This window comes from Puntigrus tetrazona, chromosome 1, assembly GCF_018831695.1.
Source record: "Puntigrus tetrazona isolate hp1 chromosome 1, ASM1883169v1, whole genome shotgun sequence".
NCBI classification, from domain to species: Eukaryota; Metazoa; Chordata; class Actinopteri; order Cypriniformes; family Cyprinidae; genus Puntigrus; species Puntigrus tetrazona.
The window spans coordinates 21522444-21587670 of record NC_056699.1 but is presented as its reverse complement, the minus strand read 5'-3'; the positions used below and the strand labels follow the sequence as shown (position 1 = coordinate 21587670).

General features: G+C 37.5%; 4 protein-coding genes across 10 annotated transcripts; 3 read left to right on the top strand and 1 right to left on the bottom strand.

The window, feature by feature from the left end:
- The first annotated feature begins 10301 nt into the window (after positions 1–10301).
- On the top strand, positions 10302–19569 carry smox (spermine oxidase). The gene is made up of 7 exons (XM_043235439.1): positions 10302–10473; positions 13906–14140; positions 14244–14470; positions 15056–15229; positions 16521–17220; positions 18217–18377; positions 19053–19569. Exons 2-7 carry the CDS (start codon positions 13933–13935, stop codon positions 19203–19205), a joined length of 1623 nt encoding a protein of 540 aa, XP_043091374.1. The 5' UTR covers positions 10302–10473; positions 13906–13932; the 3' UTR covers positions 19206–19569.
- Positions 19570–23593: 4024 nt separating this feature from the next.
- Positions 23594–38054, top strand: si:dkey-37g12.1 (atrial natriuretic peptide receptor 1). 5 transcript variants are annotated; one of them, XM_043234720.1, is made up of 27 exons: positions 23595–23891; positions 24070–24213; positions 24308–24429; positions 24771–24860; positions 24955–25100; positions 25285–25406; positions 25505–25651; positions 25758–25912; positions 26081–26216; positions 26366–26457; positions 26554–26683; positions 27482–27560; positions 27910–28009; positions 28214–28306; positions 28447–28524; positions 28618–28722; positions 29210–29281; positions 29370–29532; positions 29700–29852; positions 29971–30145; positions 31715–31858; positions 33014–33188; positions 33744–33812; positions 33902–34076; positions 35150–35248; positions 35419–35510; positions 35916–38054. In XM_043234720.1, exons 1-27 carry the CDS (start codon positions 23885–23887, stop codon positions 35961–35963), a joined length of 3111 nt encoding a protein of 1036 aa, XP_043090655.1. In that variant the 5' UTR covers positions 23595–23884; the 3' UTR covers positions 35964–38054. The 5 variants fall into 5 exon arrangements, with proteins under 5 accessions (XP_043090893.1, XP_043090655.1, XP_043090616.1 ...); XM_043234681.1 differs by lacking the exon at positions 35916–38054 and adding an exon at positions 35633–35871; XM_043234870.1 differs by having other exon boundaries at positions 23597–23891; positions 33014–33137.
- Positions 38055–39604: 1550 nt separating this feature from the next.
- On the top strand, positions 39605–47905 carry LOC122342190 (5-hydroxytryptamine receptor 4). 3 transcript variants are annotated; one of them, XM_043236036.1, is made up of 3 exons: positions 39605–40441; positions 41176–41306; positions 46580–47905. In XM_043236036.1, the coding sequence occupies exons 2-3, from the start codon at positions 41275–41277 to the stop codon at positions 47643–47645; spliced, it is 1098 nt and encodes a 365-aa protein (XP_043091971.1). In that variant the 5' UTR covers positions 39605–40441; positions 41176–41274; the 3' UTR covers positions 47646–47905. The 3 variants fall into 3 exon arrangements, with proteins under 3 accessions (XP_043091971.1, XP_043092007.1, XP_043092054.1); XM_043236072.1 differs by lacking the exons at positions 39605–40441; positions 41176–41306 and adding an exon at positions 42808–43452; XM_043236119.1 differs by lacking the exons at positions 39605–40441; positions 41176–41306 and adding an exon at positions 42808–43797.
- A 2788-nt stretch (positions 47906–50693) lies between these two features.
- Positions 50694–59408, bottom strand: adra1d (adrenoceptor alpha 1D). The gene is made up of 2 exons (XM_043235835.1): positions 58071–59408; positions 50694–52114 (listed from the first exon to the last, which is right to left on the bottom strand). The coding sequence occupies exons 1-2, from the start codon at positions 58990–58992 to the stop codon at positions 51561–51563; spliced, it is 1476 nt and encodes a 491-aa protein (XP_043091770.1). The 5' UTR covers positions 58993–59408; the 3' UTR covers positions 50694–51560.
- Positions 59409–65227: the final 5819 nt, after the last annotated feature.

Here is a 65227-nt window from a genome sequence, read left to right as displayed (position 1 = left end):
CTTTCAGCAGCTAGAGATGATGTATGAAGTTTCCATGGTTTCTGTAGAAGATAAAAAAAGCAGAGCTTCATGTTCCTGCACAAGCAGCCACAGACTCTTTCAACAGTGTCAAGGATGCTTTCTACAATGCTCAACCGTCCATATCTTCTGAGCCCTTTTTGCAGAACGCCGTGGTAATGTATGGACAAGAGACTTAAATTCACAAAATTCTCAAATGTTAGAACAGTATTTAGTTAAATTATCTAATTTGAAAAGGATAAAAACCAAAACTGTACTTCTCTTTTACTGACGCTTCATGCATCGTTTCATTTTTTACTTCTATAGAATTTATTTTCTAGATTTTGACTTCTGTATGACTGATGTTTGTTTTTAAACCAACAATGTGTGTTCCTACCCGAAAATGTGATTCGTAAAAGCAGATATGAATGAGAAAGTAGTCATGTGGTTAAACAGGTGCAACGACAAATGTCATTTTCACATCACAAAGTAGAAAAATATCATTCCAGACAATGTTAGGTGATAGTTTGTGCAATGCCTGTAAAGGTGGTGTTCTTTGGAAGGTTTTGTTAACAGACAATACCGTTTTAATGCCCCTCAAAAAACAGGCTATTTACTAGCTGATAGAGGACACTTCATTTCACAGTTGAGCCTGTGGCATTACTTACAGCTAGGGAACAGTTGCATAACACATCCTCATGGCCTCTTTTACTAATGAAGAGATGTGAACACTGAACCCTTTCAATTTCTTTCAACAGTGTTAACTGCTGTCAAAGAATTTTGTATTCACATGCGCAAACATTGCATTGCAGTCAGTCAGTTAGTAGCTCTGGATGTCCAAGAGCGCTTTTGAAAGAATTGTCTTAAGCGCTGCAAGGCTGCATTTATTTTGATTTTTACAGTAAGTTACAAGTACTGCACTACAGATTCATTTACAAGTAGCATGCACAGTAAATTAACTTCTTCAATTCTGCCAAAAGACAGGATGCATCTGGAGGTTTTAACTAGTCCTCATCTGCTCTTTTGTGGGTTATAAAGCATTTTTTTTTACTGTGCAAGATGCCACTCTGAATGGTTTGTAGCATAATTTTTCCTCGCTTAAGAGGCTTAGGTGCGCTGGCCTGGCAATAGAGCATTGTAGTAATCCAGTCTTAAAATGACAAGAAGTTATTCCCCACATTCTGAAAGTTCTTGTTTTCCAAACAGTAATCCCAGGTTCCTTGCTTTTCTGGTTGGTGTTAGTTTTGTGGACCAAGAAATTTTCCAATATGTGTTGATGTGAGTGAGAGTGGGTAGAAATGTTGATGAGATCACCTGCAGTAGCTGGGAGAGGATTGGGTCTAAACAGGTTGTAAGACGGTCGGTGCAGAGAACTTTGGAGACCTCATTATCTGTAAGAGGAGAGAGGGAAGACAAGAGTGGTATGTGTGTGGGTGGAAGTTGACTGTGGGCTAAGTGTTATAGAGGACTGGTTGCCACCTTATCAGTGTAATAACTGGCAAAGACATCAGCAGTTAGAGAAGAAGTGGAAAGAGGTGTAGGGAGACAGTGAAGAGAAGCAAATGTTGTGAATAGTTTCCAAGTGTCTGAGGTGTTGCTGATTTTTGTTTTGGCAGTGAAACATCTTGGCAACAGAAACAATAAAAGAGAATGGTACTTGCTCTAGTTAGCAGGGGTTTTAATCTTACTTTAGTTCCTCTTAGCATCTTTGTGTTTGGTTTGATGGTCATGGAGAACATCTGTGAGACAGGGGCCGGGATGTGAAAATCAATGCGTGATCAAGGCAGGGTGAAGTGCTTTCATTTAACTATTTGTTGGAAAATATGCTGGTTTCTAGATGAGCATGAATCTGAACAGCACCAAGACTCATCTTTATTAAACTTTATTTACCTGCCCTACATACATTGTTTACAAGTAGCAACAAAACTTCTTCAGTGCTGCCACAAGACAGGATGCATCTGGAGGTTTCAGCTAAACTTCATCCGTTCTTTTTGTGGGTAATAGAGCATATTTTTTACTAATATCAGGTTAATGCTTGTTTACTCCATACCGCTCCAAGTGAACGTTTGGTTGAAAAGAACCTGCTCAAGTCATGATTCATTCACAAATCAGGCGCATATATTTCTGATGACTGAAAATACAGACATACAACATGATATTCCTTAGATTATACACATAAGCTTCCTAGGCAGACAAGATTTTACTTATAATGATCTGCTTGGTAAATGAAATTAGGCCTACTGCGTAGAGAGTTGGACTTGTATCCCAAAGGGTTCAAGTCTTTAGGCCTGTAGGGAATGTAGTAGGCATGCAACGATATGCATATTGTGCACCGAATGGTTCACGGGCATTTTCCAAATCACAGTGATCATCCTTATCCCCTAGTTAGTGGGGACTTTGAAGTTAGCAGAGCATGTGCATGCCATTATGTAGTCGTTTGAAATACACTTGTCAAAGGGAGCGTAATTTCCTTTTTTCCTCAGCTGGAAAATGCCAGCGAACTGTTCACGTACACGATGCACATATCGTTGCATGCCTAGAATGTATGTGAAAAAATTGAATATCCAGTGCTATCTCCACCCTCAATACTTTACATTTCTAATCTGTGTTCACAAGGGATTCCCAAATGATTCATTTAAATGTAAGTACATAGTAAATAGAGCCACCTAATATAAAGTGGTTTTCAGTTTGTTTATATCAGACTTTGTTTTTGAATTTAATGTGGATAATAGTATTTCTTAAAGCAAAAAATGTTTGTGGAGTGGAAATGTTTGGATTGTTCTAAATTCACTGTAAACCACGGCGTAACAGAGTTTATTGCTTTACAATGGTTATTCCAGAAAAATACCAAGAAAATTCACATCAATATATGTTCTGGGGTCATTTACGACAGCTTTAGCATGCAGCTTGCCATACAAAATAAATGAAATAAATGTAGCTCCCTACAGTTAAGCGAGTATGCAATGTCGCAAAATAACACAAAACTACATAAAGTTGCTTTAACCTACAAGCCAAAAATATCTGGTACAAATCTCATATTCTGTTAACAATTTTTTTAATTCACTTGAACTTTGAGACTTATATGTGATAATATGATCAACTGAATAATAACCTGTACATCTGCAGGATGCTTTCTTTTGTCATCGGAGACTGTTTGGAAATCTTGGCAGGCCGAAGAATAACAGCACGCTTTCTCTGAGACGCACAGCTGTTGGCCCATCTGCTGTGTGACAGACAGGTCTGTTAGGAAAATATGAATGGCAATGTAAAGTCATTAGTTCTGGGTAAGTGTGGTTAATATGCACTGATCTGAGACCTACCAAAACCAAATACCCTAATATCCATGACTGTAATAAGAACCAGCAGGTTTTGTCTTAGATTAGTGCAACTGCAGGGGGTCCAACTGAAAATTCTGAAACAATATGGTCATATTGACATTTAAGAAATGCACCGCATAAAATGTGTTGTATTAGGCAGTTTTGTGTGGATACATCACAGATGGCTATTTTATGGATAATGTTAGGGTTATGTTTTTTTTTCATTAAATAGAATGTCTCCTTTCTGCGTTAAAACATTGGAAATTAAAATATAAAAAATGTCATTGTAAGCACATAAGCATAGAATATAAAATGAAACGATTTAAATCTCTCAAAGCAAATGTCCTTTAAACAGAAATCCACTAAACCCTGACTGTTGTCCAGGGTATCTGCATGTGTTTTTTACGGCTTAAAGGGATAGTTCACACATTCTGTCATTATGCACTCACTGTTTTTTTTTTTTTTTTTTAATTTTAAACTTTGAATGACTTATGTATATTTGTCCAGACTATGGAAATCAGCACGTGCATACATTATATTAACATTACAAATAACACGAATGACCTTTAACTGTTCACTAGCTTCAGTCCTGTCACTGTGAGTATGTTTGTGTATAACATGATCCTCATCTCTCAGTCGGATTCTGACTGTCTGGCGGTGAAGGTATGCTGACTAACCCAGCTGATAGACTGTTTACAGTATCATTTTACTGCATGCTATAGAGGCAGAGGGCAAGAACAGTTTGAACCTGCAGTCTCTGACGCTAATAACCGTTTATGCTTGCTTTACACTTTCCTGGTTCTTGTTGTTTTTGATTAAAAGATAATTTTTCAAGCAATTGTGATGATGTTGATATCAAATGTTTATTTAGTGATAGATCTTTGGTATCATTTGGTAACGCAGCTGTACTTGAGGGAGAGGACTGTTGGTCGTTGGTTTGAAGGTGATTTAACAAACTGTGACAGTAAAGAACCTGGAGGAGAACTATCTCTGCTAGTATTACAGCACTCTGCTGCTTTGTAGAGTCAACTACCATGTTTCCATATTGGCGATAAATCACACTGCAAATAGATATCCTAATAAACACATAGCCTACTGTAATGAACAGACTTTACTGTACTATAATTTTGGCCAGCCATAGATACTAAATTGAGCTAGGTGTGGAACCATTTGATATTCAGATTTGGTCTGCTATTCTTGATCCAAATCAAAGTCTACAGTATCCAATTGGATCGGTAGCATCGAGTTCAAATATGACCAAAGAGTTTCGATATTTTTCCTACTTAAAACCTGTCTCTTCTGAACTTAAATTGTGTATTAAGACCAATGGAAAATGAAAAGTCAGAATTTTCTAGGCCGGTGTGATTAGGAACTATAATCCCATTCTAGTGTAATAATCAAGGCAGTTTGAGGCGTGATATCATTGCGCCTGCTGCCGCCAGTTTGGAAAATTAGCCTATTTCCAAAAACAGTGGAGTGTTCCTTTAAGAATAACCTTTTTTTGTCATTTTTTAATATGGCAGCATGCAGACACTATGACTCCCTGGAGACACTTTTTCCAATTTAAAAAAAAAAACATGCTTCACACAATATCCAGTGGTGGCTGTTAAAATTTCACAGTATTACTATCTTTACTGTTTTTGATCAAACAAATGCAGCATTTGTAATCATAAGCTTTTTTTTAACAATTTAAGATTTAAAGTGAAGACATATATACCGGTTCAAACTGTAAACTAGTTTGAATTATGCACACAGGAAATCCCTGTTAATGCATACACTTCTAACTAATGATAATAGAAGTATTAATAACACACAATTAATAATTTATTTGGACAAACAGGTCAACTGAAGAAGCTGAAGACAAGAAAGAAGAGAAAGTGCTGTAGAAGGCAGAGCGAGATTACATAGGACATATTGGAAAAAGTATACTGTATTGGTGATTTATATGAAATAGGAAACTGACTGTCTTCAAAAAAGTTTAGCTGCTATTACAAAAGCACCTGCTGGCAGAGAATGAATTTGCATTTTCATTTTGCCGATCCTTTTTATGTAGCACAATTTCACAACACTAAGGTTAGACCATTTTAGTTTTAAATCTTGAAATTATACAGGCTATTTTACATAAAAAAACTATTCATGCGATATGTAGCCTTGTTTAAATTATGATTTTTCATGCATTCTGATTCATATAAAGGTAAAAAGTCTCTCAACCACTCTCAAGCACCAGAATCCTAAAAAAGTGATACAGACCTTTGGCCAAACCATTCAAAACTACAGTAAAATAATGTTAAATATACTAGAAAATGTTTCTAGTATATTTAACAAATCAACCTCTGGGACAAACTGTCTATTAAGTTATCCTTACATCCATACCCATATAATACAATTGAAAACATTTGGTAAACCTTAAATGCAGGCGTGATCCCTGATGCGAAAACACCAAAAAAGATGTTTATGAAAAACCTATACCAGATTCCCGATTTGCAGAGGGTGTTTGAACTCACCCTAGGACACATTAGCAAAAGACCTGTGTCCTGTCCCCCACAGAGACCCAAGACCCATGAAGGTAATCAAATACGTCCCACCCTCTCCGGTCGTGTCTTTCCCTTTCTGAGGAAATACCTGAGAGGAGGATGGAGATGAATTGTTTTTAGGTCCATCACCGTCACAGGCTTCCTTCCTATGATTCAGAGAGGAGGATATTGGCCGTGTTATTACAGACACACCCAAAGTGAGACAGGACAGCCGCCCCAATGTCACCTCACCCAGAGTACCACGGCCTGAGATCAGACGGGCTGCAGACACACTGCAAAATAACAGCTGTTGGAAGAAGAGCATGCAGCATTCATCGGGATCCTTTATCATTACAGTTTGGATGTAACATCAGGCTTGTTTTTACTTCAACTTAGAAAATATTTTGTTAGACTCAGGCAAAGTTCACTCAGAAATTGCATAACCATGTTCCATGTTTTAACATTCCAGCTTTGAATTAACCCATCAATTAAATTAGTTTCTATTTACTGAGTACTCATGAACACCCTGATTTTGCGTTCTTAAATAACCTATTTGTTCTTTTATTGTTAAATCTTAATATAAGTAGTTTAAAATAGAAGGGTGTGCTGCCCTGAAGAGTTATGGCACACAGGACAATTAGATTTACTCGTAGTGCATGGTAACAGATCACTGTCGCATAACCACAACGGAGAGAAAGCCAGCTATAGCAGAGTGTTGCGCAATCAGAGCTTGTGAGGGAAAGCATGCAAAAGAACTGGTAAGGAAGCGAGAGTGAGATAGTGCTCGAGTCCACAAGTCTTGGCTTGCTTGGTCAGACTGGAACTCATGCAGTTGATGTTAAAAAGAACACAGCCTTTATATGCAGTCAATTCAAATTCCTCTCACATTAGGTACAGCATGTTACAGCTGGCTGTGTTTGCATCATTCTTCACGTGCAATACTTTTATCACAATAAGTAAATAAATAGTACATTATATGTTAATCCACACCAGTATGCGTAAGCTCTTTAGTAACAGTAGTGGTTCTGTTGCAAAAATTTAATTAGTGTCAGGATTTAATGGATTCGAAGATCACGCAAGTTTAAGTTCAAAAGTACATAAAAACAAACAAAGTCAGCAAGAATGCAAGCTGTTATCAAAGCCATATATAAATTATATATATATTTATGTGTGTGTGTGTGTTTACACATCCACCCTAAAATGATAAAAGTTAAGAGATTTGTATAATTTTTTTATTTTAAAAATTAGATTTAAATTTTTCAAGCTGTTTTTAACCAAAGTATGTTATAGATTATATATTATATATTACAGAAACAATAAATAATCATATATAGGCATTCAATGACCCCTTTAACACAAATGCGCAAATTATGTGGTCCTGGAGCTCAAAAAATTTAAATGGACACATTTTGGAATTATTAATTAATATAAACTTGTTACATCGAGGAACTACTGTCTAGTCAGAACATTTTAATTTACTTTTGAATTAATTCGTGTTTATTTATATGTAACCACATGGAAATGTCTTTATTTGATTCTTGATCTTACCACAGATAAAGGATGTGCTATCACTTTTGGGGGCATTACATTTTTCTGGACAAATCAAAAGTAAAAAAGTATATATACTATAAGTAAATATATATAATTTGTTTTTGTAATTTGTTTTTTTATGTTTCCCAGGCTAATCCTGGATGCTGGCTGTGGGTTATAGGCAATCGTATTTGAATTTGACCTCAATCTTTAGAGAATAGCATTGATTTATTGTTGTTTGAAAAAAAAAGTTACATTCTTAAAATGTAGCTCACGGGTAATCAGGCCACTTCCGTGCAACTTCTTTGTCCTTTCGAGGCACTGACACATTTCAGATATAAATTTTCAAAAACATAAAGATCCTTTTCTATCCAGATAAAACAATATCATTAATCATAAGCAAAAGAACACAAATTCTCAGTTCATCCCACCACTGCCAACATCCACAATGAAGCTGCCTAATGAGAACGATTCCGCCCAGTTCCTGTGCTTGCTTTCTCCTCCCATTCATGAAAAGACACTTTCTTCCTTCTCTTTTGTGCTGTTGAGGCACATGGCCGATGCCAGTTGGACTGCTAGAGAAAACGGAGGCTAGGCGGGCAGCATTTCCAATGTGCGGGCTATGCACACCACTGAAGTCACCAACAGAAGGGCCATTCTAGTAGACCAGTCCACTGGTGATGGCCTGTTACCACATTCCACTTTGTTCCACTTATTCAAGAGGCTCGTGTCCATTCACGTGCAGGCCACATAACAGCAGCCTTTCTGTGTGGCCAAGCTTGCTTTAAAATCATCCAGACAACACATACAAAGCGGAGCACAGTGACAGTGCGGTTTGCATGCGACTACATGTATTGGACTCATTTCAATGTGGTTAACCGCTATTACCAAGTGAAGTGGCTGATTTCTCAACGATTAGAAAGACTAATTGTGTTTACGGGTAATTATGCCCGCACACGTGTATGTTTGTGCGTAACTAAATAACAATAGGTCATTTTCCATCCAGTCAACACTATTCTGAAGAATTTACAAAACACGATAAGCATATCTGAATCTGTATACGTGTGTGAAACACTGCATGTGCAAGTGGCGAATGGATGTTAATGAGGTATATGCAGTGTTTTCAAAACAGAGGAATACGACCTGCCTTTAAACTTGAAAGAAGATTATACTGTCAACAAGTACCTCTGCTCCACCCGGCACTTCTGACTGTTTATTTTTTTTCTCCCACCCTGAGTAAATGAAAAGAACTTAAACAGATAAAAAAGCTTTGCTTTAAAAAAGTCACTTAGACGCCGTAACATCCAAAAACAGCTTTGAATGCTGCTATGCAATAAACAGTCCAAAAACAGCCTGGCATTGGACCTTTGTAACTATATCTGGGATCAGGGAAAAGTGTTTTTTTTTTTTTTCCAATTCCCAAATGGAACGCTTCTAATCCTTAGTGTTTTCATTTTAATGAGTTGCGCTCTGGCACCCATTCATGAATGGGTTTTAACTAGTTTTACTTCTCAGGAACGGACTGACCACTGCTAATCCTCTTGTGATTTTTATTTTTATTTTTAAACTAAAGCCTGTAGAATGCAGGCCTTTAATCGCCTAGCACTGGAACATAGGCCTTTATTAAATTAGGTTTCCTAATATTAGTTTTATTCAATAGCAAATAGTCATATTCGACTATGAATTTGTCGAACATTAAAAGCTCTAAAAATTTGAAGTGTCTAGCTTCTTAGTTTATAACAAGAACAAGGTTCTCTCTCTCTCTCTCTCTTTAATGTGCATGCTGAACTGGCCTACGTCAAGAATAATTTGAAAGAAAGTAGTACAAAATAAAAATAAAATTGAGCGAAAACATGATGAAGAGCAGACTACGCAGTGTAGAAATGATTAGATAAATGCACAAACCCCAATGCACCCAGAATCAAATCACTATCGAGTTTTATTTGTATTTCTAAGATAAATTATCCATTCAGGATTAATCATATCAGAACATGAACAGTGCAGACATGACAAAGGGAGTAACCAACCCAGTGCCACAACAAGGACATGGCGTTCTATTGAACCTTAAAAAGAGAAGTTGATGAACAAGTAACAAGAGATGAAAGCTAGAAAAAAAAAATTAAACAAAAGTCTGATTGGATGAATCCCTTTATAGATACAAATACGCATTAAAATCAGATTGCTACTGGATTAAATTAGTCTCAAAGGTCGCATTTAATCTCCGTAAGTGAGTAAAAAGCACATCTTTTACACAATCGCAATGCTGTATTACAGTGTTCTGTGAATTACATAACAGCAGTTACATCAGAAATAATCTTTAGGCAAATTAATGATCGGAAATATTGTAATGTATTGTACACGTGTACAAAAGAAATCAAAATACTAGAACCTCACTTTTACTGAATTTGCTTTGAACGAACCGGTATTGTTATAGACGAGTTTCTATAATTGTGTGGCCTAATAAATAAATGTTTTCATAAATAGCAAAGTTATAAAAACACGTAAAATTCAAGCAAAAAAAATATTTTACGAACGTGATGAAGCTTGGGGTTTAGGCTATTTTTCTTATTGGCTCCACAAAAATATTAAAGGCCAAAAAAACACGTCCCTCATAGTAGATATCTATTAATTTCAATGAATGGCATTTAAAAAAAAATCCTAAATAAAGAGCCTGTTATCAATTCACGTAGACACGAACACTTAATACGCAGCATTGCCTATTAATTATACAGGATAGCCTTGATTTGAAATATCGGTTCATTGATTGGTCCGTTTGTTTGTTTGCTTGCTTAAGGACAAACGTTCGCCGTAATCTAGAAGGCTGAACAAAACAAGCTCTACTCTATCATTAGTACTACATGAGGGGTGGGCTTTGCGTTTAGTTCAAACGCCCCTGTGACAAACAGTGAGTCACGCTAAGACTCGCTCGAGCGCCGGTGTTGGTTTCGTGGCGGTACGTCACGGTTCCTCATATTTATTCAGCGAGGAGGCAGCGGCATCGACTAAACTGGCTGCTTCTGGTTTCAAGACACATAAATACAAAGCGAGACGCTGCCTGCGAATATACAAAGAACAGAGGACCGCTCTCCGCTTTACGCTGAAGACGACAAAGTCAGGTAAAGGCCACATTGCGCGGATAAATATTAAAAGACGGTTCGCGTGTGTTTTCGCCGCTACAGAACTGCGCGTTTTCATGATGTGGGCTGTTAACGGAGAAACGGTGAATCCAAAACAAAATCGTAAACAAAACTGACTCGCAGGACTGATCGGTGTTTTCATTTCGGACAGGAGGTGTTTATCCCTCTTTTTCCGTTATCTTTCTCGAAAGCACAGCGCATTGTCTGTCACAATTCAGTTTGTGTTGAGGCGCTTCTAATAATGCGCCGTTGTATCAGGACACGCAAATTATGACTTGAATGTTTACTATACCTGTACAGATACGGTAAAGGGTAATGGTCGATTTCATGAAAATCATATTTGGTAAATATTATAGGCTGGTGTTTATTTTATTATCATCGGAGGCCACTCGCCCGTGACAGTATGTAGTTACGTGGCAGCGCGGATTGTACTGAACGCACTTTGTGCTGCTACTTTATCAGCAGCCAAACTTCGTTTATGTCAAATAACTCAAATGATGCAGTGCTTCGGGTTTTTATGAACACACTGTTACTTTTTAAAAATATTTATGGATTTTAAATTGAACGTAATAATAATACTAGGCTACTCTAGATTCATTTGTATAGATCAGATCCTTCCCTGTAGCTACAAGATTGTATCCCACCAGGAAAAATCCCTCTGCCGGCTTCGTGAAGGTTATCTTCTCCAAATAGACAGTTCCTGTTCTGTTTTATTTCCTTTGTTTGGACTGTAGGACTGAAATATTCAGGTCCAAGTCTGCTTTAAAAAGAAAACATGCTGATAGTATGGGAAGGGATGAGGGAAAAAACTGCACAGTGCTCATATACATCATTTGTCCTACAGGCATTATAGAGGATGTAAATTGTGAAGAGCATATGCATTCCCCAAAGCCCACCCTTAATCTGTGGCAAGTGAGGATAACAAGGATAACACCCATAAAGTCCACTTAAGGGAAAGAAAAATTATTGAAGCTACAGTGATGTAAAAGTAATGCTTTTGAGGTTGCTCAAATAGGAAAATTTCAAAATACAAGTATTACTTCTCTTTTTTTGTCAAGCAATGTCTCTCAATCAGTCTAGTTTCATTTTGTGTCACTTTTGCTGTTTTTCTGAAAACTTCAGCAGTTTCTTGTGTTCTTCATTGGTCGCCTGCCACAGTGACCTGTTGGTAGAAAATGCATAAAATGTCCTGCTAGTATTGATGATATTGGTGTCATCAAAATTTTCAGTTGATGCTAACTGGGAACCTAGGTGTTTGTTAAAAAATGTTCATCTGATGTAGGATCAGTGGACTGTAACAATGGAAAGCATGCCTTATAAACACACTACATCTAATTTTCCGCTATGGCCTCATCCTAACTTGACAAGATATGACCTTCTGCTTCTGCCTTGAAACCAGATGTACCACAAGACGAGGACTTTTACATGCATACAATGTTTAGTACACAAACCCTCTCAACCATAACCACTGTGTTATGAAAAAAAGGCAAATGTCTGTAGTTATGTTTTATATGGTACAGATGTTTTTACTGCCTTCAGCAACTTCTTATGTGCTCCATCATCAAAAATAGCATTGGTTATATCAGAGACGTGTCTGTTAAACGTTGCACATACACTCTGGTTCACCTCTGACTGCATGAGATTGAACGGTGGGCTTAGGACTTGCAGTTGCAGTTGAGTTTAGGACCCTCCATTTCAGGACCCCTTCAATGAACCTCTCCACTTCACTGTAGAGTGTCCTTTCCATAGGAGTTTCTGGTCGTGAGTTACAGATAAACTGCTTCTCTCAGTTCAACTAGAGGTCAGTGCAGATCAGTAAGACAACACACATTCACAAGCTTAGTTTGAGAATGGGACCCATTCAGTAGACAAGCATTAATCCAAAAATCAGGCACTTCTCACTGTTGGCACTAAACTAAAGAGATGCTTTAGTTGCAGCTTCCTCTGCTTAAGTTAAAAATGACAAAATTGGTCTAACATCTTAAAGCATTAATTACATTTTTTTTTGGCATCTGGAAAGATTTCACTCTGTCCTTTTGTATATATAGCTGCAAAGCTCATTCGTACTTGGGTTGTTTTTCTAGCTGTAGGCCACACGTGAGATTTCTAGTACGCTTCATGCTTCCAGCAGTTCAGTGTAACTAATCCTTATTACATACATATTATCACGTTATAGGATAAGGTTTCATGTTTTGCTATTTTGCCCTGACACTGGTTGTTTCAGCATGTAAACTGATTATCTTGGTGTTCAGAAAGTATATTTAACAAATCTAAAACCATCTAAATGTTTTTAGTTCAGCCATATTTAAAATCTACTAATGTGTGGCTAAATTCAGTTCAAGTCACATGCTGAGAATTCCCAAGAAGGAAACCATCCATTCATGCCTTAGCAGATACAATGCAACCACCAAGCTAGCTTCTTTTACTATTTATAATAAATGGTCTGATTGTCACTGTGCATCAGAGAAACCACAGGAAGGCCTTCCTGTCCTCTCCACAGTCTGATAACAAACTGTGTTAATGAATTTGGCCTGTGCAAACTCCCAAAAGGAGGTTATTGTGGTTTGTATTGAGAGCATAGTGGCCACAACCTCATTCATTTAAATCATATTCATTCACATTTTTCATCTCTTCCTCATTGCATGTGTACGGCTATGCCTATGGGGTACAATAACAATGTTAACAGATACGGAGTGTGTGCATAAAGAAAAGAACATTGTCATTTCTCTTTGATGAAAGGAAACATTTTGTTTAGTTCACCATAATAACATCCTGTATCCATAACAATATTCCCCTTTCAGGTCCTTGATAAACTTCTTTTATGAGGTCTGTCCAACATCAGGTGCATCTTTTCCTTGTGGCTGTCACACACATAATCTGGCGTGTTTATGTGAAGACTTTGCCTGAAAAGGATCAACGGAAATGTGAATTTCCTCGTGGCTATCACAGTGTAATTATTTTCACAGCCACATACAGACCTTTTCCATTCGCTAGTGTAATGGACTCTGTATGATGACATTTTACATTCTTTATTACGTTGTTGCAAGTCTGTTGCCCTGGTTCAGCGCTGACTCTCATTTTAAGCATTCGCCCATCTGAGGACACAAATGCACACTTCACCGGCTTTTTTGCATTCTCTTTATTCTTGTTCAGCAATGCAGTGGTGATATAAACACTCTAAACATGAGGTTGGAGATAAGAAACCTTATTTGGTTAGTGGTGTCATTTAAGGTTATGGTTTGAAAAGAGACTGTGTTGTAATCATTCCTATGAACCGCATGGTGGAAGATGTAAAGTTTTGTATCTTTGATGTGTTCTTTTCCTCCTTTCTGTGACTAATCTCTATTATTTGTCTTTCCAGAGGGCTTGTTGTTTACTCTAATAGCTTCTCCCTATCTCACCCTTCCTTAGATTCCCTAGAAGAAGAGTTTGGACGGCATGCAAAGTTGTGAAATATCTTCAGACAGCACTGATGATCCTCTTAGTAGTGCCTTACAGAGACATCGACAACCGCGAATAGTAGTAATTGGCGCGGGCTTGGCCGGCCTTGCCGCCACCAAAACCCTTTTGGAGAACGGCTTTACCAATGTCACGGTGCTAGAAGCCTCAGACCGTATCGGAGGCAGAGTGCAAAGCATTCAGCACGGTGAGACAACTGTCTTCTCATGATAGCATCATTTTTATCACTTCATCCTTAACCTTATTGGATCAAAGACTTTTCAAGGTGCCTCATATCCATTTCTCTACAGGTAAAACCACTTTGGAACTTGGAGCAACCTGGATCCATGGTGCAAATGGGAACCCCGTCTACCACCTGGCTGAGGACAATGGACTGCTGGAGCATACCACAGAGGAGGAAAGGAGTGTGGGCCGCATCAGCCTCTATGCCAAGAATGGTGTGGCCCACTATCAGACCAACAATGGCAAGCGGATCCCAAAAGATCTGGTGGAGGAGTTCAGTGATCTGTACAATGAGGTAATGGAAGAGTTTGCTTTTGGTGTAGCCTCTTGTGGATTATAAAGCTTGAATAAATGCAGTTTTTAACTGGTATTTACCATCGAATTATGAATGGTCAGCCGAGGTGCATTTCAGTTTCCATCTGTAGTAGGCAACTAACATGAAGAGCAAGCGGATCTTCACTGCAGTCAGAATCCATTAAAGATAGCATTTCCAGTACAAACATAATGTGCTCAAATGCGGTTTTGGCTACTTCCTTGTGTGGTTTCTTAAACATATCTTAACAGGGCTTATTTCTACTTGGAAATTCTATTGTATGGGTTCATTAATGGCCTCACTCTACTTAATCCAGTCCATAGAATCTCAGCAGCTTTGTACAGTAGCTATATATATACGCTCAGCATTTTTTAACTATAACTGCTCCTAACTGTTAATTTAGGAGTAAGAGTAAAAGTCATTTGTTGTTCTCAGATTGAGCCTCTCTCCCTCTACCTCAGTAACTAGCGCAATTAAAGTCTTGTTTTTGGTAAGAATAGCTTCATGATCTGATGACTCTACGATCTCTCTCTCTCTTAATCTTGTTAAACAACCTCCTTTGTGCAGGTGTACGAGCTGACTCAGGAGTTCTTCCAGAATGGAAAGCCTGTGGGAGCCGAGAGTCAAAACAGTGTTGGGATCTTCACACGAGATGTGGTGCGCAAGAAGATCATGCTCGATCCCTATGACTCAGAAAGCACCAAGAAACTCAAGTTATCTATGCTACAACAGTACCTCAAGGTAAGCGGTGCTCTGAGATTTTTCATAAGCAAATCATGGTTTGTTTAGCCACAGAATAGATAAAAATCAATATGTAGAGATATAGACCCGATTTTGAAATTATAGGTGTGGCATTGTATTTGTCATTTCCTTAACGAGTCACAACCAGAAATAGCTGAGTTCCTGTCAGGAGCAGATTTATTGCGACTCTGTAAAAACATCAAACACATTGCATGTGTCCTCACCTTTGTGAGACAACACTGACGTCAAGCTCACTGCCATACATGCTTCCCACTTTTGTTGCAACTGAGTTTCTCTTGCGACATACAGAACTGTAGATATCCGCCCACAGAGGTGTGGATTCAAAGCACACTACTGTTTTAATCATTTTCCACACTTTGACCTAGACTCACAATGGAGCTAGAACTTTTCAATTCATGGAATAAATAAACCTAAATGACACACAGTAGTGTTTTTCATTTAGGCTATTCACAGAAATTCTGATAGTAATAAAAGCTCTTGATTACCGAGGTAAAAGTAGGACAGTAACTAAATGTCATCCTGTAATGCTAGAGGTTATGGGAGGAAGGGGCAGGACCAGAAAAAGCACTCTGCTGGCTATATGCCTGCTAGACTGCTCGTGTTTGTTTACAGCAGTATAGTGTGGAACTGTGTAACCTTAGAGTAAATGGTGTTTTGTAGAGTTCAAGCATTTACTGTGTGAAAACAATGTGGGAAAAAAAATAGTAAATCAAGCTATTCATGAACGGCCACATTATCAGACTCATTCAGGGTTGGCAGGTTTTACAACTAAACATATCCAGTTGGTACTAAAAACTGTCTACACTGTGTTTTGAGGGGGTTCCCCCAGTAAAAACTGGGTTCCCCTGGTAACATTCTCATTTTACTCTAAATGTTGCATTATTGAGGTCCCTTAAACCCATGGACATGAAAAACAACCCACGGTAACACTGTTAAAGTAGCCCAATTCGGTGGGAAAAACACACACTTGGCAACACTGGACTCAGTGGTTTTAATGCCAAGAAGCACTTTAAAGGAATAGTTCACCCAAAAATGAAAATTCTGTAATCATTTACTCACCCTTAAGTAGTTCCAAATCTGTATTAATTTATTTGTTTTGCCAAACACAAAGGGAAGATATTTAGAAAAAAGTTTGTAACCAGGCTTTCATGGTAGGAAAAAAATATTTGAGTAAATCCTGACATTTTAGGGTTAACTATTCCTTTAACCGCAAGATGCTGGCAGTTTATGCAGAATACATTTTTTTCTTAAAAATTTTTTTGTGTCTCAGGTGGAGAGCTGTGAAAGCAGTTCCCCCAGCATGGATGAAGTGTCTCTTAGTGAGTTTGGTGAGTGGACCGAGATTCCTGGTGCTCACCATGTCATTCCCGCTGGTTTCATTAAAGTCATTGAGATCCTGGCTCAGGACATCCCAAGTCGTGTCCTTCGCCTCAGCAAGCCTGTCCGCCGTATCCATTGGAATTGCAGCTCCCATGATACAGAGGAAATTGTAGACCAGGCTGACCATAACCAGGACCAGCGACCCAGCCCTTCTCCAGTCTGTGTGGAGTGTGAAGATGGCGAGTGTCTGCTGGCAGACCACGTGATTATAACGGCCTCTCTTGGGGTCCTGAAGAAAGCTCACGAGACATTCTTCTCCCCTGGACTTCCACTAGACAAGGCACAGGCTATCCAGAAACTGGGCATTAGTACTACCGACAAGATCTTTCTGGAGTTTGCAGAGCCTTTCTGGAGCCCCGAGTGCAACAGCATTCAGTTTGTGTGGGAGGACGAGGCACAACTGGAGAGCCAGGCATACCCAGAGGAGCTGTGGTACCGAAAGATCTGCAGCTTTGATGTGCTATATCCGCCTGAGCGCTATGGCCACATGCTAAGTGGCTGGATCTGCGGAGAAGAAGCCCTGCGCATGGAAAGATGTGACGACGAGACTGTGGCGGAGATATGCACCGAACTACTGCGTCAGTTCACAGGTGAGCATATGTGCCAAGAATAGCACTTTATCCTGTTTAAACTGCACTATTATCGTGTGACAAAACAAAAACTTACCAGTTCATTTCCCACCGCCACTAAGACTTCAGAGTATTGTTGACAGTTTTGGGCGTTTGTCATTAGCAGAAAGAGCATTGTTAATGTTCCATTTTCATAATGATTTTAGCTTCTCAGTACAATTCCCTGATTCATATCATCTCCCATTTTGACCCTCTTAGAGAGATGTATTTACTCTCTTATAGAGAGTAGATCATTTCCAGCTGACAGGAGATTTGTGTAGGGATTCAGGAATCGAATGCAATCAGGTTTGTTAGGTTTTAACTGGTTAATGCTGTCTGCTTGTGCAGAAAAAGAAGTTGTTTTTTTCTGTGACAAGAAGGCATATGTACCCATTAAATCAGGGAAGAAAACGGACCTCTGACAAGGTCACAACTCTAGTGTAAACGTACAGACAGTGGCTCTAAAGTTTCCAGGGTTGTGTGAAAGATTGTACTATAAACAACTCTTGTTTCTCTTCAACTGTAACCCTTTCATGACAGAACAAGTCAGATATAAGGGTCAATGCACACATTCACTGTAGGTAATGCCAACTGACTGGCATTCCTCTTAACTAGGTCAGTCTGTTTTAATCCAGATCCACAGCAGGTTCCCCTCCCATCTGCCCCAGTCCTATATACAGTAATTAGTGTGCTGAAATTGGATTTAGTCACACCTTGTCACTGATAATTGAAAGGTACCCTAATTTCTGTCATTATTTGACAGCAGATTTAAGATTAACTTCCCGCGTCCACTTAAACCACACCACCAAAACAAACATAGATCAGCGTAAAAGAACAACACTTCCAATTAATTTAAAGAAGGATTTGTGTATCAAGTAGCTGGGTCAAATAAATGTATATCTTCTTTTTAATCAATTAGTAGTGTTTGCCAAATATTTATTTTATATAAAATATTTCTATGTTTGATGTCTCTAACAGGGAACCAGAATATTCCAAAACCAAGGCGAATCCTGCGCTCCTCGTGGGGCAGTAATCCCTATATCAGGGGTTCTTACTCCTTCACTCGAGTGGGCTCCAGCGGCAGAGATGTGGAGAAGCTAGCTGAGCCCCTGCCTTATATTAAGAACACTAAGGCTCCGGTAAGATGAAATTTCAAGTTGCATAAATTGTTGAAGCAAAATGTGCTAAATAATTGCCGTTCGCACTTAACATTGCTATGAGAATTTATGTAGTATCTTCTGGGAACAGCAAAACATATTTGAGTGTCACTGCTCTTTACATGTGCATGTTCACATAGTTGGCAAATTATGATTTTTGTTTTCTATCAGCTTATCTGCCAATCAAACCAAAAACAGCGGCTTTCTTATTGTTTTAATTAAAGAACTTTGAATCTTGTTTAGAACCACTTACATGGCTTTTCACCTCGCCTCTTTTTAAATTTCCCATGACTCCTCTAAAGTCAGACTGCAGTCTTGCTTACATGATGTTTTTTTAAATGTGTCATGTTGAGCTGTGCAGCACTGAAACTGAAATTTGAGTCAGATGAGAAGGTTGGGTTGTACAAGGGCCAGACAAACACACACACACACACAAACATGTTCTGGCCAATTACGGGGTCTAAAAGGAACAGTCTGACCCCACAGAGCACACTGCACAAAAAGAAGAGGCTTGAGACTGTTAAATCACTTTTCTATAGCCGAAAGATAGAGACTTGTGCTTAAAATAGCTTACTGGGCCCCAGGGCAGTAATATTGTAGAGCATATGTGTGGTCAAGCTAACTTTTTGTTGTTCTTCTCTTTTCTTCTATCCAAAGCCTCTACAGGTATTGTTTGCTGGGGAGGCCACCCATAGAAAATACTATTCCACTACCCATGGTGCTTTGTTGTCAGGGCAGAGGGAGGCCAACCGCTTGATCGAGCTGTACCAGTACTCCTTCGGTGCAGAAACCACAAAGCCTAACATTTAAAAGAAACCGCAACAAACAAGAACCACTTACTAGTGACAAAAACAACTGTGTTATGTGCTATCTGTATTTCAAATGATGAAATTATGTATGAAAACCTAGTAGGGGCATTAAACTAATAACAATAAATCCTCTTTATACCGTACTTAGATTAGTGTTCTGTAGATTTTACTTGAGATGTACTGTACAAGGCTGCCATGTGGCGCTATCTCTGGTCCTTATCATTGTTTTCTTGTTATTTTTAATCCATGTTAATATGTTTCTCTAATTTAACAATTTTTGTAAGTGCCTTCTGTATTTAATGTTGTCTTTAAAAATTAAACAACAAAAAAAGACTTGATATGAATAAAGTGTATGTTAATGTGAAGAAGGATGTGTTGTTGTTTTTTTCTTTCAGTTCTGTTTCTGCTTATTAGTCAAATTTCTTTTTTCTTAATAAATTCTTCTATTACATATTTTTTAAACATATTTATTGAAAAAACTTGCCAGGCTTCCAATAAATGTTTATTATTTTTAAATACAGTACTTTTCAGTGGATCATCTAGTGTCTAGTACCTACAAATAAAGTTAGGGCCATAAATATTTGGACAGAGACAACTTTTTTGTTTTTGTTTGGTTTTTTTTTCTAATTTTGGATCTGTACATTGCCACAATGAATTTTAAAATGAAACATCTCAGATGCAGTTGAAGTGCAGACTTTCAACTTTAATTCAGTGGGCTGAACAAAAATATATTTTTTAACACAATCCCTTCATTTCATGAGCTCAAAAGTAATTGGACAAATTAAATAACTGAAAGTTTTAATTTCTAATTATTGGTTGAAAACCCTTTGCTGGCAATGACAGCCTGAAGTCTTGAACTCACAGACATCACCAGATGCTGGGTTTCTTTCTTTTTAATGCTCTGCCAGGCCTTTGCTACAGCGGCTTTTGGTTGCCATTTGTTTGTGGGCCTTTGAACTGTTCCATACCTTCCCCGTGCTTTTTTCTAGCTATCATTCTGGTAGAGGTTGATCTTGGTTTCATCTGTCTAAAGACTGTTTTTCCAGAATTGCGCTGGCTTTATTAGATGTTTTTTTTAGCAAAGTCCTATCTAGCCTTTCCATTCTTATGGCTTATGCGTGGCTTGCCCCTTGCAGCGCACCCTATGTACTTTCTGTCATGCAGTCTTCTCTTTATGGTAGATTTGGATATTGATACGTCCACCTCCTAGAGAGTGTTCTCTTGGTTGGCTGTTGTGGGGTTTCTCTTCACAATGGAAATGATTCTGCGATCATCCACCACTGTTGTCTTTCGTGGACGTCCAGGTCTTTTTGCGTTGCTGAGTTTACCAGTGCTTTCATTCTTTCTTTGGATGTACCACAATGTAGATTTTGCCAATATTGTTTTCGCAGCTTAAAGATGGCTTGTTTCACCTGCATGGAGAGCTCCTTTGACCGTATGTTGTCAAAATCTTCCACATACAAGCACCTCAACTCAAATGAACTCCAGACCTTTTATCTGCTTCACTGATAATGACATGACATAGGAATTGCCCACAAATTCCCATGTGATAGCCTTTGAGTCAACTGTCCAGTTACTTTTGGTCCCTTTATAAAGAGGGTTTTAAAAACATCGTCAAGTCACAAAAAGTAATTTTAAAACGACCACAAGAGAGCAGTGTTGACCTGAAAAAAATAAAATGGTAACACTTTAGAATAGGTAACTCTTGTTAACTATTAACTATGGCTTTTCCCTCAATAAATTTCTAATTTGTTGCTTATTAATAGTTAGTAAGATAGTTTGGGTATTGGGTAGGTTATGAACCTTAAGAATAAGGTTATGCAGAATAATGCATTGAATAATGAATTTTTGCAACATCATATTTACAAATGAAACCATTGTGAACGCCCCCAAATTTAAAATGGTAATACAAGTCATTGGTTCTTGCATGTCTCATGATGAAATATCGTATCATGAGGCTTGTACATTAAGCTATATTAATGTGTCAATTTACTGGGTTTGAGTGCTATTTTCGATATTCATTTGAAATAACCCTTTTCAGTATATTAAACTTTTCTATATTGAGTTATGACACATGACTTACATAAGGCTACTTTGTCGGTGCTTTTTTAAAGAATGTGTTTTGTGTTCATCAAAAGTGAGTTGTATGGGTTTGGAATTACATTTTTAGTCAATTATTCGTCTAATGCTTCATGGTGGAATTACTGAAAATCAAAAGGAAATGTGTTTAAGTACAAACCATCAGTACATTATCAAGTTGGATGAAAAGAGCTCTTGTTAACATTTTAGGACATATAACAGACATGGGTAAGCCACATTTTCATATTTAAGATTATTGATTGTCATGCATAACTTTTTGATTAATAGAAGGGTTACTTTTTTTATTGGCAGCCCCATTTTTAACAATTTAACTACCCTATTAGTTTGATGCTGTTAATTAACAAGGCATCAGGGAACATCTGCCTGTAATGAAGGAAGGAGGAAGCTTAGTCTAAATGTAAAGGTCCTCAAATAAAGGAAAAAATGCTATTGGACAAATTATGTGTCCAAATATTGTACAGAGACTTCATATGAGTTCCTGTGTTTTATATTAGTTAAAATGCTCAGTGCAGTAGAGCATTAATTGCCTCCTTATTCAGTATTATGAGTTATGGCTATATTTGATGTAAATAACCACTGCAATAAACTGCTATATGGGATCTCATGGTTCTACATAGCAACATTTGACAAAGGTGCTATATAGTACCTTTAACGAATGATGCATTAAATCGCATCAAATCAAGGTGGATGGTTAAATTCAGATGTTTTTAATGAGGTTTGTTTCTGCTTAGAATAGTTTACTGATGAGGTAGATGTCTGTTTCAATGATGGCCCAAGCACCCCTGGTCAGGAGCACTGTGTTGTGGTTTAATTAGGCCATTTTCCATAAATCACACACTAATATATTAATATATACTTTTGATTTTCAGCAATTCCACCTATCTTGTGTTCAAGTTAGCCTACATTAACTGTGTGTCAATCTAGAGCTAAGATATGTATTATTAGCTAGCTAGCTAGCTAGCTAGCAAGAAAGCAGAAATTATGTTCATAGAAATATATTTATTATTATTATTGCTTATTCTTAGAAGTAATAACAGTCTTCTGTCTGCTCTTTGAGTTCCATGAGTTGAATGTCACCAGCGATTCTGAGCTTTATGCATTGACTGCCATCTTCTGGTGGGGAAGAAAATCACCAGATGGGTCATGTTTAATAACTTGCTAGAGTTAGCATGTGTTCCATTCTTATCTACATCTCCAAGAAGCATAGGCGGAGTTTCACATTTTGCCTGTGAGGGCACGAACTTTCCATTTATTTATAGCCTATATATTTTCTTATTAATTTAAAATATATTTACAAAACGGCTGGTTAGCTATACAGAGTGGAACGTAGAGGAAACCGCCTCCTTTCCCGATTTGCGCAGAAGCCCACGATCTTCTCTCCTGATAAATTTGCAGTCAAATCGTTTTCTATCTGCAATTTGGAAAGGTCGGAAATTTGTCCTGAGAAATTGCTGATCGGAGCCAGTTTCTGAGTCTTCTGTCCTGACATTTTATACTGTCCGTCAAAATTTTCCTACCAGGGTTTACGCACACGTCAGTTTTCACGCTGAACAACATTTAATGTACATTAATTACAAATAATTTACCCCTAATGTACTCATTAAAATAAGATAATGCAAATAAATATTAAAATAAAATATTTTTGCATTTACAGCTCTGACAAAATTGATGTTTAATTGTGTATGTGGATTATTTTTGAGAACAATGTGTTATTTTACATTATAAAAGATTTTGAAGCAGAAATCTGGCTTCAGTATTCCTATTTTTATTCCACTATGTTTGTGTGTCGCGACACAAACTAACCCCAATACGTATTTTGTTGATTTTATGGGCAGACATATTTAGGGGGAAAAATGACCACAACGTTTATCTCTCTCTCATGATGTCCGGGCCTGTGAAACTAACAGACACACTAGAGGGCATTCCCACGATATATAAGCCTCCGGCGCCAGCGTGCAGAAGGGTTGTTATTATCTTATTTTTACTTTAACCTTTGCCCTCTCGTGGCTCATTCTTGTGTTCTGTGATTCTTAATTAATGTGCATGCGTTAATACTCTTCTTTCTATTCTTCTTTAAATCACAAAAAGTTGGCAAACATTACAAAATACCAGTTTATTTTCGAACATTACATCCGTCATTAGTCAATATGGACAAACCCTTGTTTATGCTTTTGACAAGAGCCCTTATGCACGTAAACAGAAACACATGCTACAGTATCACTCAAAGCGTTGAAAGACGAAAAGGTTTTTTTCGGTCCTCGTGGACGTGAGAATTCCCAAAGACATCTGTAGAACAGTGTTTACTCGTGTGCTTGTTTAGTTATAAACAAATGTTAGAGGAACACCAGAGCTTGAGATACAGAGCGGTATTAATGTGGGACCCTTGATTTACAGTCACTCTGGGGAGATCAATGTCGTGGATGGCTGGGTTCAGAGCAAAACCATATGGCCACAGTTTGCCACTGGATATTTTTCCCATCCGCGATACAGGTATCTACTGATGCAAAGTCCTTTTTAAATTTGTTTCTGCCTCATTTTGTTGCGTCTCCGAGCTGCTGAAGTGGGAATTATTCTTGTGAAATGAGCGGTAAGTAATTTCCTTTAATAATTTCACAGCGCATGCGATTGTAATATTGACAATTAGAAGCTATTCAAACACACACATCTATAGAAATTTAGCTTACATGGGCAACAATGTATATACAAATCTATATTTGTGTGCGTTGTAAAATATGAATATAAATTTGGACTTATTTGCCATCTAGAGGTAATGAAGCACTTCGAGAGACTTCCTGGCTCACTGCTCTTTTTGATGACCCTGGTTCTTCTCGGTCTGGGCGATAGATTCACCTTGTTGATCTCCATGCCCAACACCTCCATTCCTTTCAGAAATCCGGACCTCCTGCAAGGTCAGTGAGCTATTTGTAACAAAGCAGAAAATGAAGATGCATGATATTTACGTATCATCTTTAATGTAAAATGTTGTTGAATTATTCATGTCAGGTCATCATTTGGATTACCATTACGTGGATGATGAATGCAGTGATGTACGTGGCCCTGGGAAAATTGCGGCACTTTACCATAGACACAAATACAGCGCTTTCATCGGACCGTCTTGCTCAAATGTATGCGTTTGCATTTTAGCTTCATTTCCAAGACAACTGAAGGTCAAAACAAATAAATACTAAAAATAAAGTGGAACGTGTCAAAAATAGCAATCACTCACTCGTTGTGTAATTACTCAGACAATAGACTTCCAAATTAAGGTATCTGTCTGCTACAAGCACACAGTTCCAATTAAAGCTTAAAATTGACTTTTAACGCATGAAGGGCTATCAAAAAGTAATTACAAAAGTCGTTATAATCTCATTTGTCACGAGATATCATCATTACAAGATGAAGGACTATCAAATGTTCGTTGAGTAGGAAATGGAATATTATCATCTGTTGCTAATTCTTATTTAAGGTCTGCGCAGTGACTGCTAAACTAGCAGCATACTGGAACATTGCTGTCATCAGTCCTGTATGTGCAGATCAACAGTTTCTAGATAAGAAGGTCTGATTTATTGTGTATTACAATGAACACTCTTAAAATTCACTTTGCTTTTCAGTTGCTAAATGACTTTTTCTCTTGACCCCTTTAAATTCAGGCCTATCCGACCTTAACAAGAGTGTTTGGGCCTTTTACTAAACTAGGAGCTTTCTTCGTGGAAATCTGTAAGCAGTTTGGCTGGCAGCGCATCGGTATTATCTATGAGAATAAACAGTCCTGGGCTATTGCCGCTGAGGGGATCAGGTATGTAATGTACAGTTTAATATATGTAATGTAATGTCTAATAATTTACTGTAAAGATAAATCAATTGACATTACCAGGATTCCCTGCGTGACACGTTTGATGTAAGTGTACAGCAGTTAAATATCGTGTTGATAAAAATATAGTTGCTATTATGAAGACAGAAATTCCTAATTTTCCCAAAAGGTATCAAGCAGAGCACAATAACATCACAGTGGCCAAGTATCAAGAAATCCACGGCTCTCTTTCTCAAGGGTCCTTGTCGACCTGGTCTTGGGTCTTAACTGAGGTGGCACAAGTCTCTCGCAGTAAGGAAAAAAATCCCATTCTATGCAAATTTGTTCTTCCGAAAGCTGCGAGGAACTAAACAGTGAACCTATTGTTTGTGTCTTTTTCATCTATATAGTAATCGTGATATCAGCACAAGGCAAGGTGGTCCGCAGTTTGCTAATTGAAGCTCAAAGGAAAGGCCTCACTGATGGAGATTTCATTTTTTTTTGTTTCGAGCCGTACAAGCAAAAGTTGTTATTTGGCAGTTTTGACTGGAAACAAGGTGTGCGTTACGTAACCGCAAAATCAATGGCTTCGCTCATAAACCGAGACATTACTGAACATTATGCAATTTTCTATTTATAGTACATGGTTTTATTCTTTCTCAGGTGATGGAAATGACTCAGTGGCCAAGCAGGCTTATCAGGCTCTGTTTTTCCTGTCTCTGTATAAACCCAGTGATAAACGTTATCAGACCTTCTCAGAGAATGTCATCAGAAGATCCAAAACAGACTTTGGCTATACATATGCTCTTAATGAAAAGGTTTGCTTTTTATTATGCACATCAACAAAAGTAGAGGTTATTGTCAGTGATATAACATCTGAATTTTGCAGGAAATTTTGTTCACTTTGAAATATCGCTAAAACATTAAAGCACAACTTATTTTACACAAGTTACTTTATTACAAGTTCAATTGTTTTACTTCCACAGGTGTCATTCCTAGCAGCCATAGCCCATGATAGTGTCTGGCTGTATGCCCAGACATTGAACGAAACTTTGGCAGAAAAAGAAAACCCATATGATGGCTTAGCCATGACTAGACGAATGTGGAACAGAACCATTACAGGTTTGTAGAGCTTAAAATATAGCCAGTAATTCCCAGTTATTTTTAAGATTACATGTTCATATGAAATTCTGTATTAATAGTTAAGAGGAGCATATATCTGGGTTTGTTATGTTTTCTTGTTACGTGCCTTGTGGCTTTTTGTTTGTCAGGTATTCAAGGAGATGTAACTATTGATGCAAGTGGAGACCGTGAGTTAAATTACATGCTGAAACAATTCCAAGGCGGTAATAACCAGTGTCAGGTGGTGCTTACTATCTAGACTGAACCAAGCCGTTTGAAAGCTTCTCTGCTATTCTGATTTACATTTGTCTAATGAGTCATAGGTTTCTCCACACAGGTCATTGCAAACTATTTTGGGACTTATAAGGCAGTACAAGGGGTCCAAATCAAGTGGCCTGGAGGACGGACAACTCCTCCCAAAGACACTCCAGATTGTGGCTTTCATGGAGAACTCTGCATTAATCTAGGTATTGGGCAACTCGGGCTCATTGGAAAAACGTGACTGTGGTAACAAATCTGCAAAATGATATTACATAACTTCTTGCACATTTCGTGACACTTGTGAAATGTCAAATCCGTGGCAGAGTCACACTTTTCTATAATGGCTTGGTATTTGAACTTTCATGGCCTCTAGGTTTAATGTATTTCGCTGTCCATAATTCTTTAATCTTGAAGGTGTGCTAATAACACACAGCAACATGATATGAGGACTTGGAAGCATGCTCATGCACTTCTGCTTATCAGCTCTTTCAAGGGGCCAGTTAAAGGCCATACAGCAGTATCTTTGTTTTCACTAGAGGGCACCAGATGCCCAAATTTGCTCTTTACATCAGTTCATGCACACCTAACCACTCAGGTTTTTCACCCCTTCATTTTTATCTTTTTTTGGCATTGCCCCCTACCCTATCTTTGATTAAAAAAGGGGGGAAAGAAAAAAATCTTGAATAATGTACAAATGCCTGCGAGATCCAAATGTCAGACTCAGTGGCAATATAGATTTCTCAGCTATCCACTGACTGAATCTCCCTCAAGCTAACAGGTCGAAGTAATAAGTCTGGACAGACTTATGCAACCAGATATAATACTTTTATCAAAGGTGACTGGATTTGACTGTTTCATATTGCATTCCTACAGAATTACCCTTGGTGGCTTCCAGCCTTGCTGTATTATACTTCTATAAATGGACGTAGTTGCATTTTGACACCAAGTGAGTGCTAATCACCCAGCAGACCTGCAGATCGCAAATGTGTGCGTTTTATTTTCAGAGAGAAAATTCTTGATTGCTTTGGGGATTTTTGCTGGCTTGGTGGCAGCGGGGACCCTTGCAATCTGTGTTTTATACAGGTAATAGTTAAAGTGTGTATTTTTAACCGCTTTTAAACATTAACATTGACAAATCAAGTGTACGAATGGGATCATTTGCATAAATGCGATGCATACTTTTTTTCTTCCCAAGAGATTTACATTTTCATTTATTTTTGATGATTATTTGCATGTTATGCTGCAATTATGTCGAAGCCGTATGTTGATTTTATAGTTCATGAATATCAGACTAAATTCAGTTGAAGCTTTAGAGCTGATGCCCAAAAATTCAATCAGCTCCACTGCTATGCTTCAGTTTTCCTTAGCATTTTGGAGAAATATGGTCTTAGACTTTCTACAGTCTTCAGATTAAACTGATATTTATTACCAGGAAGTTCAAACTCCAGGAGGAAGCTTCCAAGATGCTGTGGACAGTCAATGCTGATGATGTTGTAATGATGGAGGATCACTCCTCAACCATACCAGCAAAGGTTTTTTAAAAGGATTATGTAATTTTTATAGCCCACAATTTACTTTATTTTGTAACGCAAAGTGTTTATTGTAATGCAATGAACACTGTCATATAAAGAGATTCCCACTTATACTTTCTAATCATTACTGTTTTAATTGTGAGGAATTACTACATGCGTTATGGATGAATCTGTTACATCTCGATTGCCCTCTTTGTGGTTCAGTCCCACAGATCCAAACCCATCCAGGCTTCTCTGGAGTCTATCATTTGCAGCCTGCAAAACAAGCCATCAGCACATAGAACCGCAATCTATAAAGTGAAGTATTTGGGTTCTCGGTGTTTACCTATGTTATGTAGAAGGCAATTTATGCTAAAAAAACACTGGGCATGATTTAGTCGGCCAATAAAACGATGCATAGTTCAGTTAATTCGATTCATTTTTTTTCTCACCTTCAGGGGACGATTTGTTCTGTTTGCTTTCTGAATTTAAGAAGCACTCATCTGAGCAGCGAGCTGCTGGCGGAACTCAAACATGTGAACTCTGCTTTAAACACTGACAAATGCATTTAATTTTTAATACAATACACGGCTGATATGATGTACTTATTAGTACCTCTGTGTCTTCAGTGCAGAGACTCGACCCACTATAATCTTTGCAAATTTATTGGAGCAGCCCTGGAGACCCCTCAACCCTTCATTCTTACAGAATACTGCCCTAAAGGAAGCCTGCAGGTGCTATTACACAGATAATTGTTTCTTTTCTATCGGCTTTTTCGAACTATGTATTTCTTCATGATTTATGAATTAATATGTGTATCTATTGGGACAATGGTTGTAATTCTTACACAGGAAATTTATTGCAACATATATATAAAAAAAGCTTTAGAATTAATGTTTGAAGTCATTTATGTTGTAGGACACAACATCAACATCTTCAAGTAAAGTTTACTACAGACTAACTCCAAAACTCTTTCTGGTAGATTAGCTTTCTGATTTGTTTTTTCATTTACTCCCTCACCTCAGATTTTTAGTGCACCATAAAAATGTGAATTTTGTTATTATTTACAGTCTTTATGGAAAGAGCTGTGTATATTCTTGATGCAGAATTCTAGATATACAGTTTTGAAACAATCTGAAATAATGACTAATAATAATAAAATAATGAATTATTTTAAGAACGGCCATTGTAACTAAAGTTTGTTGTCCCTGATACTTGCAGGACATTTTGAAGAATGAATCTATTAAGCTGGACTGGACTTTCAAGTACTCCCTCATGCTAGACATTGTAAAGGTCAAAGTGTCTGTGTTTTTTAGTCTAAACTCTTTTTGCTGACAATAGAACATAAAAGAGTGATGGATACATTTTGACTTTGATGTAGGGCATGGACTATTTGCACCACAGTCCTCTGCACTGTCACAGTCGCCTCTCGTCATCGAGCTGTGTCGTGGACAGCCGCTTTGTCCTGAAGGTCACTGATTTTGGACTTAACGCAGTCAGGCGTTCAGACTCAGAGAGGAGCCCTGGATTTGACCCCTGGAATGGTAAGCAGGAAATATAGAGCTTTTAAGAGTCAAGGAGCTTTTGTTTGGATGAAAGTATGTATATAATTAACTTAGAGCTCAAAACGTAAACATACAAATATGTTGCACACATAAATGCAAAATGTAGATTGTATTGTGCAGATTTTGAAGTATGTTTTCATTTTAAGATCTGCTGTGGAGGGCACCAGAGCTGCTGAGAGAGTCCATTTCAGCTAATGGTACTCAAAAAGGGGACATCTACAGTTTTTCCATTATCGCTCAGGAGGTAGTATATCGTAAAGGGCCTTTCTACATCCCCAACTGTCACTTGAGTGCTAGAGGTATGGTAATACAGTCCTCTCCCTCTCTCCTTAAAGCCTCTTTTTATAACATGGTAAACTATTTCAGACGGAAAACTGTACGGGGCTTTCGGTGACTGCCTGCCTGTCTGTTTTTCAGAGATTGTGGAGAGGGTCAAGGCGAGAAGCTGGAGCCCACTGAGGCCTCACATTGACCCATCGGAGGGTGTAGAGGAACTGGAGGGAATCATAGTCAGCTGCTGGAGAGAGAAACCTGCAGAGAGACCAGACTTCTCTTTTCTCAGTACTGCCATCAAGAAACTCTGTCCTAATGGGTCAGTAATGAAGCAAGACACAGAGCAATAATATGTACATCTCAACATTTCTTTTACTTGGAGCAGGTCGCCTCATCAGGGCTTATTTGATAAAAAAAAATATATATATAAAAAAAAAATTATTAGACTTTAACTTAAACTTAGAAAACTGAAAATGTTTAAGTTAAAGTACTTGTTAAAACCAAAATAAAACATACTAAAACGTAATTAATAATAATAATAATAACAACAAGTAAAGCACATAAAATTGTTAAAAACTAAATGAAAACTAAAATGAATACTTAAAATATGACATACAAGACATTTAAAATATTAATAAATACTATAGTATCATTTAAAGCATACTAACATTATAATATAAAGGTTATAATATTAATAATTAAATTTATCTCAGTCATGTAATAAACCTTATAATCTGCATTCTTACTTTACATCACATACAGTACACCATAAACCAGTTGGCACTTGAATGCCACGGTCCAAAACAAAAACCACAACTCTGACTTTTATGGGCCTCTGCGGACTGCACTTTTATTAGACTTTCTGCTGATACGATCTTCCCCACTTGCAGAGTAAGATTGCCAAGTGAAGCCAGTGTTAACATTGAAATAAGTCTGATAAAAGGCACTTTAAACAAGCATCGCTGAGGCATCAGTAGTGTACAGCTATCTCTCCTTCCCAATCTAATGCTATCTTGTCACTGTAACAGTTGCACGTTCTTCCTCTTTGTGCTTGTTTCAGCTCTAAATGAGGGTAGTTGTGACTAATGAGTGCTTTTGAGGTAATAAAGAATAACAGGGCAGGGACTCAGAGGATCATTAATTACACTTACAAATGACAGTGCTTAATCAGGTAGACAAACAAACAGGATACGGCCACTCTGGGGACCAGTGACACACAACCCAATGATCACAGAGCCTCATGAGAACAACCCTGTCACAACGTATCACGATAAACATTTATACTGGCCTTGGAGGATGAAGGGAGAGAGATAAAAAAAAAATGCTGTGCGCTGATAAATGTATCTTTTGAAGCAAATGGCCCTTGAAGGGACAATAAAAAATTACCGCTTCTTTAATGTGATAGTTATAAAAGGCCGTTTCCGCCACTGAATTAAAACTGAAAAAAGTAATTGCGACTTTTTATCTCACAATTCGGACTTTTTTTTTGCTGAAATATAAAGTTGCAGTTGCGAGTTATAAGGTCTGAATTGCGAGATGTAAACTTGCAATTGCAAGTTATAAAGTTACAAAGAAATTCTGACTTTATAACTCACAATTGTGTGATATAAGTTATAAAGTCCAATTTTGAGTGGAAAAGGGACCGATATCTTCACATATCTCGCAATTCTGTCTTTATACCTCGCAATTCAGACTATATAACTCGCAGTTTCCACTTTATGTCTCAAATTTCTGAGAAAATAAGTCAGAATTGTGAGATAAAAAGTCACAATAGCCTTTTAATTTTTTTATTCAGTGGCAGAAATGGACTTCCATAGATAGTACTAAAGTTGGTTAGTAGTAATGATAATAAATGATTTTTGCTGAGCATTTGTGTGTGCACATACAGGGGGTCTGAGAACATTCTGGATAACCTGCTGTCTCGTATGGAGCAGTATGCATGTAATCTGGAGGAGATAGTTAGTGAACGTACCGCCGAACTCCAAGAAGAGAAAAAACGCGCAGAGGGACTGCTCACGCAGATGTTGCCAAGGTAACACTCCAGATTATTATCCCCCCTCCCTAAAAAAGCTTATCCAAAGCTACCTAGAACTCATTCTTTTAAACTCTTCTTCCTTTTTGCATTCTTTGATTTACAACAAGGGTGTCAAACTCAGTTCCTGGAGGGCCAGAACCCTTTAGAGTTTAGCTTCAAACCTAATTAAACACACATGATCCAGCTAATCAAGTCCTTCGGGCTTTTTTGAAAACTGCATAGTTTGTGTGTTGGACCAGGGTTGGAAAAAAAAACTCTGCATGGCTCCGGCCCTCAGTAAGATTGTCAGAGATTTACAGAGTAGAAAGGCATATAGGCTATGACACACCAAGCTGAAGGTTTCGACCAATGTCAGACTGTCTTTGAGCATCTGCTGGTGGTAGTTTTTAAAGTATGTTCCACTTGTTAGAGGACCATTGGCAGCTTTTCGGATGATTGAGTCTCTTGGTGAGAGAGCCTACACAGACCAGCTGTTCAGTTTAGCAAAACAGTTCACACAAAGTCAAGAGGGCACACTCAGAATGTTCTTTTGGCTCTTCCAGTTTGTCTTTTTGTGTGATCATTACAGACTACTGCCTCCCACTGTTATTTTCTCTCACGCAGGTGCAAAGAGTGCTGGTTGGTTATTGACTTCTATTGTCGAGCTCAAATTTATTTATTTTGTTTACCATAGTCAGCTTTGTTTCTGCTATTTATGTTGGTTTCTGTCATTATCACTCATCTTCATGTCATTCCAAATTTCTAAGACCTCTCCAGAACATCAATTAAGATATTTTTGATGAAATCCAAGACCTTCCTCCAAGAGCTTTTTTGAATTTGTACACTGAGATACAATTTAATAATCATTGTACAATGAATTTGTACCTGTGTTGTATTACGCTATATTACGGACGAGTGCTTTGACGTAAATAATGACGAAATTGTAATTTTTGGGTGAATGATCCCTTTAACACCTGGTTAAATTGCACAGTGAGTATGATGCAGGCAAAAGTGGCACGACTGTACCGTGATTTTGACCACAACACTTCAGTTGCTAAAAACTTGCTTGCACCTGGCCTAACAAGCCTACGTGACAAGACCAGTGATCATCACCAAGCCCTCTACTTGAAACCTGCCTTTGAAAAGTGCCTGTCTTTTTTCTTGTATTTTTAGATGTGTAGCTGCTCAGCTCATAGCGGGAAAGACAGTAAGAGCAGAGACCTACGACTGCGTCACCATCTATTTCAGTGATATTGAAGGCTTCACAGCCATGTCAGCATCCCTCACGCCAATGCAGGTGATGAAAGACGCAGAAAATCAAACAGCATCTCAGGGAGTTTCTGCCCCGGTACTTTCTGAGTAGGCCTTGCACGCATTTCGAAAACAGCGTATTTTTTGTTTGTTTTTTTTATATGTAGGTCCTGTGTGGGGTCATTCGTACAGATTTTGATCATATTTTTAAAAATACATATGCCCAGAGCTATTTTGGGAGAGTTGAGGAGCCACGGCCTTCTGTTGTCTAAGACTTTGAAACACCCTACGCTTGCTAAATGATGTATGTGCCTGTGTGCGTTTGTTTGTGTAGGGGTCTGTTGTAAGATCAAATACCCACATTGTATGCTCTGGAATGGGTTTCGTATTTCACATAAGAGCTCCTGACATTACTAGATGACATGGCGCAAGTGCTGAAAACTCTACTCTGTCACGAATATCAGGCCACGGTTAGCATAGCTGCTGGCTCGCTAGACCGTCTGAACCTTAAAGTGGAAATAATACATTCACATGAGGTTATTTTAGGACCATACTGAAGCCCACAGCTGAACCACAACGGAAAACTATTGTCACCTTACAAAAACTTAAGCTGACTGCTATAAACTGATCACACTTGTTTCCTTTGCTGTAGGTAGTGAACGTGCTGAATGACCTGTACACATACTTCGACAATATCATCGACAACCACAATGTTTATAAGGTACGTAGCTGGAATGCCTCTGTATCACGCGAGACCATTTAGTTCATAGTAGGATACGGGTTGCTTCATGTGTCCTTTGCTGTATCCAGGTAGAAACCATCGGCGATGCTTACATGGTAGTGTCGGGCCTGCCTACAAGAAATGGAGACGACCATGCACAAGAAATAGCAAGAATGTCATTAGCTGTTGTGCAGGGCATGAAGAGCTTTTACAGTCCACACGTACCAGAGCAGCAGCTGAGGGTCCGCATTGGCGTTCATTCAGGTAATAACTGGATGGTGACAGCTTTTTGGCTGTGCTATTTTTATATATTTATTGGCCTGCATTAAATCTGATCAGTCACAAAAAGAAATGTTTTCAGGACATGAGTGTACTGGGATTTTGTAATTTACACTTTTTTTTTAATGCTCTTACACTTAAATATGAGCTAGTATAAAAGGGCTGTCCAAGCTTAGCAGTGGTTCAAGTTTTGTCTTTTTAAAAAATGTCCTCATCCTCCATCAAAGCTTTGTACATGGTAAAAAAATTCAAGTTGCCACTCCACTTTGAGTGTACAAAATGCCGCTTGTATTTTCACTTGATTTTCCAACCTGAATATTCACTAAATCTGCACTATAATTCAAAATGAAGATTTTAAAATAATAATAATAATACAGTATACTATAATATCAAATAATTATACAAATAAAATGTCTATTTCAAATAGATTCTGTTCTTTGAAAATGTATCATGGATTTTAAAATATTTCAAAATAATAACGTTTGTCTTTATGTATAAAAATCCAATATAAAAGTATAGCAAATAAAAAGTATATCAGCATGCATTTATATGATATACATCCATATATAAAATGATATATGTGCAATATACTGTTAGGAACACACAAATCAGATGATAAAGGTTTGGGGGAGTACTTCTCATAAATATATTTGATTATGACTGGCTGTTTATACAGAAGGTTTATACAGTGCGTTTCATTTCTTCTCTCTCTTGCCTTTTTCAGATGTGTTTTTAATAGAAAACCAATGACGTATTTGTATATTCCTTCTGATTTGGTCAATTTATGCATCTCAGAAGTGTTTATGCTGCTCAGGCATTCGTGCAGCGATTCTAACTTGCCAACTTGGCTTATGGCACGTATAAGAAAAATTCAAATAAAATACATCATTATACATTATATTACATAACGTCTCCGTTAAAGAGCTGCTTTAGGAACACAAAGCATAGGTAGAGTAGTGGAGAAGGAGAGACTTTGTTTGAAATGTGTTTGTTAAAACCTACTAAAAGTTGTGTAAAAATGAAGTATCATAACAAAAAAATGACTTTGCTCGTTACAGGGCCTTGTGTCGCGGGGGTTGTGGGTCTGAAAATGCCACGCTACTGTTTATTTGGAGACACTGTGAATACTGCCTCCAGGATGGAGACGTATGGATTGCGTAAGACCACTCATGAAGATGTGCTGACAGCAGATTAGGACAAGCATTTTAAATGAAACCCATGTGATTGTTCTGACCACTGCCTTGACCTGAGCACTTTTTTTTGGACTGTGTTTTAATTATGTAATAGTGGAGACAGACATCACATCGTCTTATTTTTCCCGTTTCAGCACTGAAGATCCATGTGAGCAGTTCCACCAAGTCTCTCCTCGACACTTTCAGGACTTTCTGCTGTGAACTGCGAGGTGACATCCACATAAAGGTACAGAGCTTCTACCAATGTGACATTCACCTCAGAAAGCATCGTACTGCTTTCATCTCGACTGTCTTACCGCATCACAACAATCCAATTCGGTCAGCCGATTTCTTTCTTTTTTATTTTAGGATCGGCCTTTAAAAATTACTAGCGCTAATTGTGACACATCTATTGTGTTACAAAACCGTAGTGTAATAAAATGACTTCATGACTACAATCACAGCTGTAAACATTCATATCCGAAAAGTTGCGTATACATGGCAACATCATTTCAGAAAGAGTGGAAATATTTATTCGGTAACGAATCACAGCTGGTAAGGACCTATAAATAGAACTCAATAGCCTCCTCTTAACAACAAGTTTTCAAAGCTTCAGAACTGCTCTCACCTCCCCGTTCTCTTCCATTTTTAGGGAAAGGGCTGGGTGAGGACATACTGGCTTTTGGGAGAGGACTGCTAAACCAGATGCCTTTTTTTTCAATACTTTTTAACATGATTTTTTTTTTCTTACACAGTATACAGTATAAAGTTTTTTGTTACTTCTTTTGTATGATATATGATATGTATATATATATATATATATATATACATATACACGCACACACACACATATATATAAACAGTTCATTTGCAGAAGGGTTCATTAGCAAAAGCAGATAATTCTAAAAAAAAAAAAAAATGTTTTTCCATTGTGCAAACTGCATTTTTTTGACTAGGTTAATAAGCATGGTAGCATAATAAAAAACATGATTTTTAAACATTTACAAAGCATTGACTTATCTGTTTTTGCAAATAAACTCTTCATATATATATTCATATAAATATTACACATAGTTGTTTTCCTTTTTAATATATTAGTTCCAGTCTTCGGTATAATCAGTCACAAATAGCGTTTCCTAAAAACCAAACTTTTATTATCAAATTTGTGCGGAAAGTAAGTTTTACGGTAACATTTTTTTTTCAGGATTCTCTGATGAATGTAAAATTCAAAATATGATTTGTATGTAACAATGTAACAATTTCTTTATTAAGAAAAAAACCCTTAACATTATTGTATATCAAAACCAAAGTGTTTTCATATATGTATCTTTATATTAATTACATTTATTAGAATTTCCCTTTTCAATTATTCAAATAAATATTAGTGCTTGTTTGCATTTCAACACACATTCCACTAAGAGTACTGCTAATAACTCAATTCCACCACAGGGCATTTTTGTTGGACTGTATTTTGTAATCTGTCACCCGTATGGACACTGCTGAGAGCAGTTCATTACATTAATAGCTCTCCCATTCCACAGTTGACCCTCTGTGATTCATTCCCCTTCTGGCTTTTAACCAGTCATCTCTATCTTGCATTGCTGGAGCTTTCACTAAAAGCCTTTAACTGATGTACCATATTGACAGCAAACCTCTACAAACTCCAGATTCAGTCTTTTAACAGTCTACAAATTACTGCCAAAAGAGACGGTCCACATCGGCATTACTCCGTCCTTGCTTTCTGGTAACCTTTGCTCCCCTTATCACAGAGGTCGTAAACACACACTTTTCAGACATCTCTGAAAAGACATTTCTGTGTAGAACTGCTGCGTGTTTTGTTAGGGGGAAATAAAAAGGGCATGTTTTAGTGTGCTGTCTGTGCACTTTTGGAGTTAATGGGAAACTTATCTGACTTTGCTAGATTTTGTTCCTGCAGATAATCTTCACTTTCGAACAGAAACGTCTCAGGAGATGAAAGATTAAATCTTTGAACTGTATTCTGTAATATTTGTTCAAAGTTTGGGGATTTAAAGATAAGTGTTGTTGAAAATGTCAATTCAGGATTGAAACTGATTAAAGTTAAATATAAACTGAAAAACAAAGGATTTTTTTTTATGATATTTAGGCTTTGATGGAATGTTTGAAAATGTTTTGGTTTGATCTGATGGTGAAGATTGTGTGACTTTGTTAAGTTTTAGTTTGAAACTCTCCCATTGCCGTTTGAAACTATTTTAACAAATTGGTGACTAATTGTATGAATGTGAACAACTCATTTTTATGTTCCTGTACCATCTACATCAAAGATTTGTGGATGGACATTCATGCATAATAAAATAGCTATTTTTTTTATGTTAGCCTTAGAGTTTCTGATGTTTTACTGATGCCATGCACATCTATTTTTACATAACTTTTGGACTCTGGAATAACCCCCCAACCATAAAAATAAATGAATGAATTAAATATTAACAACAACAATAATAATAAAATGAATAATAAGAATAATATGAACACGTTTAGAATAAAAAGATTCTAAAAGCAAGCATTTTGACTTGCTCATGAATGCTTAATAAAATTTAAATCCCTCAAGGAATGCTTTCTTTCACAAAGACAAAGACTGTTAGTGCTATTGTTAATATTTAAACAGTATATACAGTACTCTGCATATTGTTATATATGTGACCACGGACCACAAAACCAGCCATAAGTATACATCAAAACTGAGGTTTATACATCCTCTTAAATTTTTCGATTGATGTATGGTTTGTTAGATCAGGACAATATTTGATGGAGATACAACTATGCAGTGAATATTACTAATCAAAAGTTAGTTTTTGATATTTACAGTAGGAAATGTACAAAATATCTTCATGGTACATGATATTTACTTATTCATTATATATATATATATATATATATATATATATATATATATATATATATATATATATATATATATATATATAATGCAGAGTACTGTATGTATTTTATGTAACACTGTTTATGAAGTTATAAATGATTAATACCTTTTGTTTTAAATATTCTAATCAAGGCAGTTTTTATCATTTGTTTTATGCTGTGCTATTCATATTTAATAAAGTAACAAAAGTCTACACATATTTTACCTGATTTTTTAATATACCAATGTAGATCTATTGTAGCCTATATCCAACACCCATTATACAGTAGGTGTTAAGAGATACATTTTTTTGTTTCCCTTTATGACGTGCCAATGTTTGTGCAAAGGTTTAGAGATTTTAGAGCAAAACACATTCAGTTTGAAAAAAGTATTTTGACTGTAATCACTCATGAATACTTAATCAAATTCAAGTCCCTCGTGAATACTATATTTTATATCTCTTAAAGCTACACTGCAAGCTCCTGTTCAGAACTCAAAGCTAATCATATTTGTCTTGTAATTCATTTCTTGTTCAGGTTGCTGCCTGCTTCCTGTAATATACTATATAATGTATCCCTTAAGTAGCAACGGCACTCATCCAAGACCACTTTAGTATATTTCCCTCCGGTTAAGATTCTTGTCACGGAAGCCGGATCAGTGTCCTCTGTGAGACGCTTTCTTACAATGAGCCAAGACCCCAAAAGGGTGATTTCTTTAACGCATCGAAAGTGCTGATGGGGTTACTTCCTCCTCGTGATCACCCTGTTGTGTCGGTGTTGTTATAAGCTACATACAGGTCATGTTTACAGTAGAAATGGTTTGTGCAGCATGTTTGTTTTGGCTTTATGCCTTTTTGGCACTAGCGTGCTGTGGATAGTCATTGGTTGGATGAGTAATTATGGGTGGGGCTAGCTCATATTGTATGAGCGAGGCAGTGTTGTGTAAGAAGGGTCTTTAGTAGATGTGCCTGGATGGGCCTGGGCTTTCCTCGCTGACCTGTGACCGGCTCCGCAAATGTCCCATCAATCTCCAGAGTGTGTCAATGTCTCCCTGCTGACCACTCCACAACTGTGAGCTGTTTTCTTTCTTGATGACCTGATAAGAGGTTGCAGTGCATGAGTGGTTTTAAATGTTTGACGCAGATCATTGTTCTTCTTACATAGATGCAACAGAACAGGAGAGTTTTTACCCAAACATCCTGGAGCAGATTGAAGGATATCCTGCTTTCTTCAAGTTATTGCCAACTTAAAAAAAAAATACAATGCAGAATATGCATTTTATGTAACACTTTTATGAAGCTATGAATAAGCACTGTAGCTCCAAGATACTGTGCATCTTTTATTTAGATTATACTGCCTCTTTGCCTAATTAAATAGCTTACATAATCTGTATTAATTTTTTTTTTTTTTTTGCACAATTTATTATTGTCCCAATAATATTTCAGAAATCTTAAATACAATTTTCAACCTTTTTTCAAACATTTTATTTGCTGGAAGGTGGGTCTTTAAGTGTTATATTTTATACATTCTTTTAAGCTTTAGTCACAAAACTTTAACCACAGAATTATTTACAACATAATTTAACACGCTTCTGTTTCTTAAAGGGGTCATTGGATTCCCATTTTCCACAAGTTGATATGACCCCTTTAGGGTCTTAAGAAAAGTCTGTAACATAATTTGGTTAAACAATTCTCAATAGTAGTGTGAAATAACACCCTTTTTACCCAGCCAAAATTAGATATGTATTCAACACTTTGTGCTTTTTCAAGTTGCTTTAAATGCTAACGAGCTCTCCTGGCCCCGCCCCTCTCCTCGTCGAGTGACAAGCATACTGTAAACTTTAGCCATGAAACTTGCTAACTAGCACATTAAGAAAGGTAATTTGCAAAGATTCATGACAAACCCTTATACTCACTTCTGTACACGAGAGTAAACCCAATGGCTGACTGATGACAGCTCACTCAGCACGGTCTGTAACTGCTGTCATTTTGTTGTTTATATCATTTATGCAATTATATTTGGTCACTTTCATAATTTAGAATTCTTTGTTCATTATGTGTACTTTTATGTTCTATTTTGTTTATCGTATGCTGAGACTTTTATTTTGACATCTCGTTTCTGGCGCATTTGCTCAAATGCTCACGCAGGTGCGAGGTTTTTCCTTCCACTAGCTAGAGGCAAGCTAAAAGTTTGCTAAAAGTTTGCTCTCGTCAAAAAGGACTTGAACAATTACAAAGAAGATTTAAAGACTGTTTATCTTCATCATAGCATGCAGCCAACGAGGTATTTCGTTTTTGTTTGTTTAGTTTATTGATATTTCTCTGTTTTATCTGTCTATAAAATGTTAGTATGTTTGTTGCACCCGCTTTTGCGTTGTGTGAAACTAATATGAATGTCTTTATTTTATTGTAAATACTTGTTTAGTTTTGACGGTGGATTTTAGAGCCTTCAAATAAACCTGTAGCAGGAGAACCTCTTGCGTCTGTGTGTGCTGGAGGAAGTTACACGGTCTTGTCAATCAAGTATTGTGGGAGGGGCCTGTGCAGAACTGCGTCATTCTGCCAAGAATCACAGAACAGATAAAAAAAATTTTAAAATAGGGATAAATTAAAAAACACTGGGTGAATCTTCACCATTATATGGTGGATCACATATTCCTCCTTTAAAAAATATTCATATTGCAGTGGAGGGATAGTTATTTAGATGGATAGATGGTTAATTTAATGAATAAGAAGGTGGGTAGCTAGTTATTTGGATGGATGGATAGCTGGAAGGTTGATGGTATAGATTGAGTGAATGGATGGATGGATGGATGGGTAATTGAATGGATAATTAGGTGGATGCATGGATAGATGGATGGATGGATGGATGGATGGATGGATGGATGGATTGCCCAATGCAACCAGCGTGTGCAACAATGAAACATAGTCTGTGATTATCTCCATTGAATACTGCTGCTTTATAGTCATACAGTATCCTTGATCAAATTCATAATTAACAAAACTCTCATTATACAGGATTCAATGTGACACATCCCTGCCTGTTGGTCTCAGCCTGCTTTTTCAATAGCGCAGATGCTCTGTGCCTCTCCTGACAAACACTCACATTACATATGAATGACTGGGCTGGAGACACCGCTGGCCAAGGAGTGAGTATGCCTTTTATCTGGGAGCAATTGAAAACCCCACATGTTTAATTAAAGCTCATCCTACACACTTGACAGACTTGAGCACAGACAGACGTTTCAGGTATCTGGAGGGCAGTTTCACCTGCCAGATGTAACACAGCAGGGGTTTCCGGAGGGAAGAGGGACGTGTATGGTGGGCTTGGAAAAATGATAAGCAGGGTTATATTTGGTCTTGTGCATAAGTTGACAGATATAAATACAGTATGTGTCAAGTCAAATTGATTTATTTTGCCCTTAGTATACTTAATATGTATATTTTTGTAGAATGCGTTGGAATATGCCACATTTTATTTTGAGGCAATGATTAGATTATGAATTTGATCTATTCTAATAAACTTAAAGCCACTAGTTTATTCCTGCCATAATATTAAAGGAGTGGTGCTTAACCTTTGCGGTTAAGATGCCTTCCATGTTGTGTGATGTGTCAGGTGTCGTGAGTTACTGAATGCTTTTACATTCATAACCGTAGACCAGTTATGCTATATAACCTGTCAAGGTCAGGCAACCACCTTGAACTGTGTTCTTTCCCAGCGTTCCTGCGCTTTATTCAATAACTGCACATCTTGTTCTCATGGCTGTTCATGTTTTGACATAAAAATCAGACATGTGACATGTGTTGTGTATTTAAACACTCTCATTGTTTGAAAGCGGTTTGTTTTAAGTGCCTGACATTTTGGTGCGTGGAAAAAGGAAAGGGCTATTATGGACTCTTTCTTTTTTGACATTTTAATGGATAATGCATAAAAAGCAACACCGTGGAGCTCATCTCATCTACTGCAAATGTCCTCCGCTAGGGCTATTCAGGCTGCGTGTGACACTGCTGTGGAGAGTTGCAGAGCTGCCATGAGCAGATGTCTAGAATGGATCCAAAGGAATATTTCCCCTCTGATTTTATCGGTTTTAATATGCAAAGCAGCCGCTTTACTGTCTTTGCGTTTTAGGCGTGTATCAGTATTATCGCTATATAGTGATTGTTGTTTGTTTGTTCATCTCATCTGACTGATGAACTGGAAAAATGAATCCCTTTTTTAACACCGATTGGTACAGACGGGGATATTTGGTGTCTGTGCTTATCGGTGCAGAATTATTTTAAGTGTATCTTAGTGATTACAGATTTAGTTTGTTATTGTTTTATGTAGCACATTTAAGGGAAAAATCTGTTGTTCTAGTCACTTTATTTATTGAATTCGATAAAATATGCTAAGTCTTAGTGTTAAGGGCAAATAAGAATGTAAGGCATGATGAGAAAAAATGTGAAAATTAAATATTAGAAAATATATAAAAAAAAAAAAAAAAAATATAATATATATATATATATATATATATATATATATATATATATATATATATATATATATATATATATATATCAAAAATGCTATTTAAATGTGGTGTTAAATAAAAGCTAAAAAGTTTTTTTGTTGCAAATGATTTTAGCACACACACACACATATATATATCACTTAGCATTTTTTAAGCCACTCAGAAATCAATTTTAATGTGTGTTTTCATCACTATTAAATAACCCAATAGATCGAGGCAAAAATCTGCCAAGATTTCTGTGGAGTCGTGTGGGCACAGATTCGCTGTGTGCCTGGCCAAAGTCTAGCTCATTCTGAGATCGGAACAGAATGCAGTGTGTTTACTGATGTTATCTGTGAAATCCAGACTGTCAATATAGCAGTATCTTTCTACTGCCCGCTTCGGGAAAGCAATTATTTCATCTGATTCACACATTAAGCACAATTTAGAAAACATGTAACCTCTCTGTTATTACCCAGTCTAGCTGACTTTGATGTTTGCATTAGCCTTACTGAAAAACAACAAACAGTGCAGGAAATCTGTTGGATGTGAGGATCATTTGCATAACAATGCCCAACTCTTAATACCCACCATGCAGGCACCCACACACACACACGCCCCACCTACATTCTGATCAAGAGGACTGTTTTAGAGCTTATTAACTTGGCATATTCAAAATATCGCACGCACGGGCACTTTAACATCCTCACCCCACTGATGGAGCTGCCATTTAGTAGAAATGGAGGAGACAAGGTGAATCGGTTAAACATGGCGAAGTAAAGAAAGACGAAACCCGGTTCTTTAGGTGAGTAGATCTCTAATATGACATAACATTTTTTATTGTGATTATACCAAGCTTAAATATACCTTAAAGGTCATGAACGTGCAATAGTAACACTAATAATAATTAATACTTGTATTTTAATAAATCTATAATTATTATATTTTATTTAGTATTGTGTTTTTACCTTTCAAATGTATATTTTTAAAGTATATTTTTAGTCTTTAAGCATTCATATCTGCTATGTCTAGATCAACTCCAGCATTGTTATTTATTTCTTTATTTTTTTACGTTATCGTGAACGCCGAATGTGAAGTGTTTCCCTTTTGTGACTGACAGGTCTGTTCGTCTCCTCGTTAGTGTGGGAAGGTGAGTTTTATGCAGCCTGCTTTTGGTAGATTATTAATATGTCTGACTGAAATGGACATTCCTGCCCCGTCCAGTCTCTCCATCCAGTTCCTTGAAAGTAAAGTAAATACATATTTTAAGTGAGTTGGCAGAATGAAGCGATTTGATTTGGGTCAATTGTTTAGCTTGGAACGCGCCAGAGATGGGTTTTGTTCAAGAAAAACAAACAAAGCAACCGATAGCACAATCACATTGGGTTTCCAGTGGCTTTGGTTTAAATGTGAGATTTAGGGATGAATGGCAGGTCATTTGTTTTTACCTCCAGCAGTGGTCAGTTAAGCTGAAGTAGGTGCTGTTCTACATGATAACCAGGAGAGAGATTTTGTTATGGAACAGCTGAGCACTTTGTTATGGTCTGTCTGTCTTCATGAACTGGATCAGAAATGGCCCCGTATCTTTATTATGCACTTGGAATAAGTCGGTGTTTACATTTGTGAAGTGTGGGGTAGAGTTTCATTTGTCATGTTTAAGGTGAGGAAGGACCACACACGCAGACACAATAAATGTACAATAACTGCTTAGGTTTTTTTTTTATCTTTAAGCCGCTCTCAGAACACTTGTCTTGATGGTCACAGCTTCTTACTGCGCAGGATGGTTTTAAAGCTCACCTGCTGCGTCCGAGCAGTCACAGATCAGTGTGTGCTTGCTGTCCTGACCTTCCAGATCGGTCATATTGAAACACTGCAAATGGCTCAGAGGAACAGGAAGAAGTGTATCACTTTTATTAAGCAGCCAAGTGTTCCTTCCACTGTTCCCCTTATTACTCAGCGCAAATTGCAATATAATATGCAATATAGCATGCACATCAGGCTATTTGCCATTTCTCTATTTTTAGGGTCAATCTTCAGACCCAATCATCTTTTCATAAACATTTCATAAGCAGTGTCATAGAGACACCGCAATATATTACAATGCATAGCATAATTTGTATTATTCATTTATATGGATATTATATTTATTCAAAGAATAGATCACTGCTAAATAGATTTTCTGACACAATTTATTTACTTCAAATGCGAACCAATATATGATGTTATATTTTCTGTGTAACACAAAATAATTTCAATAGTATTTGTTTTTATGTAGCTTTTCATATAAGCTGACATTTGTCAAGATGCACCAAAAACAAGAAGAAATAACAGCAATTATAATATTTAGTCAACACTGTAAAACTTGTGCATTATACTTTACTTTCAAAATATCAAGGATAATCATAATTTCAACTACAACAGCACTGATTCTCATGGATGGCTTTTAAAGTTTATAGTACTTTTATGGTGTTTTATGTTGTTTTTAGAGATGAACAGAACACTGTGAACTGCCAGTGTATATGGAAAGAGATGAAAAAATACATAAATAAGATCGAATGTTTATTTTAGGACAACATTTCTTATCGCACTGTTGCAATAAAACTTAAACTGAATTGTCCTTGTAGTGAACACAAATCATTAAAAATCACAACACCCTGAATGATGGCACTTTTCTGTTTTCTGTAGAGCTGTTTCATAGCTGAATCAAATTACATTATAACTATGACAACTGTTTCATAATTGGCCATTTTTGCTACATCATAATCAATCAACAAATTATTATTTCCGTTATCTGCAGCAGAGCCGCTTATATATGAACTGAAATTGTTTTATAATTAAAGAACTTTAAACAGTTAAACCAAACTGATTCTTTGAAAGAGCTTGACTGCAAACACCAATACTTAATTGTGTCATTAAAAATATAATAATATCCGCACAGGAGCTATTATATAGACTTAGACATTAGTTAAGCAATAGCAAAGAAACGGAAATTATAATTTGAATATAGAAGAACAGAATGACTTTTAAAATGATAGCATTGGGAAGAGCAAAATGTTAATCATTGCCTTTCCCTGTCACACGGTCCCATTGGTGGTAATTAAATTTTTATTATTACTGAACTAAAACCATTTTTTCCCCCTGCTATCCTACCTTTTTCCTCTCCGTCAAACATCCCCAGATGTTGTTTTCAGGTTCTGTCATGGGCTGAGAAACATGACTTCCGCATGACTGCATCTGAGAGACTCCATCCATTGGTGGTTTTTATTTAACATGACATTTTACATAAAGACTGCGCAACGAAAGTTTTCTTCATTACATCTCAAATACGCTATTTCTAGAATTCCATTAATTACGTAACGCATTACACCATGCCTTTGACTTGTTTCCAATAGCGAAAAATAAATGTGTCAGATTGTATGCTTTAAAGCGTGTGTTTTTGCTCACATCCCAATAGGGGCCGAGTTAAACTTTAACAATGCTGATGACATTTTAGGTATGCACATTAGGTGTAATCCCAAAGGTCACAATGGGGCGCGCTGCAGGGATACAATTCCTGAGACAAGGTCGAGTTGAGGGGCTTCTTTATGATTCTTGGCCGATATCCAGAAGCGAAGGATCCAAAATATTGTTTTCATTGCAGATTTGGCTTTGGTTTCCCAGTCTGTTCTGCTTTCCCAGCCTTCCAGGAGCTTCAGGGGCAGTTGTCACTTAGCAAAAATATTGATGGTGAAATAGAGTGATTATTATGGTGTGGTGAAACGACGCAGACATTTTAGTTCTCATATATCAGTGTGGCAGTTTATTCGCAACACTAGACAATATCTCAATCGAGCATTTTTCTTCTTGCTCACAGCATGATGTGAGATCAAATAAAGCATTTATCAGTGATTTTGAGAATAAATCTTGAATGCTCGTGTCTCGTTTATCACCAGGTTGAACAGCATGGAAAACTCCTCGGAATGGAGCAACTTTTCACTCGACTCTGATTTGGAGCCCTGTGCTACGTTGAGGAGCTCCGGCTCGCGAGTCGCCCTCTATGTCTTCATCATCTCTGGGATCGTCTGCACCGTTGTCGGCAACTTCCTGGTGGTGCTCGCCATCGCTTACTTCAAACAGTTGCAGTGTCCTACTAACTCTTTCGTCATGTCTCTGGCTGTTGCTGACTTCCTGGTGGGTCTAGTTGTTATGCCGTACAGTATGGTCAGAACAGTTGAGGGTTGTTGGTACTTCGGCCCAACCTTCTGCCATCTTCACTCCAGCTTGGACGTTATGCTCTGCACGGCCTCCATCTTCCATTTGAGCTGCATCGCTTTTGACCGCTATTACGCCGTCTGCAACCCCTTGGTGTATTCGTTTAAGATGTCCCATAAGCGTGTGGGTCTCCTGATTGTGGTTTGCTGGGCCATTCCTTTCCTCATCTCCTTCTGCCCAATCCTTCTCGGGCTGCACAAGCTAGGTATGGACATTCCTTTGCCTGAAAACGTGTGCATCTTCTTAGTGAACCGCGTTTATGCCGTTATGGCGTCTCTTGTAGCGTTTTATCTGCCTATGGTGACCATGTTGGTGGCCTACTGGAAAATCTACAAAGCTGCAAAGCGGCAAGCCATGCAGATAAGCGCGATGGAGGCGCAGATGGCGGCAGGTGTGGGCAAGGACTCAAGCAAGAAACAAAAACATCGCAACTCAATAAGGAGGGAAAGAAAAGCAGCCAAAACTCTGGGTATTATCATGGGCGTTTTCCTTCTTTTCTGGTTGCCGTTCTTTACTGTTAATATCGTCGACCCGTTTATTGAGTACGGGACTGCTGCTGTTATATGGGATGTGTTCCTGTGGTTGGGGTATGTCAACTCCTCCCTAAACCCTTTCCTCTATGGCTTCTTTAACAGGTCCTTCCGTAGGGCTTTCCTCATGATAATGGGCTGCAGAATATGTCTGCCTGGCACAGCTCAAGGAATGGACCTCTCTCACTCGAAAAGAGATGTCACTGACAACCAGTAGACTGTAGTGGAAGTTGTCATCTGTTTTAATGAAATGTTCCTGTCCAGCCCATATGGCAAACTATATATAAAATATTGTTCAAATATAGACTTTACCACATATGCCTTATTCCAATGTTACAGTAGAACAGGAGCAGTTACATATAACTTATATACTTTGCTTTATATACTTAAATCCAAGAAAATGCATTCACATGTTACATTTAAAGAAAAACAAATGCGTTCTGTGTATATTTATTATGTATAAAGACACATACATGCAGTATTTAAAAAATTTACATGCATTTACATATATATTTAAATAATTATGTATATATATATATATATATATATATATATATATATATATATATATATATATATATATATATATATATATATATATATTAGACATATCTTGTCCCATGTGCTCTGTGTGCCCTATTTTCAGTTAATTGCCTCGTGTTCAGGTGTTTTGAGTTAATTAAGTCATTTACTTTGTCATATAAGTTCCTGTTTGGTTCAGTTCAGATTGGCTGGTCTCGTCTTTAATATGTGTGGTTCTAGTTTGCCTGTCTGTAGTATTTTAATTTCCTCTCTTGTGGAAGATTAAAACTGTTATATTCTCATTGAGTGCTCCTTTCTGCAACCACACCGTGACACTATATATATGTATATGTATGTGTGTGCGTGCGTGTAGATATGCATAATAAATACGCACAATTTTACCGCATTTTGTTTAAATGTTGCCATGTATATGCATATGTATATACGTGTGTGTAATATCCTTGAGCTTCATTGTTTACAACACATATTTGGCATATGTTTAAAATACATATTGGTTATGTAAATATATCATCTTTAGGCCATTTTTGCATATTTTAAAACATATTATAAATTGCTCTGAAAATATCTTATTGCCCTATGGGTGAGATGAGGATTACAACTCTGTTAGGCTAACAGCATGACAAGTGATAAAGTGCATGCTAACATTGTGATTTGGTATTGAACTTCCTGTAAAATGTGTGAATAAATGGATGTCTGGCCTGCATTCATCTTTTTTTTTCCTCAAATTCTGTGCTTTGCAGCAAATAATCCTTCATTCTACTGCATCTATTGCCAGAACTAATGCAAAGTGCAATCAAAGTAGCAAACGGGTCTTTACCTTTTGTATATTGGCAGAATTATGAGCATTCTGTGGTACAAGCTGTAACGGTGGGAATCTAAAATTGATAGGAGCAAATTTTAAACTCACATAATGTACTTTGGAGAAAAGGTTCTGGTATGTTCAACAAAATTAGCAGAATGAAATAATAAACACAACTAGGGACAACCAGGAACATTAGGTTTTTGCTTTTTTAAGGGAGCAGTTACAGTGCACTTACCCTGCGTGTAAAAAAACACTTCAAAAATGTGTGTGACACATCCTCCCCTGTCACAGATTAGCACCCATGACCTGCAGAACATCACAGTCATAGCTAAAATATGTATGAGAACAAATAATTATGTAATGATGGAAATAACATCTCAGTTGTGATCACGTTTTCTTGATATAATTCTTATAAAATGACTGCCGGACAGAGAATTGGCCCCAGCTGGTCTGCCTGCTTCGATAGTGAGGTAAGCAAAGATAAAGAAACTTGGGGGCTGATCTCTTTATATTAAAAAATTTATGTAATCATTTTGAAAATGGAAATAGTCTCTGGAAAACATCCAGTATAATGCCTTTTTTAATAATTAAGCTAATGTTCTGTTACCTCTGAGCCCGGGCCATTCACTCTAATGCTCTTCTTTTTAGACATTTCTGGCACTGCTTAGAGTTTTAAGGCAGCGAAATGTAAGTGAAGTCATTATTGTGACAAGTTAAAACATACAAGCACTTAGCTGAAGGAACTCATTAAGAACTGCTATGCATGCTGGTGGTAGTCTTCAGTAATCCACAGGAAACAAGGGAGGACAGGGGCTCGCATTGATTTACTCTTCAGTAAGTTCTCAGGACTCTTAAATGGAAAAGGAAACCACTTTTCAAAAACAGTTTGTTCGCACATACAGTGTGCTATTCTCGCAAGTCATCTTCACACCCACAGTCTTGTCAGTTTTATAATCAAGCATAATGTGAGATGATTCAGACTGCTTTTAGATGCTTCCTGTTAACAATTGTGTTTCCAATTCTGTTGTAAAATTGTAGGAATGTGCAAAACAGCGACCTCTACTGGCCATCTTAGATTTTTCATAATTATTGAGAAAATTAATGCAGCAATAAATCAGTTAATAGGCTGACCGCTTTAAATTCGCAGAGACTGCTTTTTCATGATCATAAAGTTCTCTGTAATATTTTGGTTAAGCATCATGATGGCTCTCCTAAAGTTCCTTGTATAAATAAAAATGTAGACAAGAGATAAGAGATGTGCCGTAAGAGCACAAAGCTGTAATATTAAAATGTGTATTTTCATAATAATATTATAATCATGTTCTCTGGCATGATTTGGCAATTTTCCACCATAGAGCATCTTGAATGGAAGCAAGAACATCTGACCTTATGTACAAAGGAGTCACAAATTTATCTGTGGGTGTGAAAACTTAAAGGGATAGTTTACCCAAAAATTACAATTCTATACAATAATTGACTTACTCACACTCATGTTGTTCCAAAACCATAGGACTATTTTTGATGAAACCTAATAAGCTTCTGTGTTTGTTCCTGTGTTTCTGAATGTTTATATGTGAATAAAAGCCTTAATCTAACCTGTTCATTGTCTAAAACCATTGCATCTCTGCACATTACTTGGATTAAACTGCTCGATTAATTTGGATTTGTTCATCCTTATAACCTTTGTTAAAAGAATAGTTTTATGACTTTGGAACATGAGGTGAGTAAATCATTGTTTTTCATTTGAGGGTGAACTATCGCATTTAACATTTCTCAGGAGAAAAGTCTGACAAGCTAGGTACTTGATTTCAATATAATATCATTGCTGTGCACAAATAACATTATTAAAAGGATATAATTCGTAAAAAGGATATCATTGTTTTAATGATCCATCAAATACACATTAGATCAACTGCATGCTCTTTTCAAATTTATTATGTTTAATAGTTGACACTGAAAGACACCGTAACATCAGCATTACAAAGAAACCCAAAGCTTTTCTCAACAACACAAAAACTGAGTTGTAGTCCATGATTTTTTTTTTTTTGTTGGTCCTTTTAAGGGATGGTGCAAATGAGAATAGCATGAATAGCACACGAATAACACATTATTCAGAACTACCCTCTGTGATACTGCAAACATCTGCACAAAATCTGTTTAGGTTACAAACCGTGCCTCACGAAGAAAGGTACGCACCTCTGAATCAATTTATTTATCATTTAAAAGTGAATTCCACAGCAATCTGAGAATCACAGCGAATCATTATGTCAATACAAATCTGTCATGGATTCAACGGTCTCTCAGATACATCACAGTAAAATATGTTTTCCATTCACACTTAACTGACAACAAGTTTAACAATCTTTCTTTGTAAATACAGTTCAAAACCGTTGCTGGTCATCAGAGAGTTTGAAACGCCTGACAGACTATTTCTCAAAGGCCACATGGACAACACGGTATACAGATACCCAGCAGCTATGAGTCTTTTCATTCTGATCCAGTGCAGATAGGTTTTTTTTTTCCCCACACAATTTTTCAATTCAGTGTACTTTTCCCACTTTCAAAGAAATATTTTTAAATTATCAATGTGAAAATACATTAATCTCCTTTAACACATATCGTCGTTGTCATTTCTTCCGCATATTTGCTTTCCGAATGTGTGCTTTAAGACATGACAAAAATACTAGTCTTTCAGAAAAAAAAAAAAAAAAAAAAATCAAACAATTCCTAAGAACTGGCAGTGGGTCAGAGCTCTCAGAGAAAACAGACAGTAATCTCAGTCTTTGTTTAGATGTCTGTTTCCTTCAGGCCGTAGCACTCTGTGAGGTCGTAGATCTGGTAGCCGCTCTGATCGGTGCAGTCGTTGTAGATCCCCATGGAGACCGTGTCAATCTCTGTCCGGGCCAGAGCAGAGGTGCTACTCTTCCCTGTCCCGTTCTTAATCTTATTGGAAAGGTTGTTCATTTTCTCCTTCAGCTGGAAGGAGGACTTCTGTAAAGGGGGGAAGAAGCTCCAGCTCTTCAGACTAAGAGGCCGGCTCTTGCTCTGGCAGGAATAGATAGAGTTAGCACACTGCTCGTGAAAAGGAAATCCAGAGCAGTAGTCTCTGTGCGGGTCCCTCCGGGCTCCTCGCATGGCTGTTCTCCAGCGCTGGTCGTAGAAGCGGCGTAGGATACGGCGGCGGCGCTGGCACTGGCAGCGAACCAGGCGGATGAAGGCCCGCTGGAACTCCTTGCTCGAGCAGGGGTAAATTATGGGGTTAATGCAACTGTTGAAGTAGCCCAACCAGAAGATCACTTTGAACACCACCTCAGAGGGTTTCAGAGCTGGGAAGAAAGAGCCTGAGGATGCAAAGAAAGAGAGAGAGAGGTGGAAAAACATTTAGTTGTCGGCTCAAGCAAGATTATTTACATGGGAAATAACACTGTGGCTCAAGAAAACTTAGCCTGAAGCTACCATTCTCCTCCCACACACTGAAAAGTTCAAATCCACGAGTTCACCGTTTTCAACCATGAGCGCCTAATTATACCCAGAAGACAGATCATATACTTAGCGCATTGTTTTTTTTCCCTTCTGCTCACTGGAGAAGTCTGATGCATTTCAAATAGCATGTGTTATGTCTTCTTACCATCTTTTTGAAACTATTTAACGTTTTTTTTTGCCTGTTGGAGATGTGAGAGCGATGCAAATATGTCATTCCCCAATTCTCCTCTAAACCAAACAATCACTATTACCTTTGATAGACTGGCCACACAAGGCCATTAGTCATTATAATTAACATAAACTGCCGTTTCCAACCAATTTCACTGCAGTAACATGATGTGTTTCTGAGTGAAGGATGTTGAAAGAAAATCTTGCAAGGCAAGATTTGATTTTATCTATTGGGAATTGATTGGATTGTGAAAAGTGGGCGGACCAAATGCAGGCTTCATAAAACATTACTTAAGTAGCTATTTGCTTACTGGTTAACATTCTCCAACGTGACGTCAGTGGAAAAAGAAAGTCGTTACAGAGTAGAAGCAGAGTAGAAGTTGTTGCAATCTGAACAAAGATTACAAAGAGAAATGGTTTTCCTTGGAATAACATGCAATGGTTTACAATATAACCAGAATCACAGATCAAATAGAGATGGTTCACCCCAAAAATAAAAATTCTTTCATTAATTCCTCAATCTCATGTTGTTCTTAACCGTAAGACATTCATTCATCACCAGAACACAAATTAAGATATTTTTGATAAAATCCGAGACCGCAATGAAACTGCAATGTTCCCAAGTTCAAAAATGAAGTAAGGACATCTTCATAAAACTGTGATTCAACCACTGATGTCAAATGGACTATTTTATCAAGTCTGGACCTTGAACATAGTACTTGTGTTGCTGTCTAGGCAGGATCAGAGAGCTCTTGGATTTCATCACAAATATCTTATTTTGAGGTCTGACGATGAACAAAGGCCTTACAGGTTTGGAACAACATGAGGGTGGGTAATTATTCATTTTTGGGTGAACAATCCCTTAAAAATAGCTTCTAAATTAACATTGACCATTTCATCTAGAACCTTTATCATCTATATAAACTTTCCATTGAACAAAAGTTTTTTTTCTATTTCATGGTGACTTTAGAGGCCAAATCAATCTTTTAGTTACAGCAGGGCTGCACCAACCTAAGATACAGATCATGAGATATGGTCTGAATGGATTTGGGTTCAGATGGATTGTGTCTCTCTTCACATCCTATCCTCCTACACATCTACACTTCCTGCACATTTCCGCTCCGTCTACCTTCGACAGACACCACATACGTTGCCAATATCTCCTCCCAGCCTTGTGCTTTCCTCGCAGAGAGGAAGCTAGCGCTGCATTATCTCACACATAAAACAGTTGTCATGGCCCATGCCATGCATTTCAGTGTCACAAGAGGTCAAAATACCTCCCTGTCAGTGGACATGTATAAAAATAGCACTAGAGGGAATAGATAGTATGAGAACTGGGAATATTGCACTAATGTCGAAGCAGATTTTGATGAACAAAGAGATATGCTGCTCTTGCTTTTGGCTAGAGGTCGTCAATTGGTTGCAACTGTGACTTTGAGATGAAAGCCAGTCCCTGTAAAGCTCCTTTTTGGTAATTGTTGTAATTATGAGACACACCAAACAGGATGTTTGGTAGCTACTGAGAGAAAACTTCCTTTTAGCCAGAGCATCATGTACAATGCGGCAGCCCTTATACTCTGGGGCAATCTGGAACTATTCCGTCTATCTACACTGCAGAAAAAGTGGATCTTCCGACTTTCACAGATTTGCTGTTCTGATTTTAGGAGAACATCTAATTAATTTTGCTAAAAAAAAAAAAATCAGAAAATCAATTGAAAATAAAAGAAACATTTAGTGGTAGCTGACAGTATAATGAATAAGCCAAAATATTTATAAAGTGGCATGGGAAGCGTAGAAATGTCTCAATTTTGGACACTGTGTCAGCCTAATTATAAGTTAAACAAATAGGTTCACTTGGCACTTATATCCAATGTGACTTTCCCAGTATGCTTATTCTGCTTTACACTAAATAAATGTTCCATCCAGTTTATCACAATAATTTAAAAGAATTCTGGGTTCTGCAAAGCAACCTATCAGAGAACAGTTTCTAAAATAACCTTTTTTTCTAGCGTAAAAGACATTTTCCAAATGATGGAGCAGTCAGGTAGGCAATTCATGTACAGCAGTAAGCTGAGAGCGTTGAACGAATGCTGGCGGTCTTTGCTTTCTAGCAATGCATCTGCCTGGCACAAGCCATTTGAGCTATATGAACGTTTGGCAGGTAGCCACATGTTAAAGTTGTCTCATTTCATTCTGATCACCCCAAGACCCATTTTAGCAAGGGCTGTGGTTATTGGCTACATGTGTAAGCTCATGTCAAGCTGCATTCTGTGTCAATTCGATGTAAATGTATTAGAGGCTAACATAACAGCTTGGGTCAGAAAAGTTCAAGATATTTTTGACAGGCAGGCAATGTTTTTATAGGGAAATGAATCAGACTTGCCAACTCGTTTCGCTACGTATGTTTAAATCAGAGACACTGAAAGAAACATTTTTTACAAAAACGACAAAGAGCGATTTCTTTAGTCTAAAAAAGATGGTATTTGGTAATGAAAATCCATTCGGTTGAACACTCAATATGTCACAAATATACACCTAAAAAAGGTTTCATTCACTGCATTCTCTAAGAGTTGCTGGACTTTTTCTGAAATTGCTATAATGAAATGATAATATTTACAATTATTAAATATTAAAATTGAAAGGCATAGTTTTGTTTTAGAGAGCAGGAACATTTAGTTCTGTTTGTCACCAGAAATAAGATTTTCACTGTCCAGCACAAAAAAAAAAGAAAAAAGAATAAAATAAATAAACACCACAAGGAAAACATTTCCCTGCTCCCTCACAAAAAAAATGTGACCATCATTTAGAGGGTGGAATTGTCATTTTAAAAACTTACTGGAGAAAGTACAACTATATAAAATGAACAGAGTACACATATATCACCATGAAGTATTTTGCAGCTGATTATAGCTTATAGCTTCATCTGCTTATTGCACAGCTACTCACCAAATGATACTGGACAAGAAACAGTAAACTGAGTAGAAATGATTCCATAATTTTACCTTTTAATACTGAAGAGCTGTGGGGTAACTTTTGGCACAACTATTGAGACGTAAGATAGTGGACATTGCATTTATATGAGATAAGAACAAGTCTGCTATAGAGCTGAAAGTAGCACTGGTTGTAGATGAGTGGACTGAGACAACATTGCAATGAGCAACACTAAATGGCCAATGAAAAAATGTCAAGCATTTTAGAGAGCGCTGTAAACGAGCGCTTTTTATTTTGATGTGTTTAAATATAAGAATTTCTCTCCAGATTTCCACATGCCTTCACACTGAAGCAAGGTTTACCATAAATCAATCCCTCAATTCTGTCATTATAACACAGTGCCTCACATAGTTTGTGCTTCTGCAGCGTACGTGTGGATCTAAGCCATGTCATATCCCTCCTCTGTCCTGGTGGCTGGCTGTTGCTGAGGCTTTGGAAAACGAAAGCACCCTGTTTAACTAAACTCGTTAATAGCCGTGATTAAGGCAGTGGAGCGTTGGGCAGAAGGAGGTTAGGGACCTGAGTGAAACTGCCTCTTTCATTTTCTCTGGTTGAACAAAGTCCCCCTTCCCAAACCATTGACTGGGAGCAAAAACAAAAAAAAAAAGGATGAAAGAAGAGTTTATCCCAGACTTTCACCAGCACCACATGCAAAGCCTGCCAGGAGATGTTATCAACCGCTGCTGCCCTGTTTTCCCCATAGTGACTGTGAGTGGAATACCAGCAGGGACAAGCAAAAACCACAGTCTTGAGATGGATGGGATGGTGGGTTTGGGGGGAAGCCAATACATGGTGGGGAATGTACAATGCCAGCAATGTATTTTTATTCCTTTTAATGCATATTTATACATTGCTAATAATAATCAAATTGATTATTGGTGCCATTCATTCGCTACTGAAGATGTACCCATTCCATGTCTCAGACAATGATGTCGACGACACCAAAATTCTTTTAATGTAATAAGAGACTGTGTTTTTTTTTCCATTTCTAGCACACTTTTTGGCCTCTGTGACATAATCCTGGGCAACGGTTGCGTGACTGGAACACTGAATGTAATGTCTGTGCTTCAGTTTCCCATGGGAGGTCTTTGATTGAGCATACTTACAGCAATCAATCATCTCTGCATTATGAATACCCCAAAATGTAATGTTTTTCTGTGTGGAATCAGTTAAACCTGGGAGGCAAAGTAGTTTGAAACTTTTACATTTACATGCTTTTTGTTAGCGCTTGATTTCTGTGTTTAATGCGTTAATATCATAAAAACCACGGGCAATGTAACTATAAATGAGCCATAACTCATTCTTGGCTGCTTGAGGACATGGAAAACTTTTGACTTTTTTGATAAAAGGGGGCTGGGATAACATGAGACGAACTGTTCTGAAGAAACCGCTATATGCTATTAAACCGCGAAAAGTGAGGATAAATGATTACATGCACGATCCATGAGGAAACAAAGCATGTTCTTATGTACTATTCATGCCACTGCCTTTATAAAATTGAGAAAATTGTTCAGAAGTCTCTTACAAGCCTTTCACTTGTGATGTAATTATTATGCCTTGTTTTGACAACACACAGGTCAGTGTGTGTACCGTTGTTATGTGCATCTACATCAAGGTCACACATGAAGGCAACATGTTAATAAAGGTAATTGATCAAACAATAGCTCTTTTCAACACGATCTGGTTGCATAAAGAAGAAAGAACTTTCTTGGAAGTAGAAATGTTTTTTTCATACCAAATTTGAACTGATGCTGGGTTTTTCTAAAATTTCTAACTTTTATTTATTTATCTACAAACGTCCAACAGCGTTAACAATCAGGTGTAACACATCAGTACAATCTCCCTTCAATTTTAGTAGGTGGAGCTGCTGTCAAACCCTGCTTAAAACCCAATTTACGCCATTGGCACACATCTGTCCTCTTATTTAATCGCATTAACCGTGAACGGAGTTTTAAAGTGAGGCGCGGAACTGCTTTCACCGGTGAGAAAAGTAACGATGACTTAACAGCTTTGCATCAGGATAAAGATTTCTGATTAAAAGATTAAGATTTCATAAAACTGGTCGTATTTTAAAACAATCGACTCCTATTTCACATACCACCGTGTATACGTCAGTTACAAAATTATTTGCTCAAGTTCTTTCCAGTTGCAGCATTATTTTTTTTTACAAGTATATTAATTAGGCGATACTACGATATAATTAAGCAACATTTTTCGATTGAATTTTTTTTTTAAATTCCAAATATTTGACTTGAACCAGTCCTGTTTCTTAATGAGAATAGTCTCAAGCAGAAGAAAAAAACACAATAACAACAAATGATGATAATAATAATAATAATAATAATAATAATAATAATAATAATAATAATAATAATAAATCCCCATAGCTCTCTTATTTAACACTCCGATAGCAATAGGCTACAATATAAATAAATACTTTTTATGTCATCCAAAAGGCTGTAATCTCGTTTGATAACTAGAGGATTAATTTTGAGAGAAAAAAAATTGATAGAAAGATGTAACAAAGTTTAATTTGGTTTCTTTTTATTTATGTAAAGCATCCCGGTTTCGTTTTTGTTTATCGTTCATTAACGGTTAAGATTACTGTCCGAAAAAAAAAAAAAACATTGCAAACAGAAAATAACTCGTACATACCCAAAGGCAAAACGAAGAAAAACGGTAGCCAACAAAGAATGAACATCCCCACGACGATGGCGAGGGTTTTAGCAGCTTTCTTCTCTCTTGAGAACTTCATGAGTCTGACGGACAGAGAACTTCTGAACGGGTGGTTTTTGGTTTTGGAGCTCGTGCTCGAATCCTCCGGCATGCTCCTGCAATGTATCCTCAGCACCACTTCCATCGATTTATCTCTCTCCCGTTTCACACCCGCTTCTAAACTTTTTGTAGTCCGGCGGGCCACGATGTATACTCTAATGTACATGACTAAAATGACCATGAGCGGGAGGTAGAAGGAGAATAAAGAGGAGAACAGAGCATAACCCGGTTCCTCCGTGATGCTGCAGATGCTCTCGTCAGAAGGTGGGGGCTCTTTCCATCCCAAAAGCGGTCCGATGGAAATCACCATTGAAGAAACCCATACTACCACGAGTATGACACCTGCTTTCCGTTCGGTCATGATAGTGGGGTATTTCAAACAGTATTTTACCCCGATGTACCTGTCTATAGATATAATGCACAAACTTAAAATAGACGCCGTGCAACAAAGCACATCCACCGCTGCCCAGATGTTGCAGAAGACCCGACCGAACACCCAGCATCCCAGCACCTCCAGAGACGCGGAGAACGGCAGGACGATGATGCTCAGCAGAAGGTCCGCTATGGCCAGGTTCACGATGAAGAAGTTGGTGACCGTCTGTAAATGTTTGTTGCACAGCACCGACAGAATAACCAAAATGTTTCCGACGATCGCCACCAAAATGAAAACGGCCAGAAAGACTCCGACGCCGATGACTTGAGAGTCGAGGGTGATGCCCTCGCAGGTGGTGTTGCTGATGTTGGAGAGAAAGTCCGAGGGGAATTCATCCTTGCTCTCGTTCAGCAGTTTAGAAAATGTCATTTTGAAACTCCATAAAGACGACTTTTACTGCTTTGATCCGAAGGTCCTGACTGGTCCGTGCATGGTGAGTTTCATCTTCATAATCGCTCTTGCAAGGTGTCTTCAGATTCAGATCCTACAGATGGACCCGTGACTTTGAGAGAAAATCTTGCCAGTTAAACATCTCGCTACACCTACATTTCGTGTGCTGTGGCATAACCTGAAATCTAATTAGATCTGAACTAGATCAGAACTGTTTTTAAGCTGTCTTGAGGTAGAATAAACTAATAAGCAACTAATGAGCTCCCAAGTCTATAAAACCACAGTGCCGATGCACTGCAGGTCTTATGGAGAGGCTGCTTCTGGTGGCATCCTCAGCGACCACTCCAAACTGGATTACTGAGACTCAATGAGGACCCCAGTGCTCCAGGTCTCCTCCTCCTGCTCTGAGAGCTCGGTGACGCGTCGCACGCGCGCTGCAGATCTTCACATGACCACTAGAGGGTTCTGTGTTGTTGTTGCAAACGCGAGGACTGTTTTCATCTCGCAAAGCGTAATAGGCTACTTTTTATCAGTAGCATTCAGAACAACGCCAAGTCACGTCGATTTTACTTAAAGCCTGCGCGATTTAAAAACATATACATTGTTCCAAAGAGGCTTTCGCAGAAACCCGTTCCTAACGCTCTTTGAAAAAGATATGTCATTGTGGATTTTTGAAATGATAGGAATTCACTGAACAGTATCTTCAGGAATCAAACAAAAAAAAGAAAGAAGAAGAAATGATTCTTCTATCAAACCAATCTGCAGTGATTCTGATAAGATAGTACTGGGATAAATGTCAATCACAGGCATTGCTTAAATATTTTATGTCTCCTTCCAGGTTTTCATCAATGATGGCATCGGGAGTTGTGCAGATGCGTATATCGAAAAATCTGAAATGTAAATTCTGAATAAATGTTTTAGGATATGTCTTATCATCATATGACATGTGAACATTAAGTACTGAATCAGAGATGAGGGTTGTGCTCACCAAGGCTGCATTTATATGATCCAAATACAGTAAAAAACAATAATATTGTATACATAAGTATTGTTACAAATTAAAATAACTACTATATATATATATATATATATATATATATATATATATATATATATATATATATATATATATATATATATATATATATAATAAAAATTCTCCCTGCAATGGCATATCATTCTGCTTAGTGCTTCATTATTATTGGGGCTCAATTATTAATGATGAATGATAAACAGTATGATGTAATTTTGATCAAATAAAAGATCATAGAACACAAAGCCTTCTTCTTTTGTTATTTTAAATAAAAAAAAATGTTTTATTTTTGCAGCGTATATTAGAGTTGTAACTTAACTGCATATAAGCAGTATACATGCTGTAGTGAGGATGAATCTGTTGTCTGTAGTGTTGTGTGCAGCTCTTCCAAGTTCCTTTCCTAATCCTATGCAAAGAAGCTTAGTTCCAGCTGAGAAGAGGAAAAAGAGGCTACCATTCACACATGATCACCAAATCTAAATAGCTAAAATTGGATAGACACTGCATGGCCTGCGAAATCCTGCCTGCGAAAGGCAGATGGTATGGTCAGAATCTGGCACATCATAAATCTACACATCCTTCCTGCCTTGTGTCAACAGGGCACAGTGGTGACGGTGGAGTAGCAGCCCTGGAAAATGTTTTCTTGTGACACATTAGACCAACCGACCATCGTCTGAATGACGCAGGTTGCCTGAGTGCAGCTTTGATTATATGTGCACATATAGCCATCAACTGGCCATTTGTTTTTTGTTTTGGGTTTTTTTTTTTTTTTTAGATTTTGGTCTGGTCTTTAGGATCGGTAGAATTGGATGGTGTTAAAGCATGAATGTGCAGCCAAAAAGTCTCTCTCGCAGAAACTGCCTGAAGTGAGTCAGCATGGTAAAAATCCCCAAGGATTTTTTCCAGCACTCCACTGAAATCATAATGCAAAATATTCTGCCTGCTGTGAAGACAAAAGTTGGTTTAGTTTGAGACTATAAAGTAGTCATTATGAAACCAAGAAAAACAGCAAGGAACTAATCGCTTATTCTGCATTAAAGGCTATTAATGACACTACGGACTGCATTTCTCTCGAGATGTGCATGTCTGCATGTGGCAGACTATAATATGAATGTATCACAAATGATACTTTACTCCAAGTTTGAAATCAATATATTTAACTATATGGCATTAAAGTTTGGTACTGTTGGAATGGAATGGTGTGCAGAAATTATGGAAACCCTTTCAGCCACTGAATTAAAAAAAATAAAATAAAAAAAGGTATTTGCGGCTTTTTCATCTCACAGTTCTTTTCATTCACTTTTTTCTTACATTTGCTCTCTTTTTTTTTCTAAGAATTGTGAGATATAAACTTGCAATTGAAGGTTATTAATGCAGAATTGTGAGCCATAGACATTTCTAAGAACGCATGTCTTTTTCCTCCCCAGAAATTAATTTAACAGCCTGCAGTTGGGAGTTCTGAGCGAAAAAAAAGTCTGAATTGCGAGATACAATCATGCAATTGCAAGAAAAAAAAATCATAACAGCAAGTTTATATCTCACAAAAAAAAACATTTCTGAAAATTCTGAAAATAAAATCATAGCGAAATGTAGTCTTGAAACTGTGAAAAAAATAATGAGTAATTGCAGAATTGTGAGATGTAAAGTCACAATTATCTTTTCTGTTCTTTATTCAGTGGAGGAAATGGGCTTGATTAAGAAATCAAACCTACTACGAAAGATATTACTATCCTTTCACACCGATTCCTGTAACAACGCGGGTTCATTTTTCATCGCTTAAACATCTTTAAAGGAATAGGAGGACGAAGAGAATTAAGAAGCAAGAATGAACATCACTTTTCATGGCTGCAGGATATTGAGTTTCAAAAGGCTAAAAACAGATGCTTGACCGATAATTCTATTGCTGTAGGAGAAAGGGTCTTGTTTAATTCTGTGGCTAAAAGTAGCGGACGTCCCAGAAAGCACTCAGATTTCATTTTTAGTTGCTCTTCAAGTTTGTCCTATTCCGTGCAATTACTAGGATTGGATTCTCACTATTGTCGTTTTTCAAGGCATCAGGTTTGAACGCAAGCAGATTACTCCCCTTTTCTACAATGACAGAACTATTGTTATGTGTTTTGGAAAAGATTCCCGGTCTTGGTATGAAACTGTCAAATTTGACATGACAACCGCGACAGCGCTGCCCTCTCTGTAGCTCTAACTGAAGCGGTTTTTGCTCAGCTGTCAGACCCGCAATGTCATTACTCTTCCCTATCAGAGATGTTTATGAACAGTGGTTGAGCTGTCACACTCTCCAGGTCCAGGCCTGCTGGGTTTCATGAATGAATGATTTCCCCCTCCACGAAATTCTCCACCTGAACACCATCAGATGTCTTCCAAAATCTGCTCTGGAACACTTTTGGGTTTTCATCAGGATGCTTCAGTCTGCTGGCAGCAATAAAATAATGATCTAAAAAAATATAAAGAAACCTAAAAACAATCGCAAGCAGCTCTGGCATCATTAATTAATGACTAACCTTCAATTATGCAATTTTAATTGACTGTTTCTACTGCTTAAGGGTCATTAATTATGAATCATCTCTTAAATTAGAAGACCACAATTCTCTTCATGCTTTTCTTCTTCTGCATCTACTAACCTACCATTTTATTCAATTGATCGTGTTATTTATTCTCAGCGCTTACGTTTATAACTAACGGAAGCTTAAATTTAAAAGCTAATTGTGACTTTCTATCTCACAAATCAGCCTTTTTTTGTTTTTAGATCTCTCAAGATATTTAACTGAGAATTCTAAAATGTACACTCTCATTTGCGTTTGTGAAGGAAAACGTCAGAAATATGCATTTATAATTAACAAATAAAAACTTACAAGCAATGCGACGACATGTTTATTTATTCATCCCTTCGTAGTAACTACTACAAATCTCCAATGCATTGCACATTTTAGGAAATTTAGGAAAAAAACCATTCTGCTACATAATAAAGTTCTTCATCTTTGACACTCACTGTGTGGGTGAATGAAAGCGCAGTTATTTGTTTGAAGCTGGCAGGTATTTAAACGTGCTTCGTTTATATGACAGTCAGTCTTAAACCGTCCCTGTGGAGTCTAAACTGAATGTGATACCATTGAAGGATTCAGTGCTATGCTCTAATTGAACTGACGCTATGCATGCGCTGCCTGCTTCAGATCACGATGACGTCCTTCGGGTTTGTGATTGATAGAAGATGCCTATGAGTCACACAGCAAATGAACGCTAGTCGCTTTTACCTCTCCGATGAGAGCCACCATCATCTCTCGCATCAGAGATTATTACCTACACGCAACCAGGTCTCACACTGCTACCCGTGATGCAAAGGCACTTTGTTACGCTGATTAGGAAACGGTTTTGTAGTTCTAATAGGCCCTGCACTGAAAGCATATCTGCTGTCGACGGATGTTATTTTATTTAGCAGTGATGAGACATTCAAGATTCACAGCCGACACAGTTTGAAGGGATGGTTGCGCTATTGGTCTAGCTAATTTAACCACAGATAACCGCTGATTGGGCCAAACAGAAGCGCAGCTGCAGCATAGAATCCGTAGGTTTCACACACACTTTTATTAGAGGGTGATTCCCCTGACGATGATCCCTGTTCCCAGTCTGCTTGTTGCAGTCCCAGTCCATTTCCACACCACTCGATGTGGAAAATTTCAGCTGCCAATCACCCCTCCCAGCTGTCCCTGCTTCAAATAGAGACGAATTTGAACCTAGTGTTTCTATGAAATATGCCACTCACACACTTAAGAAAACAAACATATCATGTTTCATGTTTTAGTTCAATCTATCTATCTATCTATCTATCTATCTATCTATCTATCTATCTATCTATCTATCTATCTATCTATTTATCTATCTATCTATCTATCTATCTATCTATCTATCTATCTAAAATAGCTGTTATATTTATTCATTCTATTGTTGGCAAAGCTGACTTTTGATATTATTTGATATTAATATTATTATTATTAATGTTTAAAACAGTGCCGCTTAGTATTTTTGTGGGAACCATGATGCATTTCTTCAAAATGTTTGATGACTACAAAATTCAAAATAAAATTATTTATTTAAATCTGTTTATTTCATCTTTTGTAATAATAAAAATCCCCTACTCATGCTTTTGAACTGTATAAAACATATTTCCATTTTGCATTTTTTTATAAAAATTGTGGTCTCAGACTTTTCCAACCTCACTGGCATTTTATATTGGATTTATTTTCAATTAGTACGTGCAAGAGGGATTGGGTCGTTAAAAGAAAGGTAATTATGTGCTGGAAGCGTAGAGGATCTTGATTTGTTTCATAGTGGCTACAAAAATAGCAGTTATGAAATGAGTGCAATGTTACTTAGTTCTCAGATTCTTTATACATAGTGTAAACTACTGTATATTGTAGTGTAAGTGTAAGTAGTGGTGGATTAATTACTGTTTGTTTGGGTTTTTACATATGGCGTAGGTCTGGGGCACATCCTGTGTTTATTTGTTTAGTTTTTCCCAACATTTCTATTGCAAAGGCCAATATGTTAGTCGGAAAATACCATTCAGGATATGTAAAAACATAACATCACAACGAAAAGACTCCATGAACAGTTTCATATACTTCTAATCCCCTCAGTTTGAATGATCAGTTCAATAAAGACAAGAATATTTCTGATGTTTGCCCAAACCCCTGCTGTCCCAATAACAAGAACCCCTCATGTTTACGTCCCAGAGTACCACTATTTTAGTGCAGTTAAAACAATAATTCAAAGTCCATCGCCCTGTGAAACAGCTCTGATCTGGGAATAACATCACGTCTTTAACCGTCGTAAACGAGACGGCTCTCATCAGAGCAGAGGGTCAAGTTCTACCAGCTTTAAGTAGCACATGTTTTATGATTTCCATGTTGTGTCCTCAGTTCCATCTGGGTCTCATGGGGCCGTCACAAGCGCCGCACCGGACACTGCGGTCCATGGGGTCACATTTTTCACAGATGTCTCCTAGTGGGGAGACATCCGCATCACACAGAGAGCATACACTCGCACACATATACACAACCCCCCACAGAACATGTGTCACACCTCTGCACGCAATTACTGACACACATGCTTCCTTCTATTTGAACAAACACATACGAACATATGCAGGATTTGCTTTGCAATTTGAGT

Coding starts and splice junctions, on each gene's coding strand:
- smox (XM_043235439.1), top strand. CDS start 13,933: ATGCAAAGTTGTGAAATATCTTCAGACAGCACTGATGATCCTCTTAGT. Junction 14,471..15,055: donor TCAGTGATCTGTACAATGAG/GTAATGGAAGAG, acceptor TCCTTTGTGCAG/GTGTACGAGCTGACTCAGGA. Junction 15,230..16,520: donor TGCTACAACAGTACCTCAAG/GTAAGCGGTGCT, acceptor TTTGTGTCTCAG/GTGGAGAGCTGTGAAAGCAG.
- si:dkey-37g12.1 (XM_043234681.1), top strand. Junction 27,561..27,909: donor GCAATCTGTGTTTTATACAG/GTAATAGTTAAA, acceptor ATTTATTACCAG/GAAGTTCAAACTCCAGGAGG. Junction 29,533..29,699: donor TGGATTTGACCCCTGGAATG/GTAAGCAGGAAA, acceptor TTTCATTTTAAG/ATCTGCTGTGGAGGGCACCA.
- LOC122342190 (XM_043236036.1), top strand. CDS start 41,275: ATGACTGGGCTGGAGACACCGCTGGCCAAGGA. Junction 41,307..46,579: donor GAGACACCGCTGGCCAAGGA/GTGAGTATGCCT, acceptor GTTTATCACCAG/GTTGAACAGCATGGAAAACT.
- adra1d (XM_043235835.1), bottom strand. CDS start 58,992: ATGACATTTTCTAAACTGCTGAACGAGAGCAAGGATGAATTCCCCTCG. Junction 52,115..58,070: donor TTTCTTCGTTTTGCCTTTGG/GTATGTACGAGT, acceptor TTGCATCCTCAG/GCTCTTTCTTCCCAGCTCTG.